Source organism: Clarias gariepinus, chromosome 2 (assembly GCF_024256425.1).
Source record: "Clarias gariepinus isolate MV-2021 ecotype Netherlands chromosome 2, CGAR_prim_01v2, whole genome shotgun sequence".
Classification (NCBI taxonomy): Eukaryota; Metazoa; Chordata; class Actinopteri; order Siluriformes; family Clariidae; genus Clarias; species Clarias gariepinus.
In genome coordinates this window covers 42,938,847-43,010,642 of record NC_071101.1, presented here as the reverse complement: position 1 = coordinate 43,010,642, position 71,796 = coordinate 42,938,847, and the positions used below count along the sequence as shown (strand labels likewise).

The following is a 71,796-nucleotide window of genomic DNA, read 5'->3' as shown; positions in this document are numbered from 1 at the left end:
AACAGATATCGGGACAGAACATTCGGAAGAAAACATTCTGTATCAGAGAGAATGTAACGATTACCTGAGAGAAGATATGAGAGAAAATGTCAGCTGTAGAGAGAACATATTGGATATTGGAGAAAGGGTTGGAGGAAACAACTCAGGTACTGCAGAGAACGTATCGGATACTGTAGAGAGAGAGAGAGAGAGAGAGAGAGAACATCAGAGACGATGCAGAAAGACAGACAGAAAGTATCAGTTTACAGAGAGAACGTTTTAGAGAAAAGATCATTGTAAAAAAATATGAAATTAGAGAATACGACAGATATCAGACAGAAAACATCCTGTGTTAGAGAGATCACATCCGATACCAGAGCGACGATGTATTAGATAATAGAGAGAATGTATCGGATTTCAGAGAGACCAATATGCTTAGAGCCCAAGTACTATGACATCAGCACGATGGCGATGCAGCAATGATCGGCCCAAGCACCTGCTCCATCGCCGCCCAGCGCACCAGAAAGACACGTCCAATTGTGGCGATGCCCCAAACGTAGGCCATATTCAGTGACATCAGCATCCATGGCTGCTCTAAAGGCACTCGGGTTGTTTGGTGAGCCCGAGTGGCGATGGCACAGGTGCTTGGGCCCGCTCATTGCTGCTTGCAGCAATATTTAGGATTTTTTTTTTTTTTTTATATTTACATGTTATACTTTATTTTATTTAGAATGAATGTGTATTGTGTGTGAAAGGTTAAGTTGCAGTTGTAACTGTGTGTGTGTGTGTGTGTGGTTTAGGGGTCAGATCATCAACATCAGATACATGGAATACTTCAGCAGAATCCTGGACTTCATTAAAGACAGAATCTTAGTGTATCACAGGTAAGGTGATGATTATGATGATGATGGAGCGCTCTATCAGTTTAACATCATCCCTCAGTTTAACATCATCCCTCAGTTTAACATTATCCCTCGCTCATGTGTTCCTCAGTGCGTACAACCCTCGAGGAGTGCAGGAGGTCAAGCAGGCGCTGGAGGACGTCAGCAAAGTGGAGGACCTGCTGCCTATAATGAAGGTAATGTCGCCTACAGCACTCGCTTACAGCCCTGTCACTTTCAGCACACACGGTGCAGCAGTCTAAATGTGTGTGTGTGTGTGTGTGTTTGTGTGTGTGTGTGTCTTTTAAAGCAGTTCAACAGTAAAACCAGAGACGGGTTCACGGTGAACTCGAAGGTGCCGAGTATGAAGGATGCTGGGACGGAGTACGATGGCTTCACCGTCACCATCACCGGAGACCGGTCAGGCACCACGCCCCCCTCCTGAACTTTCACCTTTCACCCCTGAAACACTGCAGCCGTCATTGTTGTTATAACTGTGTTAGATGTCCTCGGTGTACGTGTGTGTGTGTGTGTGTGTTCCAAAACATCTCCAAACACTCTGTATGACTTCAGTGTGCACTTCTTTTTAAACACACACACACACACACACACACACATGCATAATTGGTGTTTGACTCTTATTGATTAAATGTTTTCCCATGCTGTCATGGAGTCTGAAAACAGAGCGCGCACACACACTCTGTTTTAATTTGGGGTGTGTCTGTAACTGTGGTGGGTTTGGATTACAACCAAAAGAGGTGTGTGTGTGTATGTGAGAGAGTGTGTGTTTTTATTGATGTGGAGATGTGAGGTAATGCTGTGGTGTTTCAGTGATGCTTTAATAAATGGTGTGTGTGTGTGTGTGTGCGCAGCGTGGGAAACATGCTGTTCTCAGTGGAGACTCAGACCACAGAGGAGAGGACGCAGCAGTACCAGTCAGAGATCGAGGCTCTGTATAAAGACCTGACGGCGAAAGGCAAAGCACTCATGCTGTCCTCCGAGCTGGGGGTGCGTTTACTTTTGCTCTTACTGTCTGTCTGTGTTAGTATCACATTTACAGAAAAAAAGAATATTACAAACTTTTTCACTTTTTCTCTCTCTGTGTTACTGTGCCTCTGCATTTCTCTCTGTCCATGTCCCTCTTGCTCATCTCTTTCACTCCTGTCCCCCCTCACTCTTCCATGTTATCTCTCTCTTAATCTCTCTCCCCTCACTTTTTCTACATTCTCTCTCTCTTTCTTTCTCTCTCTCTCTTTCTTACACACACTTTTGCTCTCTTCCTCTGTTTCTGTCTGATTTTCATTCTTTCTCGTCCCTGCTTTTTTTTTTTCACAATCTTTTTTTTTTTTTTTTACATCTTTTTGCTTTCTCTCTCTCTCTCCCCTTAATTTTCATGTCACACACACAATCTACCTCTCTTCCTGTTTCTGTCTCTGACATTCTTTCTCTCGCCTCTCTCTTTCATTTCATCTCTCTTTCGCTTTCTTCCCTCAATTTCCTGTAGTACACTCATTGTTTTTGTTTTTCTACTGTTTCCGTCTTCCTGTCTCAGTTTCAGTCTCATACATTTTCTCACTCTCACTCTCGCTCTCTCTTATCCTTATTCAGTCCCTCGTTATTGTTATTGCTGTCTTTCTTTTTCTCTTAAATCCTCCCTCACTTTGTCCCCCGTTTTGTCTTTGACTGTTTTCCTCTCTATTTCTATATTCCCCCAATTTCATGTCTTTCTCTCGATTTTTTTTCTGCATTTTTCTCTCTGTCTGTCTGTCTTTCTCTCTCTGAAAATAAAGCTTACAATCCATTGGCTGGAGAGAGGTCACATGACTTTAAGCTGAAATTATTAGTGAATAAGTAATGTTAATTGAGTGTATGTAGCATTAATAATACTCACTGTTTACCTCTCTCTCTTGTTTCTTTATGTCCATGTGTCCTTGTGTGTCCTTGTGTGTGTGTGCGTGTGTGTGTGTGCAGGATTCAGATGCGGTGTGTAACCTCGTCCTCTCCCTGGTCTATTATTTCTGTAACCTCATGCCCCTGTCCCGAGGCTCCAGGTACGGACGTGTCAAACAGACACACGGTTGATCTTCTAGTCACGAGCAGGTTTAGTAGGGATGGTGAGACGAAGCCTCGTTAGGAGCCAATAGATTAGAACCAAAAGATTAATTTAAGACCTTCTCTTAAAATTTTGTATAGCAAATAGATTCAAGTTTTGCAAGCAACACAATTAATATGGACATGCAGCGGCAAGTAATATCACCTTCCTTATTGGGAGAAATTACTTTAAAATGTTCACAGATAGCTGAAGTTGTCATTTTTGGGCGACTCCATTGAAAAATAATCGTGTAACAAGTGTCGTGCTACTAAGGGCTCACAGTGTGCTGATTAAAGAAGTACTAGATTCATGTGAAGGAGATATGAGACCAGTCAAAGCACCAGACTTCTCAGTCACATGACTCTTGGGGAAACGACACACACTTCGAAGCAAGGCTTTATTTGGAACTGCGTCTTCTGCTCGACACAAGCTTCAGACCCAACCCTAACATCACTACTGCTTAACTGTTCACACTGATAAACACGCCTGAGTGTGTTTGGCAACTAAATGCCAAAAAAGTCTTTAATAATAATTATATTTTTTAAAGAATGAAGCAGACATCAGTAGCCTTCAGCCACGGCCTTATACCGTTTTTGAGTTCCTCAAACTCAAACATTTGAATAAATCCTTAATAAGTGCTTATAACGGTATTTTAACATCGTCTGGACCTCCTAATCAGAACCATACCGCAGCCTCTGCACTCGACATGTTCTTTGATCATTTCATTAAAGCAGAGGCGTGTCATTTAAAAAAATAAGTCCTTGGTTTAAAAAAATGCCTCTACCTTAAATACATTTAGAAAAAGAAAAGCACACAATAGATCTTTTGTTCCATCTGGGGGCGGAGCAGCTACTTTTAGGGCCAGAAAAGGCGCAAACGTGTGTAAGAAACGATTTATTACTTTTTTTTTCTTTAAATATCAGATCTGTGTGATTGTTTTGCTGTTTAGAATTTGCCTTTTTGAAGTGATGTTGAAAATGAGATTTTAAAGCGTATACAGATTTACATACCGCAGCTTTAACTCGACACATCATAGATAATAGAGGTGAGGAAAATCGATTCTGTGATCTATCGTGGTGATTCTTTTGTGTACCGATTCATATATCGCAACACTGACTCCAAAACACAACATTTTTAACTTTTTATTTAAAAATAATTAAAAAAAAAATTTATTTAAATGTTTGTATTTGAGCTGGTAAAGAGTTCCTCTGTAATCCTACAGGTGGTACACAGCATCGAAAGGGAATCCAAAAAAATAGTAGTGAATTGGGATATTTATAAAATCTTGACACTTCTAGAATTGTAACACGGATCAAATTGTCGCCTAGTTATCATGATAACATCATATTGGGTCGTCCCTGGTGATTCCCGTTCCTAATAAATAATATAAAGCGTTTAAAGATGGCTTTAGGGATTTAGCAGTACAGGTCTGTTTGATAGTGGGGAATCTTGTCCTGTAATGATTTATGTTTGGTTTATCATGGAATTTGTGTGTGTATGTGTGTGTGTGTGTAGCATCGTGGCATACTCAGTGGTAATGGGAGCTCTCATGGCGAGCGGGAAAGAAGTTGCAGGCAGAATTCCAACCGGGAAGGTAAAGACGAGAAAAACTAAGCCGTCCTCAGAGCACGAGAACAATGTGTTTGTGTATAAAGTAGAAATCCAATGTTTTATCTTTCAGCTGGTTGATTTCGAAGCCATGACCACGCCCAGTCCCGACCGCTTCACCAAAACGGCCAAAAGCTGGATGAACTTAAAGAGGTGAGGATTCTGCTCAGGAACCAGGAATGATCAATTAATTGTCAAATCTTTTTCTTTAAGAACACCAGGTGGTAGGTGGACAAATCAGGAGCTAGGTGATTGTGACCATCAGATTTTCATGTCAATTGATTAATGAGACTTAAGCTAATTAGTGGTAGAACTAGTTGGATTAATTTGGGAAGATGAACCCGAGTGCAAAACAGCACAAACATTTTTGAGAGTAAAACTTTTTTTATGTCTCAGAGGAGACAAACCATTTTAGGTTAATTTTTAATTTGTGCACACATGATGACCTAACCTTCCCGTCGTCCTCTGTCTCCTCCACACAGTCTGCCAAGCTGGTACCAGAACCTTCCGTCTGTACCCGAGACCTTCCAGTTCGCCAGAACCATGATCGAGGTCCTGAACACTGACGCGTCCTCGCACTGTCCCAAAACATCCTAAAAGACTGTCTCTGCCCCATGCGTCTCTGCTCGTCCCCCGTTTCCTCTCTTCAGTCTTCCATTGCAAAGATCTCCTTCAGAGAGCATCTCAATTGACCCCTGAAGCACACTTGACGAACTTGAAACCCTGTGATAAAATCTGTTTAATTTCTCACAACAATCAAAAGGGCTCGATTATCAGCTAATGATTTTCAAATCAGGAATCCACAACTGTGAAGAACGGCAAGTTCACAACCAGGGTTATTAAACTACTTGAATACTAACGAGGGATTAAAGCGAAGCCTTAGAAGGAAATCGAGTGGCACTCGATGACATCACTGAGTCACATTCTACTGTTAATTTAAAGAAAGAATTTTTTAGTTAAAGCGCTGCTCGTTCCCCGTGTTTTAGTTCAGAAATGTTTGTTTTATCCATTTTTAAGTCTTTTTTTTTCATCTCCGGTTTAAAGAACGAGGACCTCAAGGACATTTCAATGTTTAGGAATTAAACTTGAAAGCAACGGTATGTGAGGCTTCTCAGAGCAGCGTCAGAAATGAATAAACATCTTGAGTTCCTGCAAATATGTCTTGAATTTTTCTCTTTTTTTATGATATCCAACAGCAAAACATACAATCTCGTCGATTGCAGGTCATGGTAATATCAACTATGGTAAATGTTTAGAAAAAGTGCTTTGATTAATCTCAAAAGACACCCAATGGTATTTATAATGAGAGGAATTCTAACTCCTTTTTAGTGAATCAGATCTTTTGACTCACTGAATTGATTCATTCAGATCCAAAATGACTCCCTGATCAGCGATCAATCTTTTTAAGGCCGGAATAGTTCTATGAGACGTATTCCAACCAGTTAAAATTACAAAGTAATGACTCGTAGAGAGGAGTCGGCAGGGGAGAGTCAAGTCTCTCTCGATGAGTCGATTCGTTGGCAAACGACACTTCACTAATGTTCAGCATGAAGAAGTGCTGTTCTGTTCTGTCAAGGTCTGTGCTTGAAAGTGAACTGAAGGCTCGATAGGTTTGTCGCGTTCTACACCGGTCTTTGGGATGACTTCCGAGACCAAACCGCATCGTTCGTGTAGCGATTGGAGGGTTTGCACTACAATGCACGAATCATCCATTCGTTTCAGCATGTCCATTTATACTTTACACAAAAGTCTTTTACAGTATTTCACAAACAAGAGAATCAATGCCCCCACATGAAAAACAGGTTCTGGGAAAAATCACCGCTGCTGTTATTCATGGAATTATTTTTAGCGTTTAATTCCAATGATTTCATCTTGACATCGATGGCCTCCCTGTTTGTTTTGTCTTTGTTTCCAAAGGTCGCACCATTCTTAAGGAGAGCCAATTATTTTTTTGGAGGAATTTCTTCCATGTCCTTTGGGGAGCTAAACTGCCAAGAAATCTTTACTTCTCTTTCAGCCTGTCTATTGTTCTGTTCATTAGAGTGATGTTTTTATCCAAAGCAACAGGATGTTCCTGAGCAGTTGAGGCTAGTTGAGACACTCAAACGAAGATCTTGGACCTAACACTGGTAGCTTGGCCGCTGCAGCTGATTAATGCATCACATCCCATTCTGGTGGACTCGGACTATCTGCCAGATCGGCTGCTCAGTCTTTCCAGAATAAATATGGCCGTGGTATTGTGTGAACCAGTTTTGCTCCAAATGTTTGACCAAACCAGATGAAGAAACCTTGAGAGAAAGCAAACCTTGCATCCTCTTCAGGTTCTGACTGGGAATAATTTGATACCCTGGATGAATAATCCCAGTGTTTTTGGGATACAAATTGATGCCTAGCAATAACACCACATCTTAGATTTCATCAGGTCCTCACTACACACGTTCCAGTGCAAGCTGTAACTTATTAGAATGTTTGCATGCTATGTTAGAAACACCTCCTGATCAATCAGATAAAAAAAAATAAACAAACAGTGCTATGGTTTGAATCAGTTTAATATATTATGACAGAAATCATTGATCAGATTATTTCCAGGAAAGAATTCCTCAAGGTGTGCTTTCGGATTTAAAGTGAAACAAGGGTCAAGTTCCGACAAACACGGACAGATGTTTTCACAGAAACAACCTTGTAGATGTTACAGATCCCGTTACAGGCGTACCTTTGTTTATAGCATTGAGGAATGTTACTCATACTCGTGGAATGGCACACGATAATCCACAATTCCTGGGAAATATTGCTCAACACTGGGTAGGAAAAAAAACATCAGTTCTTGAAGCGTCCATCGCTGCTAGCTGTGCGTCCCATGGGTGGGTGTTAAGAAATACTAATAGATTCATAAAGGATTATTAATAATCAAAGAAGACATAAGATAAAATGTGTGTGCGTGGTTATTTGAAGAAAAAAAAACTCACCTCACATGGTGGTGTATTACTAGAACTCATCTAATGCCTTACCTAAGCTGAAGGTGGGCCGCTATTAGGTGCAGCGAGTTCACATAATATGTCTCAAAGAAAGAGATACAGTGTACATGGACTTTAGTGGAAACAGTAATATTTCCAGGTTGTTTATGAATTATTGGATGATAAGAAAGAGACATGGTCTACATATTTCTTAACACTCAGCTGGACGCTCTGTAACTCACGAGAAACATCGTTGCAAAGGAAGGCGGCTGTTAAAAAATATTTACAAACTACTCCTTTAGATTCGAGTTATACGATATCACCCCGTCTTATAGAAACACTCGAGTCAGAGCTTATGCTTCAAACTCGCACAGGTAGTACATGCGCCGGTCGCAGTAGTTGTCCCACCAGTCGCCGTCATCGGAGGACATGGCGACGCAGTTCTCCCGTTTCCCGCCGTCCGGCTGGCTTGACAAGAAGTGCTTCCTCCACTGGAAATAGGTGACCCGGGTGCCGTCGTCAAACAAGTAGAGCCCCTCGGATCGCAGGTCGTTAATGCCTAGCCACACGGGCCAGTTACTGCCAGGCAACGCCAGCTTCACATACTCAGCCAGAGCCTCTTGTTCGCGCCGGTCCCGCGGCATTGCCATGCGTCCTCCACGCTCCTGGCATTTCTGAGACGCGCCAACGTAGGTGTCGTACACGCGGTACACCAGGAAGCACTTCTGCCCCACCTTCCGGCCCTTAACGCAACCTGATAAAAGAAAACATTCATAGAGGCTGTTAAACCGCAACCAGGTTGCAATCCCATTGACAAAGTTGTTGTTCAGCCCGCTGTCATTTCCCAGTCCACAAACCTTCGAGACGACCAACTTCTTTGCGGTTGTCCTTGCAGAAGTTCGAGACGTCGTAGATGGAATCCTCAACGTCAGCCACTTTGCCCTCAATACGTAAAAGCCTGTCCAGGAGCTGGCTCACCTTCACGTCCAGCGTGTAGTGGCCCACGTTCAGCTTGTGGAGGGCCTGGTCCAGCGCCGCCAGCCTGGACACTGAGGCACACGTCAGAAAACAAACAAGACTTGCACGAATGGCTGATTTGTTTCTTTATTTCTGGCTTTCTACATTTTTCTTGTCCCGAAATTAGCTCCGCCCAACAGACAGAGCGAAGATGTTTAGCTTGGCTAACAACAAGCCTAAAACAAAAACATGTAAACAAATTAAATGTAGTCTCAGCAGAGCACACTCAACACTGTGATGGAAGACAGACCGCTCATTTAATTTTTGTCCAAGTTTTTTTTTTTTTTTTTTTCCAAAAGCTAAACGAATCTAATGAGGCAGGGATTTTATTATTATTAATGAATCTCAGCGAGGTACAAATGCATAAATAGGTGTAATGCAATAACTCAGACGCCCTTTATTCCCTGCTGTATATCATTTGTGATCCATCAAAACTACCCTAAGTAACCCTTTGATGATGACTTGCGTGTCTAGAGCAGCTTCTGTGCGCGCCTGTCTCATCACGCCTGGTCTAGGTGATGGTACAAACAAACAAACTGCTGCCTGGTGTTTGTGTTGTTAGGAGACGCACGCAAGTAGTTGTAGTTGCTGTCGTAGTCGCTTTCGGCGACCGTGGGCTCTGGCTCGGGTTCTGGCTCTGGTTTTGGCTCTGGCTCTGGCTCGGGTTCTGGCTCGAGTTCTGGCTCTGGCTCTGGCTCCTCGATGTCTGGGGTGTCTCCTCTCGGTCTCTTTCCGTTTGAGTCACTCTGCAATCAGAGGACACCAAATTAACACAGTGCAAACACTGCATGCTGTAAACACAACTCCTAATTCTGGATAAGAAATGCCCAGTTTAATCACCAAAGCTGTAACTACTGCATAACAGTTCTAACTGCATGTTGCACAAACTTTAAAACACATCACATGGAGTGACTGTACAGGAGTGACTGCATACTGCACGAACAGCTTTAATTACTAAGAAAGAAATACCAGACATTACAAATACAGCTGTACTGTCTGCAAAGAAAGTTATGATTCATGCAACTCCAACTGGGAAATGCTGTGCAGGAAATACCGCATGTTGCAAATACAGCTTCAAATACTGCAAAAGAAATACTGCACATTACGAATATGGCTGTAAATACCAGGAAAGAAATGCCATACTTAATGAGTACAGTAGTAAGTTTCAGCTGTAAATACCATACATTATGAATATGGTTGTAAATACTGCAAAAGAAATACCATGATACGAGTACGGATGGTAATGCCGCAAAGGAAATACCAAATTCAGACTATAAATACGGCAAAGGAAATAGCACACATTACAAGTTCACCTGGAAAAACTGAATGGGATATTGAATACTGCAACTCCAACAGGAAATACCACGTTATAAATACTGCATAGGAAATACAAGACATTTCAAATACTGCAAAAGTACTACTACACATTACAGATGCATGTGTAAATACTGCAAAAAAGGTCAGGGGTAGCTCAGTGGTTAAGGCATTGATCCGAAGTTCAAATCCCACGACCACCAAGTTGTCCTTGTTCGGCCCTTGGGTAAGGCCCTTAACCCTCAACCGCTCAGATGTATAAAGAGATAATGTATGTCGCTCTGGATGAGGGTGTCCGCCGAATTCCTAATTAGATGAAATCTCCCACATTACAAACACTGCAAAGGAAATACAGCACATTACAAACACCGCAAAGGAAATACCCCACATTACAAACACCGCAAAGGAAATCCCACCACATTACAAATACTACAGATGAAATACCCCACATTACAAACACTGCAAAGGAAATACAGCACATTACAAACACCGCAAAGAAAATACCCCACATTACAAACACCGCAAAGGAAATACCCCACATTACAAACACCGCAAAGGAAATCCCACCACATTACAAATACTACAGATAAAATACCCCACATTACAAACACTACAAAGGAAATCCCACCACATTACAAATACAACAGATGAAATACCCACATTACAAACACCGCAAAGGAAATCCCCCACATTACAAACACCGCAAAGGAAATCCCCCACATTACAAACACCGCAAAGGAAATCCCCCACATTACAAACACCGCAAAGGAAATCCCCCACATTACAAACACCGCAAAGGAAATCCCCCACATTACAAACACCGCAAAGGAAATCCCCCACATTACAAACACCGCAAAGGAAATCCCCCACATTACAAACACCGCGAAGGAAATCCCCCACATTACAAACACCGCGAAGGAAATACCCCACATTACAAACACCGCGAAGGAAATACCTCACATTACAAACACCGCAAATTAAATACCCCATATTACAAACACCGCAAAGGAAATACCCCACATTACAAACACCACAAAGGAAATACCCCACATTACAAATACTACAGATGAAATACCCCACATTACAAACACCACAAAGGAAATACAGCACATTACAATAACCGCAAAGTAAATAACGCACATTACAAACACCGCAAGGGAAATCCCCCACATTACAAACACCGCGAAGGAAATCCCCCACATTACAAACACTACAGATGAAATATCCCACATTACAAACACCGCGAAGGAAATACCGCACATTACAAACACCGCAAATTAAATACCCCACATTACAAACACCGCAAAGGAAATACCCCACATTACAAACACCGCAAAGGAAATACCCCACATTACAAACACCCCAAAGGAAATACCCCACATTACAAATACTACAGATGAAATACCCCACATTACAAACACTGCAAAGGAAATACAGCACATTACAAATACTACAGATGAAATACCCCACATTACAAACACCGCAAGGGAAATCCCCCACATTACAAACACCGCAAGGGAAATCCCCCACATTACAAACACCGCGAAGGAAATCCCCCACATTACAAACACCGCGAAGGAAATACCTCACATTACAAACACCGCGAAGGAAATACCTCACATTACAAACACCGCGAAGGAAATACCTCACATTACAAACACCGCGAAGGAAATACCTCACATTACAAACACCGCAAATTAAATACCCCATATTACAAACACCGCGAAGGAAATACCGCACATTACAAATACCAAAGATGAAATACCCCACATTACAAACACCGCAAATGAAATACCCCAAATTACAAACACAGTAGGAAATATTGCAGAGGAAATTGTGAATACCGCAACTCCAACTGGAAATACTGTAAAGAAAATACCGCACATTATAAATACAGCTGATAATACTACTGCCAATACTACATTTTACACATTCATCCGCAGTTACCTTACAAGACATGTTGGAAACACAATGCATATACAGTAACGTACTACACAGAAAATGCTGTGTTTTACAAATCCAGCTGTAAGCACAAAGACACGCACATCTAGCTGTAAGTGCCGCTTCCCGTACAGCTGTGAAATACGCGGAACGGTGCCTAAGAAAATGCCGCTTGTGTCAATACAGCTGTGAGATTGAGAAAGCCCTCAGCTGGAAAGAGTACACGGGGAATTCTGTACACCTGTCCAATATCTCTAGGAAACACTGCACAACAAACGACAGGGAATGGCTTCATTTCTGGGTCACCTGTGAGGAGGATGATTATGATGATGAAGAATGCATCAATGTAAATGCATGATAATGTAAGTGTTATTTAATTTTTAGATAAGTAGACAAAATTAAGCATGGAATTTCATCATCCGATCATTCCGTATCTGGTTTGAGTCGAGGTGGTGGTGTGGACGAGTCTCACCTGGACGTCCTGAGCAGGCGGGTCCCGGGCGAGTGCGGTGGCGTTTCCTCCGGTCTCGGTCCAGGACGTGTGCGGCAATGCCAACGCGGCAAGCAGGAGCACTGCTAACTCCATCTTCTGCTCTCTGTCGTCCTCTCCGTCTGAAACTCTCTGTCTGTCTCTGCTGCTCGCTCCCTCGCTCTGTCCTGACTGATCTTGTCCAACAACAGGAAACCCTCTTCCCACCTCCCACTTCCACTGAATGTTAACTCTCTCTCTCTTTCTTTCTGTGTGTGTGTGTGTGTGTGTGTGTGTGTGTGTGTATGTGTGGTGCACACTCTCAGACTCTTATTCATTCATCTCTGTTTAGGAAAAAAAAAAAAACAGAAAAAAACCCCGAGGCCTGTCTTGTTGGAACAAAGCCCGTTGTAAAGTGTGAAATCTTCCAGTGCCTCCTGGAGCAGGTTGAAATGAGTGTGTGTGTGTGTGAGCGAGCAGCAAGCTCAGTTTCCTTTAAGCATGGAAGGAATTCCGAGCACCGGCCGGGGCCACACAAAATGCTCTCATTCTTTCTCCAGTGTTTGGATGAGACGGAGGACGGAGGCGTGGAGTCTGGCCTGAAGTCCTCCAGTCCTTTTGCTTTTTCATTACACAACTAACTTTATTTCACTAAATCCGTCCCAGATGAGAATAAATACAGGACACAAAGAGCACTCTATTACACGGCCTTTTAAACACAAGCTTAACGAGCTCTTCTCCGGCGTCACACCTAACGAGACTTCCTACATTCAGGGCCTGACGAAGTTCTGGCACAAAATAGGGACTAAAATAGAGTCCGCGTGCAAGGAATTACAGTCATTGGAGATTTACAGCCTCCATCAAATAAAAAAAGAAGTGTGGCGAAATTATTGGCACCCACATTTTCCAATGAAAGCAGTGTGTACAACACATCAAATACGTCCTAATAAGCATTCAGCAAATGTGTCTGTAATTGATTTGGGGCCCTAAAGTACGGAACCCGAGCACATGAACTCCAAACGAGACGCATCGCTCCTCACTGAATATCGTCTAGACAATCAGAAGCGAGTGTGAAGTTTCAAATTTCAGTGGTTTTGGTTTCAGGGATTCACTTTTCTATGTTGTTTCTGTAGTTTTGAGTTTTATGTCATGCATTTGTTTATTCATTTAATTATTTATTAATTTGGTGTTGTCTTTTTGGTTTTGCATCACCTGCCTGAGAAGCCACTTCATTGCAGGGCACACACTCACACACACACACACACACACACACACTACAGGCAATTTGGGAAAGCCAATTAGAATAACCTGCACATCTTAGGACTTTTCTAAAAAAAATAAAAAATAAAAAAGCACATACTGAATAAGGATTATACCTATGGTCGCCACCTGGTGGACACAAAGAGGAATGCATACATTTTAACATTTGGTAATTAACACATACTGGATACTTTATACCTATGGTTTATCATCGCCCCCTGGTGGACACAAAGTGTAATTCAAACATTTCAACACATTAATTCTCTAATTCATATATTTTTTTTCTTAATAACTAAATTCGTCTTTACCTTCAAAATGTGTTTTTTTCCGCTTGCATCATATCTGGTGTTTAATGTGTATTTTATTGTTTGCACTGGAATAGTTTTTCTCTTGCTAATTCAGTAAAGACATCTTCACCTTGTATCTGAATCCTATAATGTCATGTGGTGGACATCTTGTGTACATCATTTATGGCTTTAATTTGGTATAATTTCTCCTAAAGCTGGACATATAATAGGCATTTGCAGTGCTTTTTTTTTTTTTTTTTGGACTAAATGTGACTAGAAGACAAAAAAAACTTTAAAACAATAAGTATATTTCTCTTTGTGTCCACCAGGTGGCGATTACTGAGTGTTAAAATGTGTGCATTTCTTTTTGTGTCCACTAGGTGGCAATGAAAACCATAGGTATAACGTGTCTACAGTATATACACACACAAAGAGAAAACACAGCGTCAGCCAAAACAATGTATAAACTCTTTAGAAAAAAAAAAACGTATATAAATATTTTAACACTAAATTCATTTCTATGCGTTTTATATTAATATAACATACATAATACTATTTATCTTTTCCTGAAGTGTGTATAAATTGTTTTGGCTGACACATGCACACATTTTAACATTCAGTAATTCTCTTTCATAGTTTTTTTTATAACAAAATTATAATATGAATAAATTAATAAAATAAAATTTTGCTTTACATTTTAAATGTTTTTGAATAAATGTGACTAAAAGACAAAAAAAAATCTAAAACAAAAAAAGTGTGCATTTCTTTGTGTCCACCAGGTGGCGATGAAAACCATAAACACAAAGAGGAATTTGGTTATTGTGCCTCTGGTTTTCATCGCCACCTGGTGGACAGAACGAAAATATGCACACATTTTAACATTCTGTAATTATCTTTCTATTTCATTTCTTTTAATAATAAAACTTCTTATATCTTAGATATAAATAAATACAATAGAACATTGTTTTACTTTTTTTTATCCTTACACAAGTTGACTCCGACACTTACCTAAAAGAAATAAATCAATGATTCACAAACGATTTTATGAAAACGATTTATGTTCAACTAGGGGAAAAGTCAAGGACAGAAGATGGTTTGAAATCTCATAAATATTTTATTTTAAACAAGTCATACGGTTGCTTTACATGATCATGACACCATACAGAGAGATATATGACAGAAAGTTTATAAAAAAAGTCTAGAAAACCCTACGACTGTAGCGTAAAAGGCGGCATTTCATTTAATAGCCCGAGATAAATCGTATAAAGCATCGCAGCACTAGTACTTAGGTCTTAAAAACAAACAAAACAATACAAAAAAAAATGGACAACATAAAAATTTGCCGGGACAAGGCACGACTTCGGAACAGCCTCGATATCTAAAATGCTAACAAGCCAAGATGCTAGCGCAGACTAGTTAGCTTTACGTCGTAACCTGTCAAAAAATATCCCTTCGCTCTTGTTCGTTCCTGAAGCGTCCCATCGTGTCCAGACTCACTGTTCCACATGCTTTATTGCTGTACTGTGAATACGTTTGCGTTTCTACTAAATTTCAAAGCTACAATCAGTACGATGGGTTTCTTCGAAGATGTGCAAAGTAAAGAAAGCAAACACTTTTTGGCAGGAAACGATTCCTTAAACCAGAATGACACTAACAAGTCTACATGCACCAGCGTGTCGGGGATATGAGATACTAATTGTAGCTTTATTAAGATGGATCTGGAACAGGTTTGTTTCGTGTGTGTGTGTGTGTGTGTGGGGTGGATGTAGGAGGTCCTGTCGTCTGGAACATTTCCGCTGCTTGAGCTCACGTTCAGGGGGTTACCAGTTGTCCAAGAAGTCAAATCCGGTCTTCAGGATGGAGCTGCTTGTGTTGTACTGCAACAACAAGAAAAACAAATAAACAGCTTTCATTGGTATCCATGGGTACAGCTAAGACACGCATAACTAAAACATGAGCGGACATACCTGTGAAAAGGCCGGGCTTCCGGCCTGCACATTGTCGTCTTCCTTCTCCTTGTTGTGAGTCGACTCCGAGGGTGTTTTGGCGCTCAGGCCGGGACTGAACACGTCCTCCAGAGTGCTGCTGACGGACGGCAGGGTGCTCTGAGATCTCTCCCAACCCCCTAGCGGCGCACTGGGCGGCGGGGCGATGCTTATAGGCGTCGGCGTGACGCTCAAAGGCGCCGGGGTGATTCCGACGGGCGCAGGAGGAGGTGGAGCCGGTGGTTTCGTCACTCTGGGTTTAACCGGACGTGGCGCCGCGGGTTCCTGCACCGCTTCCTTGGGTACGGAATCGGACCTCATGTATGAAGGCAGCGGCTTCTCCCCTTTCTCCAGAGACTTGATCTGACTCGGCGTGAGCGACTGGAAGTCCGCCTTCTCGCCTTCCAGGCGCGACCTCTCTGCGTTCAGCTTCCAGAAGGACGCCTCCTCGTCACGCCGCGCCGACACGGACACCTCGGGCCCGGGCGTCTTGGGTTTGGGTTCGGGAACGGACGAGGACGTGGAGGACGAGGAGGAGGACTCCGGGGCGCCGGTTATCACGCTGAACTCCAGCTGACTCTGTGTGGAGAAAAGAGGAGAGCGAGAAATGTGAGAGAACGATGAAGAATGTGGGACAGGGGAGTATTTTTAGTCGCGGCGGCGTCCTACATACTTTGGTCTCCCAAGAAAAAGGCGCAGAGTGTTCGTCCTGCCAGGTCAGATCCTAGAGAAGGGAAGAAAAATAAAGAGAGATTCAACTTTTAGAGAAGGAGAGCGAATGATGAGTTCATTGAGACGGGGGACACACAGATGTCCCCCTACACAGGACAGTGTCCCGGACAGGATTAGGGATAACGGGCCGTAGATCAGCGGGGACTCTGACCTCCTCTCCGAAGTGCACGGTTTTCTGCCCGGTCTGGATCAGCAGTTTGGGGTAGCACACCACTTCCTCCCGGTCCGTCCGGTGCATGGCGTAGCGCGCGCGCACCTTCGGCTCCATCATCCCGTCGTCGATCGCGGTGTCCTGCTCGGCGGGGGACATGTCCTCCCAGGCCTCGCCGTACTTCTCCTTGATCTTCTCCCTCTCCTGCATTATCTTCCGCGCCATGGAGTTGATCGAGCTGAAATACTCGTACTTCTTGGCCTCGGTGAGACGCGGGTCCGCCGCCGCTCCCTCCATCGCCGTGGCGGCCATTTTCCCTTCTCTCCGCAAACAGAGGCTCAGTGACGTCATGACAACCGGATCAGTGGGGGCGGGGCCGCGGCTGGATTCCATGGCAGCGACGCCCCAGACATTCCACAAGCTGACTGGAGATGACTGAGGTCTTTTAACTTCCGGGTTTTATTCTGAAACAACACAAAGAACAATAAATAAATAAATAAATAAATAAATAAATAAGTATCACGCTCAAACAAAAAAACTAGTATAATAAATCTGAGTTAGACCACATCCGGAAGTGTTTTATTAGTCTTTCCCTGATTAAACAATATATTGTTTATTTTATTTTAATCATTAAATAACATGGCATCCTTACTTTTTTTTAAAGAATAATTACATTTATATGTTGCTGTGAAGCACAACACATCCTACTTTCTCTTAGTCGTGCTTCGCTTTATATCTAGTGCCTTTAAATAATAGTCCCTCCGCAGTGGCCTTGTAGAACAGGTTAAGGGAAAATATTTGCTTAATGAAATTCATTATTATTCTCACTCATGTATTTATTTATAAAATCACCCACAGTATCACAGGATTGCGACATGGTATTCTTTCCTCTAAAAAAGCTGCTTGAAATTTTACACAAACTAAATCCATGCTTTAAAAATGTCCCCCACTAGAAGAAGATGTTCTACGATGATTAACATTTTCACACAAAAGACATGTTAAGTAAAAAACTCCTCGGATACGTACAACACACTGGTGGCATCAAACAAGGGAGCGTCAACGCACTACTACTTTACAAGCCGCTCAGTGTATACTGAATATAGACTAAATATATAAAACAGAAATCCTCGATGGGCGTTGTGTGGGTGTTTTCACAGGTAGTCCTATCACAGGCTTGTCACAGGTGGTGACCACATGCGAAATGGCCAGTTCTTAAGGAATCAAATCAAGCACCTGGGCATTACAATCATTTGTGAAAGAACGGCTCGTGCTCAGGATCTCAGTCAATTCCAGCATGGTACCCCAGTATGATGCCATCTGTGCAAGAAGTCCAGTCGTGAAATTTCTAGTGATGGTGAGGTGAAGGCTCATTTAAGTGTCTAGGCTTCCCAGCCAATAGTTTTACCAAAAAATTATTTTATGAAGCTTGATTCAAGGGCTCATTGAACTGCCATCTAGTGGAAAAAAAATGTGTAGCAACTAGATTGTAACATCACAAGCCGCACAATTGATATGGACCTGCAGCTGCAAGTAGTGTAATGTTGCATTCATTATTGATAGTCTTGTGCCAGTTGTGTAAGTGTGCTGTTTGAAAATCCACAGTTTAAAGAAATATTTATGCACATAATGACCATCTCTGTATCTTTAAAAATTAACTAAAGATTCAAAATACAAAGAATATATGAAAAACAAATAGCAAAGTAATTTTTCTTTTTTTTTTTTCTTTCTTTCTTTCTTTCTTTCTTTCTAAACACGACAACAATAATGCTATATTTTATAAGATAAATTAAGGTCATTAATATAAACCAAAAAAAAAAAAATGTCTGCATTGTATGTCTTCATGTGTAAATGTAAAGTTCATTGTAAAATGCAAAAAAAATGTTTTTCTGAATCTTGGTTTCTGAATTTAAGAACAAAAATCTCCAAATTAACAAGTCAAACACTTGATTTTGGCAATCGAAATGTGTGGCTTCAATTGTTCAATTGGTCACGAAACTCAGGGCATCAAAGCGAGGAGACGTAATTTAGCGAGTCTGGTGTGGAAGAACTTGACAGGCCTGCACAGAGCAGTGTTGCCAACTTAGCGACTATATTTAGCAAATATTCAGACCCCTATAGTGAAGCATTTTTTAAAAAGCGACTAGCGACAAATCTAGCAACTTCTTCTGGTGTTACTGGAGACTTAACATTATGCACAAAAAAGTCACATTAACTAATTAACACTAGCTTCTATGTTCCTTTTGTATTCTATCTATTTCTTTCTTTTTTTGTATTACAATTAACAAAAGCAAAAAAGGCCTCTAACACTAGCTTGTCCTATTCTTTTTCTATTCTATCTCATTTAATTTAATTTTATTACATTGTAATAATAATAATCATAAAAATAATAATAATAATAAAAACCTTGCTACATTGCTACATGTTATGGTAACTGAGACTTGTTATAGCACTTGCATATCATTGCTCTTTTGTTTATTTATTTTGAGTGCTTTATTTAAAAATAAATAAATAAAATAAATAAATAAAATTATATATATATATAAAGCTGGATATTTGACAGAAAAAAAGTTCATTTGTATAGTTCTAAAAGTATTTAGGTTTTTTCACCTACTCACTTTTTGTCATGACATTATTACGATGACATCATTTAGTGACTTATAGCGACTTTTAGGACAGCCAATGGCTACCTTCCTTACTGAGGAGTTGGAAACATCTGCACAGAGGCCTGACCTCAACCCGATAGGAATGAAATAGAGCGGAGACTGCAGGCCAGGCCTTCTTGTTCAACATCAGTGTCAGAAATGCGCATCTGGAAGAATGGTCAAAAATTCTCATAAACACACTACTTTATGGAAAGCCTTTCCAGAAGAGCTGATGCTGTTATAGGGGTCATATAATAATCATTACTCAAGATGTTAATTTTAAGTAATTAACACACACACATATATATGTATGATAATAATATGATGATATTATTATTTTATTTTCTGAAGTGTGTATACATTTTTTTGGCCGACTCTGTGTGTGTGTGTGTATATATATATATATATATATATATAGAGAGAGAGAGAGTATATTGTCTGGCCAAGTCACAGTTAACAAGAACAGCTTCGACGACGCTACAATTCTTTTTTTAGTCTAGAGACTGCTATTTTGAAATCTCGCGAGATTTCCTCACTTCCGCCTGGATCTTTCTAGCTGTTTTTTCTCCCCCAGTAATAATCTTCCTTTCATTCTCGGCAGGTGACAGGAGGGCGGCTTACTGCAGGCTGGTGGCGATGCCTTGATCAGGATGATCTCGCAGAGGGAAAGAGGCGAACTGGCTCGATTTTACACCGTCACGGACCCGAAAAAGCACAAAAAGGGATACACGGTTTATAAAGTCACAGCCAGGGTGAGTCCCTCCAGTGTCATGCTGCGTTTCTAGAAAGATTACTCTGCTTTTCCACCGTGTCAGCAGTTTCACAGGATAGATTTGGAATTATCGATCCGATCACAGCACTTGGTATTATTGATCAGCTGATTTTTTATTTTTTTTGCAGGCTGATTGTTTTTCCCCATGCATTTCCAGAGAATTCCCGCCTTCTGCTTTGTGATTGGTTGGTAGTGTCCGTCGCCTGGCTTTTGATTGGTTAGGCGGCGTTGGGGTACGCCTGGTAGCCAATGGCAATGCAGGAGGCGGGATTTGTCTGAAGGCAAGGAGGATACAGAAACATTTTATACATATACATTTTATATATTATACACATAATCTACAAGAACGTCTATAAAAATGTCTTCGTGATCTTTGTGATCTATGTTATTTAACTGCTGAGTTTTTTTTTTTATGAAGCTATGTTGCAAAAATCATTCTAAATGTTTGCTTGTCTAATAATAACTAATATATTTATATTTGGTTTATTAATATTGACACTTGCAAACTAATATAAGAATATGTGAGCTGTTAATAATTAAAGTGTCAGTCACTCCATATTAAAAAGAAGTAAAAAATGAGATCTGAGAGAGATTAAAATATTGTGGCCTGAGTACAAAAGAAAAAAACAGGGTGATGAATTCTAATAAATTAAATACAGAATTAATCAAATTAACCTCTTTTCTGCTTGTCAACTCTCTAAATCACCTCCTTGACCTGCTTTTCAGCTCATCATGGATGTAGAGTGATTATTTGAGTTGCCCAAACATTCCTGCCCTAACCTTCTTTATGCATACTTCAGCAGTAAAGAAGAAATCGTTCCTTTTTTCCTTTGTGTTTGCTTTTTCACTATTCTTATCATCATTATCATCAATTATGTTGTTTTAGCTCAGTCTTTAAGATCACAACTCAGGACTTGAAGTCGTGACTTCGGGTGTGTTTCTCCTGCCCCCAGAGAATTGTGCTTTGTTATCTAGAGACACTAGGAACCCACTCACGTGACCCAAAGGAGGACATGATAAGGCCAGAAAGCAGCTAAAAACACATTACCTGACTATTGAACACTGCCACATTCTGATGATGTCATGTAAAAACACTAATTGTGGATGCTTGCAAGTCAAAAACATCATGAAAGAAAGAAAGAAGTGTTCATGCCCTTTTTTTGGACACATTTGTTAAATATGTTCAAGACATGCTGTCAGGCTGAAGTTACTTCACCTGTGTGTTTTATTGAAGGATTAGGATTAAGATTAGTGTAGTTTTTCTTACGACTTATTCAAAAGTATTACTGAGTAAATATTTTGAATATTCATAAATAGTAATAAAATTCTAATAATATAAAATATACTAATATAGTAAATATGTTTGAATTTTTTTGCTTAACTTATTTGAAAATATAAATTTATTTACTGTAAAAGTGTGTAGCATATTCATTATCTCTTTATCTCTCTATCTCTATCTATCTATCTATCTATCTATCTATATATATATATATATATATATATATATATATATATCTATATATATATATATATATACTTTGTGTATATATAAGCAAGAGAGTTCACTCTGTATGTACAGAACAGTACTTGATTCATTGATATATATATATATGTGTGTGTGAACTCCATCTCTGTCAGTGCATATAAAGTCATCATTGTTCGCTTCCTCATACAGTATCCCCTTCCTACTTTAACACAAACAAACACACACACACACACACACTGATCACAGCAGCTTGACTGAGAAGCACGCTTAAGAGTCCATGTTATTTTAGTAAAAAAAGATTTGTTATTCTTGAATCTATTACAAGTGTTATTTAATTTCAAAAATGTGTTTCTGTCTCCCTGACATTGGGGCAGAGCTTAGAATGAACTTAAAGAGCAGATTTATATCTTTTTTTTTCCATTAGCAGCTCTTTGTGACTGATTTACATGTCTGTTTTTTTTTCCAGATCATCTCGAGGAAGAATCCTGAAGACGTACAGGAGGTGAGATCACATCACATATCTATATATTTTGATGAACCAGAGTCCTTCGTAACCATCCCCAGAGCTGTGAATTTGACCTGGATCGTATAAAATGTTTTATTTAATAATTAATTATAGAATGGAATTAATGTCATTTCTTTATCGTTCCTTTTTTCTCTTTGCTTTAAAAAAGACACAAGACCTTGTGGACACTGTTACTGCGGGAATGTTCACGTATTGGAAGTAGTGATTAGTGATGGTTGAATAAAAACCTTTTGGACAGTCCAAGTGGAGAATTCAACACCACCTCCTATAAAAACACGCAAATGTATGAGTTGCATCCATCATGTTGTGGAAAACCATGTTCAAGTCCAGCGTCCAGCCCAACACTTACTCATTACTCCTGAGTCATCTTTAAATGATCTACTTGGAAAGTTCACACACTCACACACAGACACACATGCACACACAAGCAAAGCTTAGCCTGTATGTGTTGTGTCTTAAGATCTGAGTGCTTCTTATTTCTTTTCGTCATGTCTGGTGTTTTTGGTCGCTTAAACCTCTGGTAATCCTGATCTTCCTCAATATTGGATTATGAAGGAGTTTCACCACATTTGATTGCTTCTTGGGATTGAGTAGGAGGAGGGACAGGATTTACATGATAAAGGAAAATCGACTGATAAAAAGACAACATGAGTCAAGACGTCTTACATGCGCTTTTTTTTTGTCTGTCTTGGTGTAGATCACGGTGTGGAAGCGATACAGCGATTTTAAGAAGCTGCACAAAGACCTGTGGCAGATCCACAAAAACCTCTATAGACAGTCTGAGCTCTTCCCACCGTTCGCCAAGTCCAAAGTCTTTGGTAAGATGTTTACGTGTGTGTATGTGTATGTGTGGTTTCTTAACACACATATGCAAACCCTTAAGACAAAGATGGATGAAAATGACGAAAATAATTTGTACATTTAGACATTCATAATTTGTATGTTAAGACATTCAGAGAAGAACTTTATAAAAAAGAAAAATATTAATCTCAGTGGAGAGAAGATTATCAGGATCAGCAACATAATAAAAATATTTAGGTTTTATCTAAAACCTTCTTCAGAAATTAAATTTTCTGCAAAAGATTTACCTCAGATTAACCTCAGGCTTTTCTCAGGTTTACCTCAGATTTATCTCATAGTCCTTAGGGTTATCTTAGATTTACCTCAAATATTTCTCCGGTATACTTTTTTTAGGCTTACCTCCAGCATACCTCACTGTTATCTCAGACTTTCCTCAAACATATTTATTACTATGGCAGATTTATCTCCACTGAGATTTACCTCAGGTATTTATATCATATTTTTTCCCAGATATTACGTAGGTGTACCTCACATGTTTCTCAGGTTAATTTCATATTTATCTCAAATAATTCTCTGGTAGACTGTGGACTTTCTTCATATTCACCTCAGACTTACCTTGAATGTACTTCTGTGCTATGTCAGACTTTTTTCAAACTTATCTTAGACTTATCTCTGTGCTCAAAACTATTTCAGGTTTAATTCACGTATGCTTCTGGTTTTCTCAGTCTCATGTTTATCTCAGATAGTCCTCAGGTTTATCTCAAATATACTCATTTTTTTTGGCTTACTTTAAAAAAAACTTTTGCAAAAGTTTTGCGCCCCCTCTCATTTCTTTATATTTTGACTCATTTTTGGCAAGTTTTTTACCTTTTAATTTTAGTCCAGTCGTTGTACCTAAGCAGTTTTAAATAAATGTCTTTTGTTTGTTAAGCCACACATTGATCTATGAATCATTCATAAAAATCATGCATAAAAACATCTAACTTAAGGCACGAACTGGTGAGAAACAGGTGCAGATGATGATCGATGATCATGCTACTGGTGGCACTGAATGCTGAGTGGTTGGAACAGATGATATGGGAAATGAGGTTGCTGCTGAGGTTGTTACATAAACAACTAATTTTTAAGTTATCTCTTTAGGCACTTTGCAGCCTGTCACAGGAAAATATTTGTTCCAATTTCTTAAACCTACATCATTAAATTAAATTTTGTGTAAAGAAATGAGGGGTGGCTCAAGACATTTGCACATCACTGAATCTTAGATGATCTTCCATTTTTAACAGGAGTGTTTAAGATGTTTAACAGGTTTCTCTTAGGTCACCTCAGATTTAATTTAGGTATGCTTTAGATCTAAAGATTCTCCTGAGAGGTTTCTCTTAGATTCACCTCAGAAATTTGTTAGGTTTACTCCAGATTTACCTGAAATTGTTGCCAGGCTTACCTCTGATTTCTATCACATATATTTTTGCGATCTCAGAGATTTTCCTCATTTTGACATCATATATTTCTCAGGTTTAACTCAGAATTTCCTCTATTCTCAGGTATTTAGCGCTGAATTTATTTCAGTAAATAAACGATTACGCCTTGTTGATTGAAAATTGTAAAAGCAGTTTCTAAATGCTATTTTTCGTATTCCTATTTAGACATTGAACAGACCTGACATGTTTTGTATTTATCTTGTATTTATAGCTTCGCCACACGTCACGGAGCATGTTGATTCGAAGTCTAGATTTACAGAAAAAATTCTATCAAAACAAGAACATTTTGTGTTTGTATGTCCCAAAACATTTGGCTATACACAGTATATTATAGTACCGTGTTCTTTAGAATCGTGCCGTGGTTAAAAGATTCATGTTAAAAAAACGAGGTATATCTGCCATCTTTTCACCTCGCTCCATTTTCTCAATTACTTTCACTTTTGTCTCCATCGTTATTGCTTGGCACTTCTCAGTACCAGCTTCCTCGTCGCTGCTTTTGCACGCATGTGACAATGTATGCCAGACATGTGATCTAACTACAGTTATTGAACATTGTATCTTCAAAAGTTTGTAACTCGAATGTTTGTATGTACGGTGTATATTGTGTGTACGTAGATGGATAGGCATATAGACATATAGACATGAATGTATATAGATTATAGATAGATAGATATGTCCTAAATAACATTGGATTTGTTTTAGTTGTAAATAAAACTGGGTGCAAAAATTTAGTTATTATATATATATATATATATATATATATATATATTTTTTTTTTTTTATATATATAAAAAATGTGTGTGTATATTATTTTTAACTTAAATTCAAAAAGCTAATTATATGGTGCAACTTATATATACTACAACACATAATAGTCATACAGTTTTCAACATTTCTGAGGATAAATCTCTGGAAAATTTAAAAACATGCAGTACATACTGTGGGATCCTGCTGTTTTTTTTTTCTTTCTTTTTTTTAACCCGCTGTTAAATTTTAATCAAAATCATCCATAAACTATAATATTATTAAAAGATTAAATATGAAATAAAGGTGTTGAACCCAATTTTTCCTTTCTTAATATAAGAACACTATATATTTTTTAAGTCACTAGTGTACATGCTTTCTGGTCTTTACCCTTATTTTTATTTTCCACTAAGATGTGATCATATTATTTTTGAACACACACTATATACTAAGAGAGTTTATTTGTCTGCATGTGTATGTGTGTCCCCCATCCAGGCAGGTTTGATGATTCTGTGATTGAGGAGAGGAGGCAGTGTTCAGAAGATCTTCTACAGTTCAGTGCAAATATTCCAGCTCTTTATGCTAGCCAGTACATACAGGACTTCTTTAAGGTACAACACACACACACACACAAACACACACACACATATAAATTTGCTGTTGTGTGACCACACATGCATGCACTTGCTCACGACCAGTTAAACAGGACTCATTTGTTCCACTCATGAACTTCTTGAAGATACACTACCTCACGGACATAACAAGATTAGGTACACACGCATGGTTTCTCTGCCTCTCACACACATTCACACACACACTCACACAGACACAGACCCACACACATGATCACACTTCACTGACTTCCTGCATTTTAGTTTCTATTTTGCTGACTCTTTGGGCTTTCATGATCTTCACAGTGGGTGATTTTCGCAATACTACTGTGTAATATAGCATGTGTGTGTACATGTGTGCACATGTGTATTTTTCAGGACGGAGAGGTGCAGGACGGTTCTGAGCTAATCGGGCCAGCAGAACCTTTTTCAGACTTCTTAGCCGACAGCCAGTCAGACAGCAGCTCTGAAGGTTTGTAGAAGGCTTTAATATGGTTGAAAGTTGCCAGTCCTTTTCTTATAGAAAGAGTCACCACATGAGGGCGCTCTCATGCCATGCTAAAGCATTAATAATTTTACTGCATAATATTCCCCATAGCACTATGCAATATTTGAGAATCACACACAGATATATTTAGGCTGCTGAACTTTTCTTTTTTCTATTTTTTTTCTTGATTTTTAACTTGTTTAAACCTTAGAGGATTTTACAATGGGCCATGTTACTAGCAGTCACTGAAATTTACGTGTTGGTTACATCGGATTAACCTGAGATCTACCTCAGATATTCCTCAGACTTACCTTAGATTTACCTCCGCTCTACCTCAGACATATCTCAGACTTTCTTGAGGTCATTCAGACTTACCTCAAACTTGCCTTAGACTTTCTTTAGATGTACCCCAAATATTTCTCAAGTTTCCTTGAGGTATCACTTTTTTAAGTCTCACCTCAGACTTAACATACTTCAGTCATAAGTCAGTCTTTTCTCAAACTTACCTCCGACATAAAAACTATCTGTTTTTCTCTAGTTTACTTCAGATTTATCTGAGATAATTCTCATATATTCCTGTGGTTTACATTAGATTTACTTTGGATCTGCCTCAGGCATATTCAAGACCTTAGGTCTAACTCAAACTTGCCTTAGACCTACCTCAAACTTACCTTGGACTTTTTTAAAACTGACCCAGGATGTTCTTCAGATTGACCTGAAATATTCCTCAAGTTTCCCCTTAGACGTAACTCAACCATATCTCATCTTAAGTCAGACTTTCTTGCCAGAGATGCCTCGGACATAGATCACAACTCTCTCAAAATTTCCTCAGGTTTATCATGACTCCATCTTAGATAATCTTAAGATATTCCTCAGGTTTACATTAGATTTACTTTGGGTCTTTCTCAGGCAGATCACAGAATTCAGATCTATGTCAGACTTACCTCAAACTTACCTTGGACTTTTCGTAAACTTACCTAAGACATTTCTTCAGCTTTACCTGAAATATTCAAGTTTCCCTCAGATTTAACTTAACCCTACCTCAGTCTTATGTCAGAATTTTTTAAAACTTGCCTCAGAAATACATCACAACTATGTTAGAATTTCCTCAGAAAAATTATCTCAATTCTATCTTAGATAATGCTTAGATATTCCTCAGGTTTACCTTAGATTTATCTCAGATGTTCCTATCATTGACTGCAGATAAATATCAGGTTTAGCTCAGATCTACTTCAGACATTCTTCAGGTTTGCCTGAGATATACCTAGATAGATTAAATAGATTAAACCATACTTTCCTTAAGCGTAATTTTAAAATTATCTCAAATATATTTACCTCAACATCACTAAAGACATTCTTCAGGTTCACCGAATATGTACCTCTAACCTACCTCAAAATTTTGTCAGATCTATTCAAGACTTACCTGCAACCTACCTCCCTTAAATCAACCTTAGATTTACCTCAGATTTTAAGATTTTCTAATTAATTGTTTGTTTTATAAGGAAAAGGGTTGTGGAAGATAATGACACAGTACAGCATGAAGATAACTCCACCTTTAGTTAAAAATTTAGCCCAAATCATGTGCATTTCCTGCATGATATAAATAGTTAGTATATTCATACACTAAATATACCATACCGCTGTGGGAGGAGTTAAGTATGAGTAATGCAGCCTTTTGCCCGTAAATTTTTGCTCTTTTCAATAAAAGCTTGGTTTCTGTTGATTCGTTATTCTTAGGCTTTTTCACTTTCGCTTTCTGTTTCTTTCTGCGGTGCAGTTCATAAGAGCATTGGCGGCGTGGATGATTCGACCCTTACCAGTCAGTCCGAGTATGGAGGTAAGTGTGGATCAACTTGATCTCATCAGATCCTTCATTGTGATCTTGGTACAGTACTAAAGTCTGTCTTAATCGTGTAAAATCTAACACTTTTTCTTCATAATTAGAAGACGTAGACAATTTAAGCTCATTATTCATTTATTTGTATTTTGTAGCTGGATATTGTTGGTGTGTTTTAGATTATTTATGGAAAGGACAAGAAATTTGTTGCTTTGTATGAGAATCTACATCACGTCTTTAGTTAGTATGAAGTGTTAGTTGTTCACAGGTGTTAGGAATATGTTACCATTGAAATAGGTAAGTCATTTGTTTGTTTAAAAAAGCAAATAGTGTCCTTATGGTACTCAGATATACATGATTCGTCCTATGCTTGTTTCAGGTCCATCCAGTGACAGTGATCTGATTTCTCTGCTGGTGGATGGAGACTCCCTGCCCGATTTGGAAGATGGAATGGGCTCAACCTGCGGTTCACCAAACCAGCGGGCGGGAGGCAGTGGACGTTCCGCGTCCCCAAGTCGGACAGAGGTAGACACGAGGCGGGCCATCAGGGCGACGATTTTCTCCTCCAGTCACCCGAAGACTGATTACCTGGAAAAAGCTAGTGAGCAGATCAGCCTTGCTTTGCAGAAAGAGGTGGAGCAAGACTACGCTTCTGCCTTCTTCTGCTACCGCAGTGGAGTAGATTTACTGTTGCAGGGAGTCCAAGGTAGTCTCTCACAGTCTTTTACACACACACACACACACACACACACACACACACATACACACACACATACACACACACATACACACACACACACACACACCAACAGCATTAGAGGCTAGACTCTGACTCTCATATTACTATGAAAAAAGCACTAACAAATGGTCACACTGCTGTAACTCCTAAAGTAACACCACTTTAAAATCAGCGGCCAATACGCAAAAACGTCTAAAGCAGCTTGCTCACTGCAAATAGCAAATGTGGAATGTACTGTAACTGCCGGAGCATCATGTGTACTGGAAAACCTGTAGCAAAGAGGCACACTAAATAGGCAAATTATAGTAACTGCTAGAGGAACATGTAAAAGCAAAATGGTAGGAAAACGGGCGAAGGTACTGTAGTGCTTGGCATAGCATGTGTACAAAAGAAAGCAAACATAAAGAAGCAAATTATTGTGATTACTTAAGTAACCTGCTTTTTGTAAAGGTTTCATTTTTCTCATTTTTCAAACTACAGCAACATGCCTAGCTTAAAACCTAACAAGTACAAACAAAGTCAACAGTAAATGAGCAAACTGCCATAATTGCTAGTGGCACAGTAAAACAATAAGGAATGGGCTATACCCACAAATGAAGTTGTAGCAAATACTGCAAAATATTATGCCTACTATACCAACTCTAACCAATAGGCAACCTACCATAACGTCTCGTGGAAAACGCCTGCCATAAAAAAATAGTAACTAATGGAAAAACTGCCATAATGTCTAGACCAACACACCTAACATTATAAAACCGTAACTACTAGACAAATTACCATAATGTCCAGAGCAACATGCTCATCATAAAAACAGTAACAAATGGCCAAACTACCATAAAGTCTAGGCAACATGTCACAATAAAAACAGTAACAAATAGGCAAACTACCAAATGTCTAGAACAACATGCCTACCATAAAAAATGGTAACATATGGGCAAACTACCAAAGCATCTAGAGCAACACAGCTGCTGTAAAAAAACAACAACGATTGAGCAAACTACCCGAATGTCCAGTGCAACACGCATACCATAAAACAGTAATAGGAAAAACTACCATAACTACTATACTATACCTGCAAATAAAGTAGTAGCAAACAAAGTACCATCACTGCTGGTGTAGTACACCCTCTATAACAGTCATAACATGTGGACAACTACTAGAAGAGCACACATGCTGTAAAATACCTAACAAATTTACAAACTACTAGCGCTGCCGGAGCAACTAGGCTAACTACTGCAAACTACCGTCTAATGGAAATAACGAGTGGGCAAACTGCCTAGCTTGCATATCTACCAATAGCAAAAAAGCATTTTCAGTTATGGATTGGCCTGGGCTTAAACAATCCAGTTACATTCTCACCCCATTGTGATCTCATATAGGAAGAGCCCCTCCCCTGATTCATCTCCGCTGTTCTCTGGAGAGGCGTGGCTTATTTACGTAGACACTGAAATGCCATATTAAGAGGAGGAATGAAATAAAGAATGCTTGAGGTATAAAAAAATTATCTGGGGTTAACTTGTTACAGAAATGGTAAAATATGGGACCTTTAATTTGACTACTGTAGCTGTTGTAGGATATAAAACCCCCTCACCAAAAAAAAATGTATAGTAAAATATCTTAATGTTGTATTAATTCCACAGTTAAGTCTTTACCTAATGAACAGCAGTGTGATGTCTGGATGATGAGATTGTGTCTTTAGGCCATCAGGGTGCCGCCGTAGCTGCTGTTCCACTCTGCCTGATGGCCTTTCTGGCATCGCACTGTCTTTCTCTCTCACACTCACACACGCTCACGCTCGCCTTATTGTTCTTAAACCAGCGCTCTGATCTAAATGCCTTGGCTTGTCTGTCTGCGCTTGTTTACTCGTTAATGTGTTTGCGCTTGTTTACGGATGGGTGACGACTCCTGGTGTTGTTGACAATGAAACGGCGCTGGGCTTCTTTTGTCGAGGGCTTCGCTCCAAGCTTTTAGTACCTGCCAGGATTCTTTAGCTCGGTGTATGGCAGAAAGAGATAATGAGTGGAGAGCGAGAGCGATGGAGAAAAGGAGGGGCAGATGATGGAGGAGAAAGTGGATGTTTTTTTTTTTTTGTTCTTGTCACTGTTTGTTTGTTTTTTGTTTTGTTTTGAGTGCGCCGCCATTGGCACGGCCTGATTTTAGAAGTTGAAAAGTTACCTTTTAAACTTGATCAAGTGGCGTCGCTAACTGGAGTAACTAACGTAACTGCTGGAACAGCAAGCATGTCTGCACATGAACAAACTACCTTAAATCACAGCGTAACAGGCTATTAAAGTATAGTTTCTTAATTATAAGGTAAATTTGACTGACTTCGACCCTAATAGCTGACTAGCCAGATGAGCAACCAAGCTAGCAATTTTGTACTTGGCTCAATTTATTCTAAAATTACATTTGTTATCTTTTTTTAACAAACTAGCAACAATTATATTGGCTAAAGAATTAGCAAGTTTGCTAATGTTGTGCAGCTGTAATAGGTTTTTTTTTAAAAACCTGCAGACATGCTAGCATTCCGTTCAACTCAAACTGTTAATTCATGCTAAACAGTGTCTCAAGCCACAAAATGAAAAAAAAAAAGGCTTTAGTCGCACGACAGTGACGGCGTGTGTTTGTGTGTTAGGCGAAGCGAGTCCGCGTAAGAGGGAAGCCGTGAAAAAGAAGACAGCCGAGTATCTGATGCGCGCCGAGCTCATCGCTAACACGTACCTGAGAGACAGCATGGGACAGAACTCCACTCAGAACCGGGTGAGTGAGAAAACGAAATCGTGTCTCTGGTAAAACTTCATTATTTAATACGACAAGTAACAGTAATCTGGCTAATGAGCTTCAATGCACATTACGATAATGAGTAGTTAAGAGAAGACTGGACACAGTGCAGGCTTTAACCTTTAACCTTTGTTGTTTTAATATGTGTTTGTGTGTGTTTAGACGCTGGCTGCTCAGTGCTGTAAGGGGTCGTGGGGTCAGCAGAGCCAGGCTGATGAATTGCACAACTTCAGAGTGCTGGGGGTCATCGACAAGGTGAGCTCAGGTCGAAGGGCAAAGGTTACTCATCTCCAAAGTTTTTTAATTCTATACGAAAATGTGCCCAAGGTGTGTGTGTGTGTGTGTGTGTGGGGGGGAACTTGGTACACCATTCATATCCATTAAGGGCTGCACCTGTTCAGGTTTCTCAAGGGGCGTGCACACACACACACACACACACACGTAAAGGTGTATGTGTGTGTGTGTGTGTGTGTGTGTGAGAGAGAGAGAGAGAGAGACCCAAAAATGGAGACATCAAATAATACAGATATATGGGCAGCCATCAAAACGAGCCTGCTGCACTTTGGGCAGGTGCCACAGCTCGAGCAGCGACAGACTTTGAGTGTTAAGAGCTGCACGCTTTAATTGTCGTTTTTTTTCTTCTTTAATTAAGTTTAGTTTAAACCAACAGGAAGTGACATCAGCGATTTTCCTGAAAGTCTTGCTCATGCTGCCGTGTTTTCTCGTCTCGTCTGCAGGTGCTCCTGGTCATGGATAAGAGGACGCAGGAGATGTTTGTCCTTAAGGTGGGCAGAGAGTGCGTGTGCCTGTGCCTGTGCGTGCGTGTGTGTGTGTGTGTGGGTGTGTGTGTGTGTGTGTGTGTGTGTGTGTATCCTCTCTACTCTCTAATGCACCTGATTATCCACCATGATACCATACCAGGATCAAAGCACATTATGTTTCTCTTTGCAACACACACACACACACTCACTCCTGGACTGAAGTAAGTGCGTGTGTTAACGTGAGGTGCCATTATTTATGGTGTCCTCCACTTTGGACAGGCTCCAGATGCCAGCTGATGGCACAGGCACAGTTGATGCTGGTTCTCACACACACACGCACACACACGCACACACACGCACAGAGGGCTCTGGCCTCTGACAGCAGAGTAACTCAGACAGATGAGAATGTCCTAGTGTGTGTGTGCATGTGTGTGTCTGTGTGTTAATGATCACTATTAGACAATTAGGACCACTTGACGTGTGTGTCTTATCCAGGGATTACGGAAGAGCAGCGAGTGTGGCCGTGTGAAGAAGACGGTCATCCCCCGCTCCGTGCCCAACATGGTCCGGCTCAGGAAGTTCATCGTTTCCGAGGACTCCGTTTTCCTGCTGCTGCAGTATGCCGAGGGTGCGTCTCGCGAAACACACACATGCACACACACACGGCCTTGTTCTGTCCTGCACGCACACACAGATTTCCATGTCTTCATTCAGCGTGCACGTTTATCCAAAGCGACCCACAAATGAGTGCCAGAATCCAAGGTAAAAGTTCAGGGCCATGGAAGTTCCTTTTCTCTCCTTTCTCACATTTATCCCAGTTCCCCATTCTCGGATAGCATTCATATTCACTCACGAGACATTAATCTCTCACTCTCTCTTTTTTTTTATTTTCTCTCTCTCTCTGTGTCTCTCAACCTTTTTTTAAAAAAAATTATTTTGTGCTTATTTTTACGCCGTTGTTCTCTCTCAAATACTTTACCCCCGGCTCGTCACGGCAAGTCCTTTCTCTTTCTTAAATACACGCACCCGCGCACGTGCACACCCGCACACGCTCTCCCAACCCCTTGCTCGTCTCTCTCTGTCCTTGTTAAGCTCGTGTCACAGGTCATTATCTATGGTAGCAGGTGCTGCTCCGGATCATTAACTAAGCTAACACCTGCGTCTCCTTATTCTCTGCTGGCTGTGTGTGAGGGTGTGTGTGTGAGAGAGAGAGAGAGAGCGTTTGTGAGTGTGTGTGTGTCAGTGCACACATCTGTGTTCAGGAGCATGTTTATATTGGAATGAATAAACCACTTAATCTCCTAGCAGTCGTTTGGGCGAAATCATGCGGCCGCGTTAATAAGTTGCCGCAAACCGCTCAAGTAGCCTAAAGCGCCGTTTCGTTTCACGACAGGCTCGGGGAGCGGAGCGACTTTTCCGAGCGCGGTTTAAACGTCCCGACTTGCCATCAAGACTGGCCTCATGTGCTGATCTAACACGAGATAATGAGCATGACTTGCCAGTTTAATAAGTATCCTAATGTAGGAGTTAACAAGCTGGCAACTTGGAGGGAATTACGGCCGTGAAATCTGTAACATTACACCCTACACTTGAAAGTTATACTTGGTTAAAGCGTTAAAAAAAACATAACAAAAAAAACCCCAAAAAACTAACAAGCCAGAATTTTATAATGAATCCGTATCATGTGGAAAGACGACAAGGTAGTTGTATTTGTATAGTACAGGTACTCGGGAACGAAATGCAAGTCAATGCAGCACAAGAGCAAGAGAACAATATCATAACTTGGTCAGAAACGTTATAGTTTTGGTTAGCGTTTAAGTATTTATCCGTGCGATTCTTGCCTGGTAACAGTATTTGAGCTACAGGAGTATTTGAGCTACATTTCATTAATTTATTATGTTCAGTTCATCTTCACACAAGAATTATTTCAGATTCACACCAAATTTCAGTTTTTTCATGTATTTATTTATTTACAAATCCCACACCATTGGTGCGGACTACGAGCAAGCTCATTCAGCGGGAAAGTTTTCTCATAGCCTGTTTTAACCTTCGTACATTTGTAACATCCGCTGCCAGCTCTAGAGTCTATGCATCGAATCTTAAAGTAAAATTACACCCTTCTAAAGCCAACGGTAATTTACGCCTGGCACCTACATCACCAGTAAATGTGTCACTGATGCACTAAGGTTCCCGTTCTGTCATGCAGAAAATAATCTCTCCCGCACAAACGTACGTATCAGACAGGAAGTTCGGCCTGACCCGAGTGACATTGCCGGAGTGCGATTGGCTGATTCTTGTTTGTTTGTTTGCTTTGTTCGTGGACTGGAATCATTTGGCTGCAACGGTGTCATTATCTTAGCGGTGAAGAGCCAATTCATTCTGTTAACGCAGCAGATGTTACCCTCCAATCACTCACAACACAGCTGTGCAAGAGTGTGTGTGTGTGTGTGTGTGTGTGTGTGTGTGTGTGTGTGTGTGTGTGTGTGTGTGTCTGTGTGTGTCTGTGTGTGTGTGTGGGTACGCACTTAGGCTTTCAATCTGTTAGGAAGGAGATGATACCATTTAAAATTCTGGCTCTTTACATTGTACTGACCTTTTAGCTTAGATTTATTCATATCGTTCAAGTTGTGTACGAAAACTACACATTTTTTGTCCCCAAATCCCCCCTCCCCCAACCTCGGTTATGGCTTTCGCTTATATCTAAACGTATTCTTTTTCAGAAAACTAATTTGGAATCGAGCTGAGCAGTTAATGGTCTCACTCAGGGGTCCAACAGCAGCTCTGTAGTTAGCTTTGTATTTGAGCTCAGAACACCAATCTTCAAGCTACCCACTTCTGTGGACTCTGTATCCTGATTTCCTTCCTCTGACCTGATCCAGAGTAGACACTGTCATACTGTTTTTTTCTTTGTCTATGAAAGCTTTACTTGAAAATCGGGATGACATGTCCGCGACTGAGTCAATGAGCTTGAGTATCTAAATCAATAGTCTGATGGGTGAATCAGAGGGGTTAGCACTGTATGCTTGCAATGAAGGATGATCAGTGTTTTCAAATTGCTTGTAGTGTATGATTGGGTGTTTGAGTGTTCATGCCTTGTCCAGGTTGTCTTCCAACTTGTTCTGAAACTTCTGGGATATGCTCTATGTCTCCCGCGACCCTACACAACATAAGGCAGGCATGAAAAAGTGAATGGTTTAAAGCTGTCTGATGATCCAGGAATCCTTGATGACTCACCAAATTTCTAATACTCTGTTAGTTACTTCATAAGAAGCATTTCAAGGTCCTGGAGTGGCCTAGCCAGTCTCCCGATCTAAACCCCATGGAAAATCTTTGGAGGGAGTTAAAAGTCTGTGTTGCCCAGCGACAGCCCCAAAACATCAACAGGAATGGGCTAAAATACCAACGGAAAAAAAAAAGTTTGTGAAAATTACAGGCCTCTCTCATCTTGTAAAGTGGGATAACTTGCACAACTGGTGGCTGACTAAATACTTATTGCCCCACTGTATTATCTCAGTTTATTGTGACTGCTCTAAAGGGGTTAATTAATTGGTTTTCATCCCTGAAAATTTCTAGTCTAAACATCTCTCTTTTTATTTTTTCTCTCTAGGTGGTAAATTATGGTCGCACATCAACAAGTACCTGCATGAAGGTAGTCAAGAAGACAGCTTTGACATCCCCTTTATCCAGAAGTCCCACACGACAACAGTTCACTGCCCCGATGCCTTGATCAGCTCAGAGAGCAGCGGTTCACGGCCCAGCGTGGAGCTCAGGGAAGACCAGGAGGAAGACGAGTCCCAGCCGATTCTATCAATCCAGAGCGAGAGCAGCTCCCAAGCCCCTCTGTCTGGCTCTCCAGATGAAGAAGAGTGCACCAGCAGCTACCTGACCCTGTGCCATGAGTATGAGCAGGACAAAGTGGAGCCTGAGGATCTGGGTGAGGAAGAAGAAGGTGCAAAAGAGGCAGAGGAAGATTCTGCTGATCTCGAAGGCAACGGTTCTGGTGCTGAGGCATTGCCGAGGTCGTATCGAGGCTCGGTAATAAGCAGCGATAGTTTGAGCTCTCCTGGTGGCGGGCATGAGCTGCGCTTCTTTACCGAAGAAGTTGACGACCATGTTGACCCGCCCACTCTTAATTCTTTGGACCAGATGAAACGTTCACCCATGGAGCTGTTTCGGATCGACAGCAAGGACAGCGCTGATGCTTCCAGAACGCTGTTCTCCACCTCAGACGTGGGCTCTGAAGTCACAGAGGATCCTTTGGAGATTGGTGAGGTAGTGGAGGTTAAAGGTCACCTCTCTGATCTGTGGCGGTTTGACAGTGATCAGGGATCTAATGAATCCGTGCCTGTGATTTCTTTCAAAGAAGCCATGGCAGGGGATTTAAACACGTCCTGTATTGACGAAGGACAACCTCCGGACCTTTTGGTCAACCTTCCTGGGGTCACAGGGGTAACAGGCGATGATCTGGAAGAGGAGCTTGAGGCGGCGGGTGTGGCTTTTGCTGTAGAAGCCAAGCCCTCACCTCAGTTTGGCAAACCAGATGTACTCCAGCTTGGGGAGGAGGCAGGCGTAGAACTATCTGTTGAGGAGCGTGTCTCAGTTTTACGTAGCCAATCAACTCCAGAAGCATCTGAACGGAAAGGCCACACCTTTTCCATCGACAGCAAGACAGAATCTCAGACACATTCTCTTCCCTTTGATTTTCTTACTTTCAGGACTGAAACTGACCCCACTCCGACAGCACCCTCTGCAGGGTTAGAGGTTACGGAAAAGAAGAAAGGCAGGAGCGTTTCGGAGATATTCCGAGAGCTGGACGAGTTGGCCGAGGTGGCACTGCACACACACCTGCCTGAGGCTCTAGTAAGGAGCTGGGGGGTGGACATGCTGCTCGCCCTTGACGCTCTGCATCAAGAGGGAATCATCTGTAGAGACCTTAACCCCAACAACATATTGCTGGATTACAGAGGTACCCACCCACACACACATCAATATATACCCACCATATCGTGTATATAGTGTAACCACAACATGTGTACACACTGTGCTGAAGACTTGCTTACACTACACTACTTTCCCGAAGTGGAAAACTTAGTAATGTAAAATGCTGGCACTGGAGACTCCTTCCATAAACGTTAGATAAACACCTCTGTACGGTTTATTAATAAAGGATGTACCATGTCTGACATACAGGTCTCTTGTCTCTGACAAATCTAAGACAAGGATTCGTTAACACTGCGGTGCAAAACCTTTAAAGAAATTCTTTGTCCCATAATGATAATTGTCTATTTCTCTGATTTGCATAAACAGCAATATAAATAAAATTAAAAAAAAGCGAGGCACTTGTAAATATAAGTACTCGCCACGTAATGCTAAAAAGTCCATGATATGAACCCTTGTGTTGCGGAACTCTTAAGCTGGAGTTATTAGTGCCCTAAAGGTTGTTTGGTGGGCGTTTGAAATAGCGTTAAGCGTATAATGACAGTTTTGCTATAGAACATTTATAGAAACATTATCATGATTTCGAGTGATGCTGAGAAGTCTGTAAGTGTGTTGTCTGATGTTATCACACCACACAAACACACACACACGCCTCCAACAATCGCTGGTCAGTAAATACGAATAAATCCACACCTTATAATAAGATAAATAAGATCCATATTGTATACACGCATGGGTAGCATGTTTAACACACCCTTAACCTTCTTAACAGGTAATGTGGGAATAGTTTTGTTTCCCATTGTGTGATGGATTTTTGTATCCCTGCTGTTTCCTGCTGTTCCGTTGTTCCTCTGCGCGTCTGTTTGTTTTCGGGTTGTTTGAGTCGGGCGATTTGTCTGGCCCTTCTCTCCGAGGCTTAGGCCCCCTGCTCAGCGATCACAGCTCTAATAGGCTCTAATGGTTAATAACAGCATTACTGCCAATGACACAGTGCCAGCACTCAAAGCACAGCAATTACCGCTCCCTCGTTCACAGATGAGTGTGTATGTGTGTGTGTCTGAGAGAGAAAGGGAGAGAGAGAGGAAGAAAAGGGCACGTTCGTTTCATTTTGGGCGAACGTTGTAATTTCGTCAGACTGTTTTAGTGGAGAGGTGGAGTTGCTTTCAGTTTAATTAGCCGCCCCATTTTCTCTCTCTGTTTGCGCTCTGTTTTGCTCTCACTCATGCTTTTTTTTTTTTGCTTTCTTCCTCTCCATCCCTCCCTCGCTTTACCTCTTTACTTTCTCTCTCTCCATTTTTTTTATTGTCACACTTTCTTTTAGGTCATGTCGAGTTGACTTACTTCTGTAGCTGGTCCGAAGTGGAGGAGTCTTGCGATCCTGCTGCCATCGCCAAGATGTACTGTGCACCAGGTTAGTCAAGTCTCAAGCTGTCTCGAGTTTGATTTTGAAGGCATTTTTTTTATGTAAATCACAAGTTAAAGGCCCTTTACAACTAAAAACCCACAGTGTTTCAGAAAAATCATTAAAGACTCCATCTGCAAGTCAATAATTGTAACAAAAGTTTCAATCAAAATGTTTGGTTGGATGGATGATTGGATGGATGATTGGATGAATGGTTTGTTTGATAATTGGATGAATGGTTTGTTTGATAATTGGATGAATGGTTTGTTTGATAATTGAATAAGTGGGTTGTTTGATGATTGAATGAATGGTTGGACTGATGGTTGGTTGCATGGTTTAGTTGATGGTTGGTTGGATGGTTTAATTGATGGTTGGACTCATGGTTGGGTTGAATGGATTGATGGATGGATGGATGGATGGATGGTTTGCTTGATGATTGGACTCATAGTTGGGTTGAATGGATCGATTGATGGATGAATTAATGGTTGAATGGATAACTTGATGGTTAAATTGATGGGTGGATTGTAGAGCTGTGAAATGTGCCATACAAACGAGTCCGATTCATGGAGGTAGTAACCCACAGGACTTAAAGGATCTGCTGCCAATGTCGAGGTGCTACAGCACACACCAATGGGCCAGAGCTGCCCCAGAGGTACAAGGGAAACCGACACAATATTGGGCGTATTATTTTGCGTTGTAATGTTATGACTAATTGATGTATTATTCATAATTACATTTACAGTCATGGCCAAAATTGTTGGCACCCCTGGAATTTTTCCAGAAAATCAAATAATTCTTACAGAAAAGTATTGCATTTATACATGTTTTGCTATACACATGTTTATTTCCTTTGTGTGTATTGTAACGGGAGAAAAAAAGCAAATTGACATAATGTCACACAAAACTCCAAAAATTGGCTGGACAAAATTTATTGGCACCCTTTCAAAATTGTGGATAAATAAGATTGTTTCAAGCATGTGATGCTCCTTTAAACTCACATGGGGCAAGTAACAGGTGTGGGCAATATAAAAATAACACCTGAAAGCAGATAAAAAGGATAGAAGGTTACTTAGTCTTTGCATTGTGTGTCTGTGTGTGCCACACTAAGTTGGACAACAGAAAGAGAACTGTGTGAGTACTTGAGGACCAAAATTGTGGAAAAATATCAACAATCTCAAGGTTACAGGACCATTTCCAAAGATCTAGATTTCCCTTTGTCCACAGTGTGCAACATTATTAAGAAGTTTGCAACCCATGGCACTGTAGCTAATCTCCCTGAGCGTGGACAGAAGAGAAAAATTGATGAAAGGTTGCAACGCAGGATAGTCCAGATGGTGGATAAGCAGCCCCAAACAAGTAAAAAAAAAAATATATCAAGCTGTCCTGCAGGGTCAGAGAGCATCAGTATCTGCATCGGTATCTGCATCAGTATCTGAAAATGCCTTGTGGACAGATGAGAACAAGATAGAGCTTTTTAGTAAAGCACATCATTCTACTGTTTACCGAAAACGGAATTAGGCCTGCAAAGAAAAGATCACAGTACCTACAGTCAAATATGTTGAAGGTCCAAAGATGTTTTGGGGTTGTTTTGCAGCCTCTTGCACTGGGTGCCTTGACTGTGTGCAAGGCATCATGAAATCTGAGGATTACCGAAGGATTTTGGGTTGTGTCAGTGGTGTGGTTTGGGTTGTGGTGGGCCCAGTGTCAGAAAGCTGGGTTTGCGTCTGAGATCTTGGGTCTTCCAGCAAGACAATGACCCCAGACATACTTCAAAAAGCACCCAGAAATAGATGGAAACAAAGCGCTGGAGAGATCTGAAGTGACCGACAATGAGTCCAGATCTAAATCTCATTGAACACCTGTGGAGAGGTCTTAAAATTGCTGTTGGGAAAAGGCGCCCTTCCAATAAAAGAGACCTGGAGCAGTTTGCAAAGGAAGAGTGGTCCAAAATTCTGGGTGAGAGGTGTAAGAAGCTTATTGATGGTTATAGGAAACGACTGATTTCAGTTATTTTTTCCAAAGGGTGTGCAACCAAATATTAAATTAAGGTTGCCAATAATTTTATCCAGACCATTTTTTGGGTTTTGTGTGACATCATGTCGAATGCTTTTTTCCCTCCTTTTTTTGTTTTGTTCCAATACACACAAATAGAATAAAGATGTATATAGCATAATATGAGTTAATGAAATACTTGATTTTCTGAAAAAATTTCATGACCGTGAGACCTGGAAATTCTCTTACACAAAACGTCCAAAAAATAAAATACATCCTTTTATACAAAAAAAAAAAAACGATTAATTAAATGATTTTATTTTGTAAGCTAATTTGACTAAATAAATTAGCAGAATAATAATTAGTAAATAATCCCATGAGTGATAACATTCCCTGTCATTTTTTAAAAATGGTTTTAAACTTTTTTATTTTACATGTAATTAATTTAATTACATTTATTTATTTAAAACTGTCAAAACTGATAAGGTTTATGAAATAAACATTTAAGATAAAAAACAGAAAGAACCCATAAATACTAAATCATTTAATTAACTTATTATTATTATTATTATTATTATTATTATTTGTATAATAGGATGTATTTTATTTTTTGTAGTTTTTGTGAGACAATTTATCTCCAACACCCCACAAAAACAAAACAATGCACTCTTGCTTTCTTTTTATTCTTGTTTTGGAATGGTTGCATGGAAATTTTACATTAACATTTTCATAAAATTATTGTGACCACCGAATTCACTTTTAGTATTTTTTTTTAAGAAGTCCGTAGCATGTTTATTATATCGTCCTCTAGAGGGCGCCACATGACTAAATTGCTGTGCTCTTTATGCTCTCAATTTCTTCTCTAACCTCTCTAAATCCTTCATGCTGAATTTAGTACTCAGCTTCGTGTGGAGTTTTCCTCCCGCCTTGCCCTCCTGCTCTCTTTTTATTCTGGGTTTGAAATGGTTGCATGGGATTTCTACAGCAATAGTATATATATTTTTAATTAATATAAGCTTGTCTGAGATTTTAGTTTGGAGTTTGTAAGTACAGCAGAGTTTTTTTTTATGGTCTGCTGACAAATTTATGATGCACACACCAACACAATTTTTTTCCTATCTCTTTCTCTCTCTCTCTCACTCACACACACACACACACACACACACACACACACATTAGCGTAAATGCGACGTTTCCGTATGCTTACGTAATTTTACATTAAATGATTAAAGATGAGTTGTTTAGCTTTAATGTAACATACATCTGAGCTTCAATGTTCTTCCTTACAACAATCTAATGGTGATAACTTACAACTTCTCTAAATAAATAAATAAATAAATAAATAAATAAATAAAATTATCAGATTAAAAGTTTGGATCCTTGAAGAAGTAACATTTTATTGACATATAAGGCCTGTGTTGTACTTAATTAACACAAGATATAATAATTTCTAGCTATGGTCATGTTAGCTTTGATTTAAGCTGGTTAACTATCAAGCTAGCTAGTTATTTTAACCCTTAATTCTTTATGTTTAAGATAAATTCTCATTATTTGCTCGTAAATTAGCTGGACTTTGTCAAATTTCAGAAGATAAATATGTACAAATCTAATGTGGAAAAAAAAAAAAAATTATGATATGGCTAAATTAACAAGCTAGCTAGCCTTTCCACGTTAGTCCTACCATCTCACCTCGACCCAACACCATTATAGTTTGACACTAAAAACATTAATTTATTACTTTAGAATTAGATAACCCAGAAGTATGAACCATATGTATGAGCCTATCTTGTGGTTGTTTTTTTTTTTAATCCAGTGAACTCCTGTAACAAGCCCAGAATAGCAGGCTAGTACGAGCTAGCTAATGACTAAGCAATATTTTTCAATCCATTTAAACCAGAAATGTAATCAGGACCCAGGTGTGAGACGGCCGTGTGGCTGATTTCAATAGACCGCAAGAGCTATCCGAGAGTGTTTTTTTTTTTTTTTAAAGTAAAGAAGAACTATCAACCGAACAAACGAGCGTGTGTTTTGCCTGGGGGAGCGTGTTTATTTGCGTGTGCGTGTCTTGAGGCACTTCTGCTGTGGTTTTTTCCCGCCGTTAGCTGCTTCCTCACGGCTACAATAGAGCGGTTCTTTAGGGAAGTGAGACGGCTCACCTGTTCCTCCACTCGTCTGTGTCTGAGGAGACCAGCACTTCCCTCTCAGGCGCCAGAAACAGAACGAAGTGGCTTTCGGTGACACTCAGGGCTGTGGCTGTTACGGCAAAACACCTCACACACGTACACACACACACGCCAACCGAGGATGTACATGCAAAATATAGGAACTTGCTCCTTCTCACTCAAAGTTTACTGAACAAAGCAGTGGCTCGCTGTGGCACATGGTACATCCAAAAAAAAAGAAAGAAAAAAAAAAACACACACACACACTTTTAAAACATGTAAAGGTCATTTCCATCCATCATGAAACAAACAAGCAAAATGTATCAATAATAAGTACAACAATAAGTAGTAATAATTCAGTAATTAGTGCTCTGAACGTACGTAATAAAATGTCTCAATACAGTAGTAGTAAGGCAAGTTGTTAAAGCAAAAAGTGTCATTAATGTAGTACCGTCTCCTTCAAGTAGTAATAAGTGGTTATAAAGTGCTGCATCTCGTTAAAGTAAAAATAAGTCATTAAATTATCACTAGCAAAAAAGAAGCAAAAAAGTAATGTGTTGTTCAAAATAGTATCTGTCCATAAAGTTGTAAAAACTGTCATTAATATAATGAGTATAATTTAAGTAATAATAAGGAGAAATAATTGTTGATAGATTAATAGTAATAAGTGTCCATCCTTAAAGTAATAATAAGTGTCCATTAAATAATAAATAACATTCGAATACAAATAAATGTCGTTAATGTAGTAATTTGCCATTAGAGTAGTTGTATGTGTCAATTAAGTTGAAATAAGTGTCATTAAGGTATTCAATTGTTAATAGTTTACAGTATGTCTCTTTAAAGTGGTAATAAATGTAATTAAAGTAATGAGTATCATTTTAAGTGGCAATAAGTATTAATAGTCATTAAAGTTATAGTATGTGTCCATAAAGTTGTACTAAGTATCATTAAAGTCACAATTTATTAGTTATTGTTTGTCCTTAAAGGTGTAATAAGTTTAATTAAAGTCATACAAAAGTGTTGTTGAAATCATAATCATAAAGTGTAAATAAGTAAAACCATAAAAACTGTTATCAATGTGTTACTAAAGACATAATGCAGGCGGTATTTGTCATTTAAAGTTATAGTTAAGTTACTATAAATGTAATTAAAGTCATCATAAGTGTCTGTTATAGTAATAATTTGGTGTTGAAGTGTAATATATGTTTGCAGTTCTACGCAGTGTTCCAGTAGCATTAGACTGATTATAATCGGGTCATTTTCATTAGGATGATCCAAGTTGTTCTCTTGCGTCGGATTGTCGACTGATAGAATGGGGTGAGGGAAGGAAGTGTTTACTGCAACTCGGTTACTGAAACTCGTTCACTAGAACTCGGATGTGATAAAATCATTTCTCACCAATGGTTTTCATAGTTTTTCTTTTCTGACTGTCCACTCACTCTCTCTCTCTCTCTCTCTCTCTCTGACTCTCCTGCTATTTCCCTTTATCACTCGCCCTTCATCAGCTACGGTTACACTTACTTTCTCTTGCTCTTGCTCTCTCTATCTGTCCTTTAGTTTAATTAATGTCCGTCTTGGGTCCAGATCTGTCTATTCATCCTTTTCCATCACTCCTTCCTGACATCTTTCTTTCTGTCTTTATGTCTGTTTTACAAACCATTTTCCCTCTGGTTTCCAAATTTGTGATCCGTAATTTTTCACAATCTTGTTTTATCAGGTTCATTCTTTTTTCCTCTTTTATTATCCCTCTTTATGCCTCTCATTTCCCCCTTTTTTCTTTCCTCTGTCACATTTTGTCTCTCTCTCTCGTTTTCCTCAGAATGTTTTTTCGTCTTGTTTTGTCTTCTTCTTTTTTATTTTTCTGTCTTTCCATTCATTCTTATATGGTGTTTCCTCTTTCTCTTCTTTTGCCCCCGCCTCCCTCTCTCTCTCTCTCTCTCTCGTCTTGTCTTGTTTGTCCTATGCTATAATGCTTTCCTTCCCTGGAGTCTCGTAGACATTAATCCTTTGTGATGACACTCGACCTTGCTGAAAGTCTTCTGTGTGCTTGTGTGATATCACCCTGAGCCACCCCTCATCTCTTGCTCTCTTTTTGTCTTTCACACACGCACACAACAAATACACACACTTACACTCACTCACACACACACACAGGTACAGCTCGGCTCGATTTGAGCAGGATCGCGTACACCGCGTTGTCACAACATCTCGCGTAGGAAGCCGTGCTGCTCGGTTGCAGCCGGAGCCTGCGGGGGAGACCGAGCTCTCATCGTGCCTTTAACTCCGACCTCCGAGAGAGAGAGAGAGAGAGGGAGGAAGAGAGAGCAGCGAAGCCCCGCCCACAGCTGGAGGCGGGGCCTGTGTAGCTCCAGGCGATGGCTCTACTAGACTCATTGCTCGAGGGGCTTGTGGGCCATCTGGTGTCCCCACTGAAGCCCTGAAGGCTTAGAACTGACCCCCCAACGACAGGCAGTGGAACACTGCAACCCGTAAAACACAGAATCCAAGGACAAGTACATCATACACACATCATAGACACATCATACACACACACCACACAGCAGGAGTGAAAAGTTTGTGAGTTAAGGACTTTAAACAGCTTAAATGACAACAGAACAGGAAGTAACTCGTCTCCACGATGAGCCACAACCTGAAAATAGATCAAAGCTGAAGTATTGATTTATTTATTAAAACTCACATTAATTACTTTACAATAATACTTTCTATATCTTGTAAAGGAAGGAAAGTTAATCTAAAAACAGACTCGTATGTAAATCAGGTCGATGTTGCCTCGGCTCGTCCATGTCACGTCACGCTGACAGCAGACCGTGAGAGCCAGCGTTTCCATGGAAACGCACGCAACACCTTCACGTCTCTCCCCGGAGAAGGTACACCAAACTGCACTCGACTGTTTATTAAGTCCTGACGCTCCTCTCCTCGCCGCCGTGACCCGCTGTCATTTATTGCCTCTCGGGGATTTGTTCCCCCGGGCTGCTAATTATGAGCTTGACGACGACGTAAAGCTGCTAATTACAGTTATTTCCACTTGACGTGGTGAATGCAGCGACGTTTACAAAGTTAAGATATCGCGAACTAAAAGTTTCCTTTTTTTTTTTTTTCTGTTTCAGAAAGTATTATCTGATTAATAACCACCGCCAGCGCTAGAGGAGGAAGTTATTTAAATAAAGTGCTGCAGTACAGAAGGGGTGCTTTCATTTAGAGCAACTGTGTCTGATCTGAGGCGCGCACACACACACACACACACACACACACAGAAAAAGAGAGAGTCAGTGAGGGAATGAGACAGACAGATGCAGAGAGACATGCTTACGTTGTCCAGAAAAAGCTGCACATTAAACAGGGTCTGCCTGTCTATCTGCCTGTCTATCTGCCTGTCTATCTGCCTGTCTCTCTGCCTGTCTCTCTGCCTGTCCATTCTCTATTTTCATTTTTTCTTTCCTTACTTTTTTCTCCATGCTTTCCTTTCTATCCATCTTTTTTTCTCTGTCCATCTGTCTATGTCTCTCTGTGCGTACCTATATTTTCCTTCTTTCTTTATTACTTTCTTGGCTTACTTAGTCATTTTTTTGTTTTTTTAGTTCATCTTCTTTCTTTTCTTTCTCTCTCCTTTTCCTCTCATCTGTTTTTCCATTTATTTAGTCATTATTTCTTTTTATCTACCTATGTTCTTTGTCTTTTTTCTCTTTCTTCCTTCCGTTACTTTATCTATCTATCTATCTATCTATCTATCTATCTATCTATCTATCTATCTATCACTTTTTTATCACTCAGACTAATATTTCCATTTTAGTTTTTCTTTCCTTCATTCTTTTTTCTTTTACATAAGTTTCAGTTTTAAACTGAAACACTACTTTTTTGAACTATATTTGAACACTGAGTGTGAAATACATGTGTGTGTATGCTGTGTAGCGTACTCACTGGTACCTTGAGCTCCACAGAGTTATGACTAAAGGCTTTGCTCCCGGGGGCCCACAGGGGCAGGAGTCCCGCTGCCCCCGCTCTCCCGCTGAGAGTTAATGACAGGGTTGCCAGTTTAAACACCAAATCAGCCACAAAGGTCTTGATTTATAGCAACTAATCATAAGAAGTGTTGATACATTTCTGTAAGCAGAGTTAGTGTATGTGTAGTGTGTGTGTGTGTGTGTGTGTGTGTAGTGTGTGTGTGTTGTATGCTAGTCGCGTGATCACGTGTGAGAGCCCATCAACTTCATGTTGTCCGAGGCGAAGGCTGCACACTCGGGCTGCCGCAGTTTACGAGTGATGAGAAGTGTGTAAACCAGTCAGAGATGTGTTTAGGGTCAATAAACAGACGTTTAGTCTGGAATCACTGAACTGTGTGTGTGAGTGTGTGGCTGAGAGAGTAAAGACTACCTGTTCATGCCTAACTACTCTTGGAGGGAAGCCGAGCCCTTGCGTGTCTGTCTGTCTGTCTGTCTGTCTGTCTGTCTGTCTAGTAGTGTTTGTCCAGTCATGGTTGGACGTTCACTGCGTGCTTGAGTGCTCAAACTGATACGCAGAGATCTGGCTCTGTGTGCGTGCGTGTGTGTGTGTGCGTGTGTGTGTGCGTGCATGTGTGTGTGTGTGTGTGTGTGATAGGAGTTGTTGGCCGTTTTATTATGTAAATCACCTGCTTTAGAGAAACAGGCCTTCTGTTCCTCTTTGTGTGTGTAAGTGTGTGTGTGTGTGTGTGTGTGTGAGAGACCAATACACTTCATTTACATGTTGCTTCCTTGAGAAGAAACAAACAGACTAGACAAGAAAATGAGTTTCCATTTAAATAAAGCTCTCAGGTTCAAGTCCCAAACGTCTCTATCTTTCACTCACACACTCTCACACACACTCTCACACACTCTCACACTCTCACACTCTCACACACTCTCACACTCCCACACACTCTCACACTCTCTCTGCTGTAATTAATTAAGCTATAACACTACTAAATTTATTACTAAACAACAGAGTCAGATAAGAAATTAAAATATATATATATATATATATATATATATATATATATATATATATATACTTAATGACAGATAATAATTTTTCCACCTTTCTCACACTTCACCTGTCAATCATGCAGAAGTGGGCGGGATTTCGGAGGAGACGGCAGCGTGTGATTGGTGGAGTCTTGGAGCGCTTCTCTTTGAGCTTCTAACAGGAAAGGTGAGGAAGTTCTCAGTCGGGTCCTCTTCCACATCCTCAAGCATTTTATAGAACATCAGTTACCCCAGGAATCTTCATCGCCTCCTTACCCTTCTTTCTTTCTTTCTTTCTTTCTTTCTTTCTTTCTTTTTTTTTGTCTGCTGTCATGCTTTAATATTTTTTCCTTCCTTTTACCCCTACTTACTTTCCTTCCACAACTTGCATGCTTTCTTCTTTTTGTTTGGTGTGTCTGTCTTTGTCTACACACACACACACACACACACACTTACAAGATGTTTGTGTGATAAAGCGAGTGTTGTTGCCCGCAGCTATGTGACTGAACTGAAGACGAGCTACTTTTCTTCAAGCACGATCAAATGGACCATGTGCGCACACACACACACACACACACACACGCACACACACAGAGTCACTTTCACCCTCATGCAGCTTTTACAACCATAACGTGATATTTATTGACATTAGATTTACTCTCAAGTCCCTTGAGATCACTCACACACACACACACACACACACACACACACACACACACACACACACAGAGAGGAACAGAGCATAACTGAAAAAAAAACATTATATAAAAGTGTTCACTTCATTAATGTTTATAATGTAATGAATTATATTTTCTTGTGGGCGTGTCCTTAAGTCCATATATGGTCATGACAAGAAGATTGCGTTACATTATTAATTAACTTATATCCATGATTTTTTTGTTTTTTGGGGGGTAACTTTGTGAACATTTATTGAGATTTTAAGAGATTTTTGAGATTTAATGAAATTGATAACTACTATTTGCATTTATAAATATGATGTAAAATCCTTCTTTAGCTTATGTTAGTTGGTGTGTGTGTGTGTGTGTGTGTGTGTGTGTGTGTGTGTGTAGTCTCTTCAGCAGTGCCACCCCGCTGGTATCAGCAGACACACGTCACTGAACATTCCAGACTTCGTGTCAGAGGAGGCCAGGTCTCTGCTGGAACAGGTGTGTGTGTGTGTGTGTGTGTGTGTGTGTGTGTGTGTGTGTGCGTGTGTGTGGCAAAAATAAAATGTGAATAAATGTGCAATATGCCATGTTTGTATTGGAAATGAGATTAAATTGATCTTTTTTAGCTGATTCTGCCTTTTGTTCCTTCTTTCATTTTTTTCTTTTCCCTACATTTGCTTTTTTTCATTCTTTTGTTTGTTTGTTTTTTGCTCAGTTTTTCATTTTCATTACTTCTTACTTTTGCTTTTTTGGTTACTTTTCTTTTTTTTTTTTTTTTCTTAATTTCCAATTTTCCCTCATCATCTTTCTCTCTTTTTTTCTTTTCTTTTCCATCTTCTTCTTTTCTTCCTTCCTTCTTTTTTAAAATGAGTAAAGTTGAAAAAATGGAAGAAAGAAAAAATTATTTTTCTTTCTCTTTATTTATTTTACTTCCTTTCTTTCTTTCTTTCTTTCTTTCTTTCTTTCTTTTCCCATTTTACCTCTGCTTTCTTCCTTTCTTTCTTTATTTTTTTACTGCCTTCATTTTGTCAGTTATTTTAATTCATTCTTTCTTCCATTTGTTTTCTTTGTTCTTTCTTTCTCTCCGTGCTCTCTCCTACAAATTCTTGATTTTTTTTCTTTCTCTCTGTATGTAATTATTTGCTTTCTCTTCATATTAATTTCAATTTAATTTTTGATTATTTTTGCATTAAGGAAAATATATATATTTTTTCCTATTGGTAATTTTTTTTTTTAACTTTTTTCTATTGCTTTATTGTTTGCCTTTTTCCTACCCTACATTTCTTTGTACACCTCTTTCTCTCTTTCTTCCTTGCTCCTTTCTTTCTGTTGAGTCGTACTTTATCTGTTTAGTATGTGTGTATATGTGTATACAGTTTGAACATGTCCTGATGAGATTAAGGAGTTAATATGTGTGTGCATATATGTGTGTATGTGTGTATAGTTGCTGCAGTATAACCCTGTAGAGAGACTGGGTGCAGGTGTAGGAGGGGTGGAGGACATCAAATCACATCCCTTCTTTGCTCATGTGACCTGGCCCAACTGAACTGAACTGGTCAGAGGTGAAGTCACCAGTATGACTGACTGAACTCAAAGCGGTATTGCTGCAAAACTCTTCCTGTGTTGCGTGTGTTAGCATAAGAGGAAGAAACCGAATCGTCTTTCTGCACTGAAGACTCAGCACACACCAATATTCAGGATACTTTCCCATCATGCACTACAGGTCCCTCACATCACTATTACCATCACGATTAATTACAGTGCTCTCCTTTTACCTTCATCACAGTAGTGTCAGATCATGATGATAAAATTTCATATGGTTGTGCCATTAAAGAAAAGGTTGGACGATGTAGAAAATTAAAACCTGTTTGTTTGGAGCTATGAAGGCTAATGTTGCTAACAACTAATGGAAGCTTATAGTTAGCAGTTTAGCATCGGGGTACTGCTTAAATCAAAACCAGAAAAGCAATATCACGTGGGAAAAAAATAAAATAAAACGTTTAACAAAATACCAGAATAGGTGCATATTTACAAAACAAGTTCTTTATTGTTAACCTTTACACCACACCCTCTGCTAAACTTTATTTTGCCACTTTGTTCTGTTAGTTGTTCAACAGGGATTCAGTACTTTATAATAGTACATATTTATTTTTTATACACAACAGCTGCTTGAATTTCTAACACCTAATGTAACTTTACCTGTCCACTAATTTCAGTTTGTTTTTTTAAGTTAGGAAGTTAGCGAGCTAGCATGTTAGGGTGTGACAAACAGTTGCAAGTCATTATGTCACTGAAAGATCAGTGTCTAAACCAAGAAGATAAGTGTAGGTGAGTGGAATTTCATTCATCATATAGCATAGCGGTATGTAAACAACACGTGACTAGCTATAGGCTTTTCTTACTTGGTATCTACATTAGCCACATAGCTTTAGTGAAAAACTAAAGAAGAAAAGAATTAAGCGGAAATTTAAATTTTTTTGAGGTAAAAAATTTAAGTTTTCCAAAAGTAGGATCTTTAGTTAAAGTAGGAAGTAATGTATGGCTGTAGTTTTTCCTGGTCAAAAACGTTAGTTTTTATCTTACAGGTTCACTTTGTGTGTTTTACAAAAAAAAAAAAAAAAGCATAGAAAAAAAATTCAAAGATCAACTCAAGAGTCCGACTTGCTCCAGGAAACACCTTGTGCAATATTACATTAAACATCACTTAATTAGATCATAGCCAATTTTAGTTAGTATTTTATTATTAATATTACATTTAAATGTGCTAATTTTTTCCTGCACTTGAACTAGGTCAAATTGTGAACAAGTCCTAAATTTGGTGTAATTATGTGAATTAGATGATGAATATTGAAGACCGTGCAGTTATCATGCTCTCATGACCCTTATTAGCTTCCAATTTGCACTTGTAGTAGGAAAGAGGACTCAAGGGGTCCAAAATTTGAATAAAATTCTTAAAATAGTTGAAGCATTCAGTTCCAAAGATCACTGGACCACCCACCCCCCCAAAAAAAACAGGAATTCAACAAGTCTGCATGGACGCGAAACCCAATATGGACATAATGGTACAGTATGTGTTAGAATACAACAGGGTCTTAAATTCTGAGTCATACATTAAACCCACAACTAAGGCACAACTTTTTTTTATTTATTCTTTAATTATTAAATTATTGTGCAGGTTAAAGAGATTTTAGTGTACATTCTTACACCTATACATAAAATGTATGTATTTATGTATGAACATATGTAACATGCTTTTAAAAGGTAAGGTAACTAAATGTTTCTAAATTTAACAGCTACAAAAAAAGAGCCTTAAATACAAATGTCAAAGTGTTGTCAACGTTATTGCTATCTTTTAATACACACACTGACAAAAGTCTTGTCCTATCCAGGTTGTAGGATCAACAAATAATAACTTGACTTCTAGTTGATCATTTCACTAGTTCATTTGGAATCAGAAGTGACAATAATACTGTATATTGCACATCATGTACATGTCACAAAGTTAATTTACTTTTCTTAATTAACTGACTCAGACTTTGGGATCCTGGTGTAGATCAGTGTTTTATGGTTTACAGTTGTAACAATGTATGTGTGTATATATTTACGAGTATATGTTTACTTGAGTTTGCTCAAAGAAAAGTGTAAATGTTTCATGTGAATATAAAAGGAAAAAATTTGGAATGCTGTGAAATAAACAAAATAATTCCTGATACTTAGGCATTAATAAATTAATGTTGACTCAACGTCCAGTTCTTGGATTCTGCATTGTCATATGCATTTACTGACGCTATGCATACAGGGTATTAATATTTAATATTTACAAATAAAATACGTTCTGTTTAACATTAATTATTTAGAAATCACTTCTACTTATCGTTACATGTGTAAGGTGCTGTTTTACCAAGACAACAGATGCAGAGTGATGATTTGGATAAACGTCCGTTTGCCATAAAACATTTTAATTTTTTGAACGGACAGAGCATAATGACGGAATAATTGTACTCAATTCCCCATTGAATTTTATTGTTGACTCCTTTTTTTTTTAAATAAAACACTTGCAAAAAAGTTGTTTTTATTTAATTTATACCTGAAGCCATCTTCTCTATAAATCAATAAAAATGCTTTTTTAATAGAAATTTTAAACATTAAAAATGGTTTCTATGTTGAAATTGCATAATATTGTGTATAAAAATCTATCTTATCTCCCATATCAATAACTTAATTGATTTTGTTTTCTAGCTAAAGTTTTAAAAACTTTTTGTTCTTCCTGACAGTTGAGCTGAAAATATTAAAAATGGTTAAAAATAAAGTGTCATACTTAATAGGAAACATGCAATTGAAAAAGTATAAATTGGACCTATAATGCTAGTAAGATCACATTTTTGTATATTTATTTGGTAGACATATATAATATTTACATATTTAAATATTTTGTTTTTGCTAACATATAGTTAAAATTTAAAATATCACTTTTTTTAATTGGATAGATTTCAGTTTAAAACCCATTATTTTAAACCTTAGTGATATTTTAAATGTAATATTTATTTAATAACTGTAATTTGCTACAAATTAGTATTTCTTAATTCATTAAAGTGACGTAGTTTTTTTCAACTCATAAAAAAAATGATATGTTAGCTTATACACACCTTCACATAGGCAGACAAAACTCGGTATACATATAGAGCTCATTGAGCTGAACAACTTTCGTACTGCTTGTCCTGAGCTTAATTCAACAGGAGGCCGGTTATTTTGGGTCGTTCGCAAAAAATGCACCCAATGGATTTTGATATACTCTTTCTAATCAATTTATATGATCGTCACCAAATATAGTAAAGTGCCGATGTGATCTAAAGACATTGAGGACGAAAAAATTGCAGAGGGATTTTTGATATCTCCAACGGGTCAGCCGTGATAATGTCTTTAAATTGCTGAAAAATGATTAATAACTTTCTGTATGGCATTATATTGAGTGACATTATATTTAGTGACACGTTCAGTGACATCACATTGAGTAACATCATGTTGTTGTTAGTCTTTCGGCTGCTCCCGGCAAGGGGTCGCCACAGCGGAATACCCAGTCCGCACTACAACTTGGCACAGGTTTAACGCCGGATGCCCTTCCTGACGCAACCATCCCATTTTATCCAGGCTTGGGACCGGCACTGTATCGAGCGGCTGGGGCTTGGGCACTGGCTGGGAATCGAATGTGTGTGTTTGTGTGTGTGTGTGACGTGTGGATGTGTCAGTGTGTGTGTGGCAAGTTATTGTGCTTGTACATGTTTGTGTGGTAACATTTGTGATGTGTGTGTGGGTGTGTTTGTTTCTGTGTGTGAGACAGAGTTGCGAGTGTGTGAGTGTTAAAATTTGTGATGTGTGTGTGTGTGAGTGTTAGCAAAAGCATCACACATTGAGTAACATCATAGTGTGATGCTTTTGTTAACACACACACACCTCTCTTACTCTCTCTCACACACACACCAATGCACTCAATGCCTAAACGGTCCTGTATAGTGTGTGATGTGTGCAGTGGAACCAGGCGTGTTTTCGAGGTCTTAACACATTTAAATAACACACAGGTTGTGCGGTGCCTCCGGGGTGGTGATCACGCAGACTGCTTGGGTCCATCATTGCTGCTTGCAACGATTTTCTAAAAACTTGTGATTAAATGATAGCACAGTGAAGATTTCTCGTTGAAATGATGGGATTTACTGTCAGTTAAAGATGCAGGGCTTATATAAATGTTATGCCATCCTCCCCCCACGTTCTCGCATGCTGTGGATTCGCAGTAAATAATTAATTACGCACCTGATGGTAATGTGGATATTAACGTTAGTGGGTTTTTTATGAGACAATTAAACTATATTTATTCACTCATCATTATAACAACGGCTATGATACACATTGTGTTATCACGTGTATTATTAACACTGGAACAGTGTGTTATCTGTTAACTGGTGGTTATAGTGAGGGTTTGAAAATCTGTAGTTCTGCTGGATATATCTTAATCTGCACCCAATGGTTATATGGTGTCTGTTGTGTCTTTCTGTGTGTGTGTGTCTGTGTGTGTGTGTGTGTGTGTGTGTGTGTGTGTGTTGCCCAGGGTGGATCAGCTGCCTTTTATCAGCCTATGTATGAGCCTAATACAGTATAACAGCAGCTCTTAAGGAACGTCATCACCCTTGTATTTGATTGAAACACACACTGACACCCACACACACACACACACACTCGCATACTGTAAAGCGAGCGAAGGAGACCTAAGGGTTACCAGCTCATACTTTTGCACAATGGCTTCATCCTGCAAGTTGGCGATGGATGCTTCTAGATAAGATGATATGAATCATGCTTTAGTTTCATTATGTTTACAATAATTTATTATTGAAGTGCAAGCAAAAGTAAGAAAATAACCACCAAGGGAAAGTCCACTGATCCCAAAACAGCGTGTTGTGATACCCACATTCCTTTAAGGTTTCTATACAGTGCACAACCCTTTTAGGGTCTAAAATTAATAATGAAAGCAATCTCCCAAATTTCAAGCCAAGTTGGTTACCAATTTAATTGATGTGGATTAACAAATTGTTGTTTTTGCTAAAGACCCATACTTGTAGGGCAATACTTTTTATTTCTGGGATTTTAATGGATATTTAAGTGTCCTTAACTTCCATAGTATAGGTTAACTTAGAACTAGGAAAACACTTCCAATTTGGTTATTTGGCTCACCCTCACTACCTATACCGTGCTTCCTCATAAATACATAAATCAACCCTTACTGTTAAGTGCTATCCAACCTCTTCTGCATATATAAGATTCCCAAAGCCCATGATTGGCTATCATCACTCTGATTGACAGGTGAGAGATACTATGTTCTTTCCAAACAGATAGCATGGCCTGTTTTCCCAGCGATGGATAATTGTGGCATTTTTGTTAGTGAACTTGCCAGTCAAGAGCTTACATAAACCAATTACGGGTTTCACAGAGGAACAGTCAAGAACCCCTGCAGTTTCACATACAGCTTGAGTATTCAACCCAGGGCTGGTTCTGTGCGCGCTGATTAGTTACCAAAATTAGGAACAATTACAGCATGTTATGAATCACTTCTAGTTTGAGCATTAGTTTTCAGACATCCTTCCAAACCACAGCATTTTAACCTTTATAGTTAAAATACTTGAATCAGGAAGTCGTGTGAAACAGGAAGTAACTTGACAATCTCTGGAACAAAAATGCTTCACTTGAAGCAACAAAAAAAAAAAAAAAACTGTTATAGACCAGAGATTGGTTTTCAGCAAATGTGCTTAACTCTTGATGCAAAAAAAAAAAAAAAAAACACTAAAAGCCCTTAGACCAATTACTCACACACATTATCCACTTTACGCCACCGAGATGGAGAGATGATTCATACTGTAAATTCAGATGCTAGATGTATTTGTGTGTTAGAAACAAAGAAAATTCCTACATAGACAATCAAATATATAATCAGTCAGTTCCATGTGTGTGTGTGTGAGAGAGAGAGATAAAACCGTGTCAAGGAGCTTTAACTGGGATCATTACACATTAAAGATTTATTTGACCTGAACTTAAGTCATTTCTTTGTAAATCAGTTCAGACACACTAACGAGCTGAGTGAAAAGATCGCAGGAGGCGGGCACAGAAGCCGAGTGTGTCAGGTGAAAGGTGTGTATGCCAGCCGCACTGTGTGAAGCTTGAAGGAATGCAAAAATAGTAGCACATAAGTGTATACATATAGTATACACTTACAAGTGTGTGTGCCTGTGTGACCCATACATTATGTTCTGTGACTCCGATTCTATACCAGTGCTGTCATTAGCATACAGAAGTTAAAGGTAAGCTGTCAATCACTGGGTATGTGAGACGGAGGTTGTTCGTTATCGCTCTGAACACACTGCCATCAAAGATAGTCAGAGTTTGATCAAATGCTACAGAAGTGTTCGCTTTCCCAACAAGACATTTCAAATTGGAATAGTCTGCTTGCTTGGTATTCATCACCGCAATTTGAATGCTCGTGTTAGCTCTGCCTCAAGTGTGCCACAACGTTTAGCTGTTTTTCTCAACTTTAGTCAGAGTTGTTGTTGATTTTTATTCAGAGATCATGCTCGCTATCTAAGTCATTAGTGGGGTCATCCATATGTTCCCAGGGCCCTATATTCCCTAAATGGAAGCATAACAAAGGGTACCCAGCAATAAATAAATAAAATAAATAAATAAATTAAAAATGCCCCCAGAACGTCCTTAAAAGGTACCTTACAATCGTCCTCTAAAAGTTTTTGTTTTGGGTTCCCTTTACTTCCCCAGGATGTTATTGGGGGACATTCCCCGGACGTCCGCGCCACCTTCGGAGGACTGAATGGGGACGTTCTGTGAACATCCGGTGGACATTTTATTTAAAACCAAATATATATATAGTGATAGCTGCTACTCGTCCCCATTTCTTTCTTGCCCCCTTTTTTTCCTTTGAATGCCACCCCAGCTGGGATTTAAACTTAGAGCTCCACATGAAAACTTACACTATGACATTCGGGGAGGGGATTGTTCCTGGAATGTCCCTGCAACGTGACTAAATTATCGTTAAAAGCATTTTCTGCGGGACCAAGAGGGAGTGTTCCTACTATTAGTCAGTAAGGTCCTAATAACGTCATACACAGAACGTTCACATGGGGACCAAATCCAAATGTCTCAAAAGTCCTTTCAGTGTCCGGTGGATGTATGTTCCTAGGGTCCTATGTCCCCCTGGTCTATATAACACATAATGGAAACTTGAAACAAATATATTACCCAGCTCTCTATTAGTTTGATAAAGTTTTTATAGGCATAATTGTTAGAACTGTGGACTTGCACCTCCAGGATTATGGGTTTGATTCCCTTCTTAGAGCTGTGTGTGTTTAGATTTTATTTACATTTTCTCCCAGTGCTTGATGCGTTTCTTCCCACAGTCAAAACACAGGCAGTTTAGGCTGATTGGCGTTCTCAAATTTCCTATACTGTTCATGTGTGTGCATGTCCTGTGATGGATTGACACACTGACTAGACTAGAGTGTATCCCACCTTGTGCCCAAAGCCTCCTGGGATAGGCTCCAGGCCCCTTTACAGGATGTACAAGATTATTCTAGAGGTCTCCAAAACCAAATGACGTGATAACCAGTAGTTTGTTGCGTGTAAAAAGTCTTATAATATCATATCCAATATAGTTTAAAAATATTCAGGAAATATTTTATCTTGAAATGGGTCACATTTGTCATAAACACAATAAGAGGTTTACTTTGTGTTACCAGAAAATGTCATTGGGGCACGTTGGACCCTGGGAACATACAGTAGGTATTCCCTTGTCTTTACCTCAGTATTTAGTTACTGTGTTCTCTCAATTTGAATTTTAATCAGTCCTGTTTACGTGATTCATGCACCAGGTCTGGAGAAAGATTTAACATTATCACCAGTTTTTAAATCATGTTTACTGTCAATGTCTTATTAAATGAGAGGAAAATGTTTATTTCCCCCCAAATTTTGTCTGGACTTTACTATTATTGCACATTCACATTGTCTAAAACGCTCCTGCTACCTAGCGAGCTATTTCATTACTTCAGTTAATAGCTAATTAATAGTTTTTATCCACACTTGAATCTTCACATTCACATTTCATTCAAACTTCCATAATTTTTTTAATTGTGTGAAGCTGCCTTGCAACAATGACAATTGTTAAAAGCGCTATACAAATACAATTAAATTGATTATGTAAGCATATTTTACATATTTTAATATAATAATATTAATTAACATGATATTAATCTTAATGAGATAATATAGAAGTAGGTAGAGAGTATGACAAGTAAAAAAAAAAAAAATACTGGGTTCATACATGGCTCGCAACACTCAGATGACAAACAGGCCTTAGAATAGAAGAAGCTGGAGTACCAGACTCTGGCCTTACAGGCCTGAATGCATGAGGTGAAGAGCTGTTTACCTCCAGACAAAGTGTCTTAGAAGGACCAGGGTTGGAGTCATGCTTCCTGTAGTATGTAAGCCCTGGCTCATGAAGAAACTGCATTAAGGACATACAGTAGACGGCTGCCACTCAGCCTGGATGAGGCCCGCAGAGGCCCAGTCTGTGACAGGTTCAGTAGGGTTGTGATAGTGTTGGTGGGTCCAGGGGTAGTTTAGTGGCATTGGACTACGGTTCGGAAGATCCCAGGTTCGAACCCCACAACCACCAAGTTGCCACTGTTGGGCCTTTGAGCAAGACCCTTAACCCTCAACTGCTTAGATGTGTAATAAGATAAAAAAAAATGTAATTCGCTCTGGATAAGAGCGTCTGCCAAATGCCTAAATGTAAATGTAATGTAAATGTACTGCCCATGCTGTCCAAGTCGTCCAAAGGGATGCAATGAGGGATGCTTAGGCAAATACAATCAGCTAAAAAATATAAAAATCAGCTAAAAATATTGAAATAGTGCGAAAGAGATGCTTACCCATGGTGTGTCTCTTGAGAACTGTAGAATAAACCAGGAATAAACAGGAATGTATATTAATATTAAGCGCCACCCTAATACGTTTTTATAAATTAAACAAGAGAAGTGTAAAGATAATTGAAAGTAGTTTGCAAAAAAATGTATTATAATGGAAAAAAATCTAATCACAAAGCACAGATGATGTAGGGAGTCGGATGACGAGGTGTATGACAACATAATATGGTAGAAAAACTTAAACATAATGGGAGAATTTCTTGGAAAAAGGTAAGAAATGAAGAAAAAAAAGTACTGAGGAGGAAACAAGGTGTGCACCCTTCTCCTTGAAAACTGTATTTAATGAGTGTGCATGTAACTGTCAGACAGTCTGCTCTCGATAATGCTTGGATTTACGACCTAAGCTTTACAAGTGCGGCTCACTTGGGTTTTATTGCTGCAATGAATCCTGCTTACTTTATCCAGATCTACGCAGAGTCCTGAGTCGTTCTTTGGTTCTTTTGACTAGAGACACAGCATTTGTTTAATGTTTTATAATTTGGAAAACTAAAAAAAATCTTCCACAAATTAAATTGAATTTGAAGGGAAAATGTTAATATTCCAGACAGTTTTGTGTAAGTTTTAGTCTCGGTGTAGTGAAAGTACAGTACAATGTTACCGTTGTTGTGTCTAACTACAGAATTATTTAAGTTATTAGCTAGCCTATGCTCTGTTTTGCAATTCAATGGTCTATTTAAATCATTTCTGCATAGTATTTACCTTCTTCTTCTTCTTCTTTATCTTCTTTGTGTTTACTAGTGGTTGCCATCCTGGTAGCCACTCACAATTGAATTTTTTTTTTATTATGACATATATTAAAAAATATATATGATGTAGATTCGTTAAAGAACTTGAGATGAGCGTGTTGAAGCCTCATGAAGTCTCGTGTTGCGCTGTGAAGACTGTACGGTTGCTAAACGCGCGCCTTAGGCCGCATTTCACCTGCATCAAGAGTGTCACTTACACTCATACACACACATTACACGCATTACCACTGCAGGTGTCTCAGGCCACATCTGTCCACATTGAGTGTGTGTGTGTGTTTGTGTGTGTGTGTGTTTGGGCATGCCTCAGGCTTCGGAATAATTACATTAGTTCTCTAGTCATATCAATGTGCTTGGTCTGTCTGAGGCTTTTCTTTACGCTACACTACACACACCTTGTGTGACCATGTCTGTGTGTGTGTGTGTTTGTGTGTGTGTGTGTCCTTTCCTTACCCCTTACAGTTGTGTTAGATCACTTGCAGCCTGAGGAGGAAAAAAATAAGCGTGTGTGTGTGTGTGAGAGAGAGAGAGAGAGATGCCTGAGGTGTATTGGACTCCTCAATAACATTGTGGTAATCTCAGCTTTGGCAGCAAGCAGAGATGTTTAGTGTGTGTGTGTGAGAGTGTGTGTGTGTGTGTGTGAGTGAGTGAGCGAGCATCCTGTGGCTCGCAGCATTAGTCTTAGCCCTCACAGCATCTTCAGCCCTGGCACAGAGAAGAAGTACTGTGTTCACATGAGCGTCTTTGGCGAAGTGTAGCTTATAAGAAATTTTCAGCGCACTGTGTGACAGATTACCTAATGAGAGAGTGTGTGTACACTTCGAATGGGATTTACAAACACCGCCAAGAAGCTACACCATGGAAAATAAAAAAAAACCTCTTCGGATGACTCACCACTAGATCACTGGCTTGACGCACTTGTTAGTTCAGCTAGCAAACTAGATAGTCAGATAGTCAGACCTTCACTATAGCAAGCCTACTAAATATGATGCTGCGTATTTAAAATACGCTTCCTAGCAAACCAGCAAACGCTATTATACTGTATTAGCAGCGTCTCTATGCACACTTATGTTTTATAAGATATGGATGAAGACTGACCACCATCCTGTGGGAGTCTGGGGTTCTAGGATTCTGTTTCAGTGGATTTTATTCACATGTTTTTCTTTATCTTTTTTTTTCCCTCTATTTTTTTGTCTGGTGTGACTGAATGCTATGTGTCTGGTGCCAAATGGCAGACACTCACCGTTCTAATAGCCAGATGTGCAGGCACTGATTTTTGATTGTGTGTCCATCCTTTTGGAAGTGTCCTTCTCTAATTCTCTCTCACGCTCTCTCTCTCTCTCTCTCTCTCTCTGTCTCTAACACACTGATACAGAAACAGACCTCTGATTGGTGATCTCAATTCTGTTGTATAGTTAAGATGCATTGGGTAGCTCAAAAAATCAGTTTTTATGCTAGGATGAGTTGAGTGTTTGTGTGTGTATGTGTGTGTTTTAGAGAAGACGGGGCGACTACTTAAACATATTGGATCAAGACATGCAGAAACATACTTGATTTAATCTTGTATCATTTGCATGCCCTGCGTCTGTATTTGTACATTAAGATCTGATTGGCTGTTAGGTTTTATGATGCTATTATACCTGTCTTTGAAGTGACAAGATTAATTCAGTTTTAGCTCTGTATTTTCTTGTTTGTTTTAAGGATGACGTGACATCCTCACACTCAAGATATAGATGCAGAAATTGATATAGAGATCCAGAATTTATAATATTTAATATTTATATGTTGTTGTTTCTCCACCAACAACTCAGTCAACAAGGAATTACATCGGGAATTTTCCACAAAAGAAAAGAAAAACAAAAAGATTTAAATAAAAGGATTTATCAGAGGAAAATACACACATATACATTATGTCCAATATATATATAATGTCCAATAATATATATATATAATCTGTTTATTATTTTTCTGTAATGAAAAATCTGTTTATTATTCTTAGAAGGAGTTTACAGTTTCAGTGGGTTTTAATAGTGAGCAATTCCTAAAAGTGCATTAATAATAGTACATTAATAAGAATTTAATTAATTTATTTCTTGAGAATTTTTATTTTAATCAATAAATTTATATTTTAATAAATACATTTTTAAAGAGAGAGGGAGTAGGAAATAACCTATGACCTAAATGATAGCAGTAAATATTTCAATAAATAGTTTTTAAAAAATCTTATTAAAATATTTGTTGATTATTGTCATTGGTTATTGTTACATAACAGCTCATCATGAAATGGTTTGGTCATTATGTACAAGCTGCTCCTTTTGTGTGTGTGTGTGTGTGTGTGTGTCTGTGTGCTTGACCCTCTCTCCAGCTCCTTTATTCCAGGTTTTGTGAGTTTATTTTTTTCAGAAACCCATCAACAGAGTAGAGCTTCATGCTTCTTAAGCGCACACTCTCTCTCTCCCTATGTCTCTCCACCATCCTCCTGATCTAGCATGAACTGGAGCACGGCTGCTTCTTTGTCTCGTCTCGAACGCCGGACAGCGGTAGCGATGCCACCCTAATGCGATCCACTTACACCCCCAGCAGAAGGCAGATGACTCTACGCTCTGGCATGTCGCCCAGGCGGCCGGGAAATCTGTGCCCTAATCGCAGATTTAACCCTCCCCTCGCCCACTTTCTCCCTTTCTCTCGCTCCTCTCATTTTTCTTGCTTTTTCTTATCTCAATGGTGCAATCTTTGTGATTTCCTTTTTTTTTTTTTAAATGCATTTATCTGTCTCTGAGTTGATTATCTCTCATTTATCGCTCTTTTATTAGGTCTGAGGAACGTATCCTCGCATACAATAGCTCAATCAGACGATCGGACAAGGCCGCCTGATTCGGGGTCTCAGAGGACCAGGGACTCTGGAGATGATCCCAGATTATTGTTAGCTTTGGATCAGATCTCAGATTAGGAGATCTCAGTGCGTTAGCTTTAGCTCTGCTTGTTACGCATTTACTGTAAGTTCACTTTTGAAAAGACAGAATACCTTTCTATGGTTTATACACAACAGGGAGCAAACCTTTTAAGATTGATGTTTACTAATAGAAAAAAAAAAATGTCACAACTATTAGCAAGAGCTAACCTGCCCGCTTGTCTAAAAAAGTAAGATTGATAACCATTGCTTCTAAAAGTAGCTAACATGGGTTAACCTGGAGAGAGTTTTAAATTAACATTAAATTAAATGTTTAAAAGATTAACTTTTAATATTAGTTAAGTTACTATTGTGAGTGACAAGATTTATCACAATTTTAGGTTAAATGAACAAAAACTGAAAAAGCTTTCCAGCTAATGCTAATGTGAGCTAACCTGACAGCGGTTCTTAGAGGATTTTAAAAAACAAACACTTTCCTGCTAACGTTAGCGAGATAACTAATGTGAGCTAACCCAGAAGCCTATCTGAGGGGATTTAGATTCATAGTAATAAATATTAAAAAATTTTATGTTGCCTGCTAATTATAAAGCTAATGTGAGCTAACCTAAGAGAATTTATGAAAATATATATATATTTTTTTTATGTAAAATTTAAATTAAAAACAAAAAACTATTTTTTAATGGCTTAAACTTTTTAGTTAGTTGAAGTGAATTTACCTGAGCTAATTTCTACAGATTATTGTTATTTAAATTTTTTTATTTATAATAAAATTTTAAAAAAATTTGTGGTTAAACTAGCTAGTTGGCTAAAGTGAGCTGTTCTGACAGAATAACAGGTAAAAAGGTAAAAAAGGTTTACTGCTGATAATAACTAGCTGGATAACATTAGCAAAGCTGACTAAATATTCAGTCATTCATTGAAACGAACTGAACATTTCAGAAAGTTGTTGTGCAGTAATTTATTGTAAAACTAGCTTGGAATGCTTTTCCTATAGAATTTTAAATCCTTAGGGTTTTTTTTTTTGTTTTCTTTAGTTTAGTTATTAATAAATATTTTAAAAACAAAATAAATAAATAGTTTAAAACAAGACTCGAATGTAGTTTAGCATTAATGCTGAGCAGTAATTAACAGTTGTTACCAATGGTTGTGACTGGAGTGAACACTTTTTACTTACAAAGAAACTTGACAACTGACTGTCCAACTGACCAAAAGACTGATCTTGCATGATACTTCTGAGATTATACGATGGTTGTTCAAATCAAATTAAGACTTTTGATTGTGCAGAATAACAGAACACAATTTTGTATAAACCCCCTTTATTTCTCTATATGATACCCTGCTACACTGATGCACTTATCCCAACATTTTACTAGTGCTTGGATGCCATCGAGGTAGAAAGTTTTTTCAGTTTGCTTAAGCTATGATCGGACTATCTGCTTCACGTTAAAACGCTGGCCTCCCAGGAACTCCTTTAAATTTCACAAACGTGAAAATAACTTAAAGTGAAGACAGGACTGTACAAGGGATGTAGCAATAATTCACAGCCGTAGCGTGCAAGTGGTGTTGGTAAATGATTGTGTGTACAGTTCCTACAGTCAGATGCATCTCTTCCGCAAGTTTAAATGTTTACACAATCCAAAAATTTTTATAAGAGTCTCGTCAGCATTCTTTGCTTAAAGTCTTCCATAAATGTCAATCACTTTAATGCTTTTATTCATAAGAAATCTTATCACATGTCCCAGTTTGACTTGAGCGCCCCGCGTAGTTCTATAAAATCAATCATATGAAAAACACGACATTACATGTCCTTGGAAACGTAATATACTAGACAGGGACAGTCCGAGGAAAATCAGGACTGGTGGCCACACTAGTTCTGACCGGCCCTCCGAGTCTGATCACCATTAGAAGAAGATTTTTGAGGTGTCCACTGGCGCCATGTCAATTTCTAAGTGCATCTTCACCCAAAGAATCCTGAAACACACCTGTGAATTAGCATTGGCGTTAGCCTCTAGCTTGCTAAAGGCTTCTTGGAACCGAAACCAGCACTGCATATTAATAACCGCGCACCTGTAGGCTTATCAATGGCTGTAAGATTTGCATCATTTGTTTGTGTTTGGTCTTGAGGAGAAAGAAAAGAGAACAGGAAAGGGATACGAGAACCACGGGAAAAAAAAGTGGGCACCTTTTTTGTTTGGCGCCGTGACTGAAAAACGGCCATTCATCCTCGCTCCTTGATCAACGAGGACACGAGGGAGGAAAAAAAGAGAAACATTCAGTAGAACAAAAAGGGGTTTTGGTTTAGAATAAACATGCATTATTCTCCCAAACAAACCATCCGGCGAGCAATGGAGTCTTCTGCAATGAAGACATGATGTGTCATGATAATTAGGAGGCCGGACAAAAGGCGCTTGTTAATGAGCATGCAAATTTATGCAAAACAACCCCCCCACCCCACTTCTCAATATTTCTGAAGCAGGCTGAGATGTGTAGAGCTTTTCTCTCTCTCTCTCTCTCTCTCTCTCTCTCTCTTTCGTCTCTATTTTTCCCTCTCTCCCTCACTAACTGTTCCATTTATCCTCATTGCTCCACGCTCTAAAGAGCTGGCAGATGAGTGCAGCCGCTAATGTAGGAGGCTACAGGTCGAGAGAGGGATGGAGGGAGGGATGGAGGGAGAGAGAGAGAGAGAGAGAGAGAATGCATGATATACCTACAATGCATCCCTAAGCCTCATCATCCCCTGACACACAAAACAAAGCTGATTGCACACCCCATCCCCCCAATAACACACACACACATACACTCTCATACACGCACAAAGCCTCTATAGTAATTACTTCCAGATGCAGTCATAGGCTTTCAATGGGAGTGACAGGGGTCATGCTTGTATGAGTGTGTGCGCGTTTGTGTGGACATGTGGGTGATAATTACTGTGCGGAGGGTCGACGTCGGGGAGGAAAAAAAAAAAACGTGTGCGAATCTCGACGCTCGGGTTTGTGCGAGCACATATGGAGGGATAATGTGTCGATGTGTGTGTACATGTACTTGACAGGGGCTGATGCAGTGGCTTGTGGGTAAGTTACCCTCGTCAGGATTTGGGCTCTCTCCAAGCAGATGGCGTGTGTGAATTCCAGCCATATTGTGGGGTTTTTTGGACGAGACTGGAGCTCGGAGCTCAGCACTGTTGTGCGTTTAAGAGGAAGAAAACTTTCTTTCTGCTTCTACATGACTTCATTATACATTTCTCTTCCTCTCCTCCTGTCTTACATCCTCTTTCTCTTTGTCAGAAAACATCATTGCTGGACACGCTGGCAACTTTCCTACACGTGTGTCACCATGCTAACTTTTTTTCCCCCTCGCTCACATTTGCTCAAGCCTCACTCTTAAACTTCTTTAAAATGGCAGATGTGCTGCATTTATTTTCATTTCTGCTCTCCCGTTCAGGTGTTTTCTCTTATGGTTGCATTTGGTTTGCTTCTCACAGTCTCCTCCATCATGAGAACTGTCCTCTTTTTTCATCCAACTTTTTTTTCCTGCTTGGTGTGCACTAAATAAGGCTAGTCTTTTCTTTTCTGTTCTTTTTTTCTAAATTCCAAAGTCATAAGTTATTATTTTATTTTATTTATTTATTTGTATTTTTTTAAATTATTTTTTAAATTATTAATTAAATGACTTATTTGTTTTATTTTATATTGTTTTTCCCTTCTTCATTTGACGCTATAATGACTGTGTGTTGAAAAAAACACAGATCTGTGTAAAACTTTTTTTTTTTTGAAGACCAGATTTATGTAGGACATTCAAACAAACAGTTTCCATTTCAGGTTGGTAATTTTAAAATCAGTAGTCATTAACCTTTATCCTTTGAGGAACCGTATCTCTAAAACCAAGTGTACATCCTTCCCTTAAGTTCTTCAAACTCTTTTTAAGCATTTGGTTAGGGTAAAGGATGAATAATTAATGTGGAGGTGGAAAGATGCTTCAAAGACATCTCCTTCAGAGGTCCATGGGACGTCTGGAATTTGGCCAGAGGGAAAGAGGGAAAGTTAATAATACGTCCCTGTAGAGGATGTGTGGAAATATTCAAGATGTCAAACTTGCTTCGGGAGAGGACATACAGACCATGACAGGTAGAAAATCACAACCAATCCTGAGAAGTAGTGTCCAGTAGCCTTGTTTGGTCAGTTCATTAGAAAAAGAAAAAAAACTGCAGTTATTAAGTAAAGAAAACAAAAACGCCCAAGGTGGGAGATGTTTATGGCACAGATATGGAGACAAGAAGCAAGAGATTTAAAACAAATTCTCAAGAAGTAAATGAATCTGTTTGTACCCACACACACACACACACCTGTAAAGCATCAAATACAAAAAAAAACCCACCCTTATTTCTCTCTCTCTCTCCCTCTCTCGTTTTTTTTATACAGGTTCCTGCACTGTAATACCGGCAACAAGGATTAATTGCTCTCAATTAATAATTAATTGTTCTCTCAGCACCCTTTATGCGGGCGAGTGCGTGTTAATTCGCTCGCGTGAAGCCACAATAGGCGCGAGAATGAGATTATTGTGCATGAATGGCCGAGCTGTTTGTCAGGTAGAGATTATTGTAGCGGTGAGACAATAAGACAAGCGTGACAACAAAGAGGTGCTTACATGCAGGCAGCAAGCGCTTCCTCTCTGTCGCATGGAGGTTTTTTTTTTCTTGTTCTTTTACAAATAAATGAGGTGAACGCCCTGTGAAACGCACACGCGCCAATTTACTTTATTAGGATTCCATGTTTTCCATCATAATTAAAGCTTCTCACTTTTCTGCCACTTGAAGGAAAAGAAATGAGGCAAACAAAGCATTAATCTGTGATGCACGTCTACGGAAAAAAGGGAGAGCAGAAAAGAGAGAGAGAAGGTGTGTGTGTGTGAGAGAGAGAGAGAGATAGTATGTGTGTGTGTGGTCTGTATAAAAGAGAAAGGGTATTTCCACTGATTGTGACCCTTTCTGAAATTGCGCTTTTCCCTGTCCCCTCAGCGGTCTGTACACATTAGACGATCACAATGGAACGGGTCACTAATGCACCACCTTGTTTCTGCCTCTCTCTCTCTTGTCTCCCTCGCTCCCTCCCTTCTCTCTAAATTCAGTAATTACCCATCTGCTGGGGCGCCCATAATAGCACTCACAAGGGTTCTCCACTGGGTGAGTGTGTGTAGCGCTAGGCCAGTAGTCTCAGTAACAGAGCATTACCATCTCACTAGCTCATCTCGCTAACTTTCAACAACACCTTTCTGACACTTCTTTAGCTCCCCTCCTTCTCTCTCTCTCTCTCACTGCCTCCCTCCCTCTCTCACTTGTCTCAATAGGGCTGGGGGGGGGGGGGGGGACATGTCCCTTTAATGTACGAAGGGGAGGGAATTGTCCTCGTGAAATTACGTTGATGTTTTGTTTGGTTGCATTTGGTCCATTCTACAGTATCACTGTCTCATAGTCACAGGGTATATCTAACTAATACATTTTAAGCATTTAGATTGAGCGACCAAAGATCTTCCACAATGGAAATCCCATTTCTGCCTTTCTCCTAGGGATTCTGACCCATCCCATGCGCTCACACTAGGAGTGTGATGATGCAAATTAAAACATATAGAATTTTTGGCTTTGTCAAAACTGCATCGTTTCAGTCAAATACTTACAAATTAAAAAATCAGCAGGTTTAGTGAAATTTCAAATCTTAGCCTTAAATAGACCCCTGAGATGTAACCCTGTAACTCCAACGAACACCCCAACCACTACGTGTTTCTAATTCTACCTTCTACAATCTGATATTTTCTGACACTCCCACTCGATCCTGTTTCTAAAATGAGAAAACTAGCCTGAACATCGACCAGCCTGAACCCCTCAGACATTATCCCTGAGGGTAATAGGGTGCCTAAATGTTTTTAGCCAATTTTGAAAGGTTCCCTCAATAATAATAATTTTAACATTTTTCTTTATTGTAAGGTTTTACTTTTACTTTACTTTTTTCTCCAGGGAAGACAGACAAACAAACAAGCAAAAATTCTTCTACATTTAACGTGATTTCCCTTGTTGTAGTTTGTCTACTGTACATATAACATCTTAACATTCCTCATTAGGGATCAGCCAAATAACACTTTATAGCTAATGTTCTATACTTAAATCATTCTACATTTACAAACATGGATAAACCAAAGTACTTGTTACAGTTTTAGATGTAACTTATTTTATAGTTCTGTATGTTTTTTTTTTCTTCTTAGTTTTTCTATGTAAAACTTTTTAAGGTACCCCAATGTGCATAAAGTATGGACTAATTTAGAAGATTAGATTCAACTGTTTTTGGGTTTATACACTTTATAGTTGTAGATGCAACAAGTTTGCCTAAAGTAGATAAAACAAAGTCTACTTTAGAAATGTATATTCATCTGTTTTCAGATTTTCATTTCTAGTATTAACATTTTCCCTAAGTTACAGGGTTCTAGGTACAACCTATGTTCTTCTGTAAAGAACCAAGAGTCGTAAGCTAAAGAACATTTGACTGTGTTGTTAGGTCCTAGTTAAAATTCCTTCAATCTCCCAATGGGAATTAATCAATGAACTGGATATCGTTTTAGATCAAACTTTTTTATCTCTGATTGTTTTTTTAGGGATGCCAGTATGAACAAATCCAAGAAAAAATGGTTCTGGACAGAATTAGTTTCAGAACCTATTAAAATTCATGAGTTCGTACAAAGCAAAACAAACTGTATATTTCTAGATATTTTCCTCTGCTGTAGAGTTCTATGTAAAACCACTTAATGTTAAAACAAAGATGTTTACCTTTCCCTCTGTTATTGGGTTTATACACTCGGTAGTTTTATATTGAACTTTTTTCCAGGTGTAGCATTGTACTTACTATTTAAGTGCATCATGGGTCCAGTTATAGGAGGAGGCAGAGGGGAAGAAGAAGACATCAATTTTATGAAAATGAAACACAAGTCTGCCCTGCAAACTAACTTCACCACAGTGCTTACATTAAAGTATCTCAAACAATTTTGTTAAGTACAGTATATGACGTGGTGTTGGCAAAACATCCCAATCACATAACGTCCTATTTAACAGAATGTATAGCAGACATTATGTGACAAATACTGTACATGTCATTCATTACTTTGATGGACTGTATGACAGTAACATAAAGTAAAATACCTTTTATTTTCCCTTGGCATCAATATTTTCCCAAAATCCATTGAACCCATTTTTTTTACTTGCAGCTGCTATTCTGCAAAGCCAGTAGTTCTGCTATACTGCTCACATGACAGAAAGAAGTGATGTTCATGGCTTTCCATGAAACAATCAGTTTTGCTTAAAAATTTGACTGCTGTGTGTTGTGGTTTGCTTAAAGCATGGAAGCTTGTAAGTTATCATTATATAATGGTTTTCAAATGAAATGTTTTGTTATGGACAACGTTGTGTGTCAGAGAAAAATTAAATGTTCAAATCTGGAAATGGTGTTTATATATGTATTTGGGGTATATTAGGCTCATGTGAACTTGTATACCTTTTTACGAATAAGTATATGTTAAAAAGAGACGCGAGAACCAACAGGCCACACGAGAACCTGCAGAAAGAGTTTTGCATGCGCAGGTCACTTCTGACTGTGAAGTATCTTTTGTTTGAAGGACACTCCAGAGTTTCAGCTATAGGGCATCTCGCACAGCACAAATGTTGCTGGTTTCCATGACTTCCCCATGCCACAGTGCCTCAACACTTCATTAAAACAGCGCTGATGGCAAGTTGTGCTTATTTAGGCCAGTTCATTACGGCAGTGACACCGCGGCCTCCAGTGTAAATGATTGTGTGACTGAGCTCGGAGCTACGAGTGTCTCCTCAGGTAAATGACAGCACGGTCTGGAGTGGGGGCTCGCATTCATACTCAGGACGCAGAGAGAGAAAGGAAAAAAAAAAAGCCAGAGGAGTGATGAGATAAGTGGTGGAAAGAGCTGGATTGTAGAGAAGAGAAGAATGATGGTAGTCGTGCTCCTAAAATTCAAGTGCCATTTTGATTATTAAGAGTCTGAATTCCATCCATGTCCATTAACGCCGTTTTTACACTCTTGACGACTTGTCTTGCTTTTTGTTCAGCCACTTACAAAATGAAACCAGCTCCCCTCCTTCATTTCACTTCACCAGCAGTGCCTTTTTGTACCATATTATTTTTTTGTAATTGTGACATACAAACAAAAATGCTATTTTTTGAATTATCTAAAGCGCAAGTAATTTTTTTCAATTAAGTTATACATTTCATAATCAATCGAAACCACATGAACTTCACTGGTAAATAAGGAATGTCCTGTATGCAATTCCAGACGTTTAGCCATCTTTCATTAAATGGAAAAACAGAAAACTAATTAATTAATCAACTGGAGCATCTCTTTGTATTTTTCATCAACCATCAGTAATATTTTTCTTTATGTAGTTTAATAACCCAGTGTCCCATAATTAGAGCAGATCTCCTGATCCATTAGTTTGCCAACCAAAAAACAAGATTAAGATCTGTACTTCCCCCCCCAAAAAAGAAAAATTGTAATCGTGTTCGAGTCCCAAGGAAACAACAGCACTCACCAAGCCCCCTTTTCTTAACCTTCACTATTTCTAACTTTCCTATTTTTGTTGCCTTTTATTGTTATTACACACACGTGTCCAGGACAAGGAAATGCTTTTCTTCACATATCCCAGCGTGAAGGGAAGTTGTGTTCAGAGTCCAGGGTCAGTCATGATCCGCCGTCTCCGGAGGGTTAAGGGATTCGGTCAAGGTAAAGTACGAGTTGTGCACTTAGACGATCTCTATATTATCATCAATAAACAAGATCTTTAACCTCTAAAGGCACTGAGATAGAAGATGGACCGGTATCCCATCCATGGTGTGTTCCAGTCTCATGCAGAGAAGTCCTGAGCTCCACCGCCTCCACTCTGACCAGAACAACTAACCACTAGAGAAACCAACACGAGTGTTTTATGGCGAAATTTACAGTGAACTGCAACTTAAAACAAAAAGATTTTGCTTCGGGAATTAGAAAATTGAAGTAAGTAATTGCTTTAATATATTTTATTGGGATAAACAACTTGCAGACGGAGTTGT

The 71,796-nt window shown here is 39.2% G+C and overlaps 4 protein-coding genes across 6 annotated transcripts in view; 2 read left to right on the top strand and 2 right to left on the bottom strand.

Moving 5' to 3' along the window:
- ttc13 (tetratricopeptide repeat domain 13) overlaps positions 1-5,710 on the top strand; it is a 13,708-nt gene extending 7,998 nt beyond the window's left edge. For 2 of the 3 annotated variants that reach the window (XM_053486128.1, XM_053486143.1), the window contains exons 16-23: positions 780-863; positions 973-1,057; positions 1,171-1,280; positions 1,733-1,868; positions 2,832-2,911; positions 4,468-4,546; positions 4,634-4,713; positions 5,043-5,710. In XM_053486128.1, the coding sequence (XP_053342103.1) occupies positions 780-863; positions 973-1,057; positions 1,171-1,280; positions 1,733-1,868; positions 2,832-2,911; positions 4,468-4,546; positions 4,634-4,713; positions 5,043-5,157 (769 nt within the window). In that variant the 3' untranslated portion in view covers positions 5,158-5,710. The remainder of the gene's footprint in view (positions 1-779; positions 864-972; positions 1,058-1,170; positions 1,281-1,732; positions 1,869-2,831; positions 2,912-4,467; positions 4,547-4,633; positions 4,714-5,042) is intronic. The other variant, XM_053486135.1, reaches the window with a different exon arrangement.
- Positions 5,711-7,091: 1,381 nt separating this feature from the next.
- Positions 7,092-12,529, bottom strand: clec11a (C-type lectin domain containing 11A). Its single transcript, XM_053512395.1, has 4 exons — positions 12,259-12,529; positions 9,103-9,277; positions 8,372-8,563; positions 7,092-8,268 (listed from the first exon to the last, which is right to left on the bottom strand). Exons 1-4 carry the CDS (start codon positions 12,370-12,372, stop codon positions 7,868-7,870), a joined length of 882 nt encoding a protein of 293 aa, XP_053368370.1. The 5' UTR covers positions 12,373-12,529; the 3' UTR covers positions 7,092-7,867.
- A 2,364-nt stretch (positions 12,530-14,893) lies between these two features.
- c2h1orf198 (chromosome 2 C1orf198 homolog) lies at positions 14,894-17,025 on the bottom strand. Its single transcript, XM_053513954.1, has 4 exons — positions 16,671-17,025; positions 16,461-16,511; positions 15,770-16,366; positions 14,894-15,679 (listed from the first exon to the last, which is right to left on the bottom strand). The coding sequence occupies exons 1-4, from the start codon at positions 17,019-17,021 to the stop codon at positions 15,623-15,625; spliced, it is 1,056 nt and encodes a 351-aa protein (XP_053369929.1). The 5' UTR covers positions 17,022-17,025; the 3' UTR covers positions 14,894-15,622.
- A 2,834-nt stretch (positions 17,026-19,859) lies between these two features.
- On the top strand, positions 19,860-52,240 carry rps6kc1 (ribosomal protein S6 kinase polypeptide 1). The gene is made up of 16 exons (XM_053482392.1): positions 19,860-20,064; positions 22,037-22,072; positions 22,794-22,914; positions 25,615-25,730; positions 26,109-26,202; positions 27,995-28,054; positions 28,434-28,760; positions 31,429-31,553; positions 31,737-31,829; positions 32,312-32,359; positions 32,831-32,963; positions 35,943-37,301; positions 38,595-38,684; positions 47,934-48,016; positions 48,900-48,995; positions 49,942-52,240. The coding sequence occupies exons 1-16, from the start codon at positions 19,963-19,965 to the stop codon at positions 50,041-50,043; spliced, it is 2,985 nt and encodes a 994-aa protein (XP_053338367.1). The 5' UTR covers positions 19,860-19,962; the 3' UTR covers positions 50,044-52,240.
- The last annotated feature ends 19,556 nt before the right edge of the window (positions 52,241-71,796 follow it).

What these genes read in the sequence shown, in the direction of transcription:
- clec11a (XM_053512395.1), bottom strand. Translation starts at nt 12,372, where the DNA reads ATGGAGTTAGCAGTGCTCCTGCTTGCCGCGTTGGCATTGCCGCACACG. An exon ending in CGCCTGCTCAGGACGTCCAG is followed by an intron (nt 9,278 to 12,258) that starts GTGAGACTCGTC and finishes CTCTGATTGCAG; the next exon opens with AGTGACTCAAACGGAAAGAG. An exon ending in CAGCAACTACAACTACTTGC is followed by an intron (nt 8,564 to 9,102) that starts GTGCGTCTCCTA and finishes CGTGTGCCTCAG; the next exon opens with TGTCCAGGCTGGCGGCGCTG.
- c2h1orf198 (XM_053513954.1), bottom strand. Translation starts at nt 17,021, where the DNA reads ATGACGTCACTGAGCCTCTGTTTGCGGAGAGAAGGGAAAATGGCCGCC. An exon ending in CCGTGCACTTCGGAGAGGAG is followed by an intron (nt 16,512 to 16,670) that starts GTCAGAGTCCCC and finishes TCCCTTCTCTAG; the next exon opens with GATCTGACCTGGCAGGACGA. An exon ending in GAAGCCCGGCCTTTTCACAG is followed by an intron (nt 15,680 to 15,769) that starts GTATGTCCGCTC and finishes TTGTTGTTGCAG; the next exon opens with TACAACACAAGCAGCTCCAT.
- rps6kc1 (XM_053482392.1), top strand. Translation starts at nt 19,963, where the DNA reads ATGATCTCGCAGAGGGAAAGAGGCGAACTGGCTCGATTTTACACCGTC. An exon ending in CATATTGCTGGATTACAGAG is followed by an intron (nt 37,302 to 38,594) that starts GTACCCACCCAC and finishes ACTTTCTTTTAG; the next exon opens with GTCATGTCGAGTTGACTTAC. An exon ending in CAAGATGTACTGTGCACCAG is followed by an intron (nt 38,685 to 47,933) that starts GTTAGTCAAGTC and finishes TCAATCATGCAG; the next exon opens with AAGTGGGCGGGATTTCGGAG.